Source organism: Acinonyx jubatus, chromosome A1 (assembly GCF_027475565.1).
Source record: "Acinonyx jubatus isolate Ajub_Pintada_27869175 chromosome A1, VMU_Ajub_asm_v1.0, whole genome shotgun sequence".
Classification (NCBI taxonomy): domain Eukaryota; kingdom Metazoa; phylum Chordata; class Mammalia; order Carnivora; family Felidae; genus Acinonyx; species Acinonyx jubatus.
In genome coordinates, this window is record NC_069380.1 from 61,015,006 (window position 1) to 61,087,094 (window position 72,089).

Here is a 72,089-nt window from a genome sequence, read left to right on the forward strand (position 1 = left end):
AGCCTTGTTCTTTCTCAAAATTTCTTTGGCTATTCAAGGTATTTTATAGTTCCATATGATTTTCTGTATTGTCTTTCCTATTTCTGTTAAATCTGCTATTGGAATTTCAGTAAGGATTGCATTGAATCTATAGATCACTTTGGGTAATATCAGCATTGTAACAGTATTAATTCTTCTAACCTGTCAACATGAGATATCTTTCCATTTATTTGTGTCTTCTTTGATTTCTTTTGTACAATGTTTTATTGCTTTCAGAATAGATATTTCACCTCCTTGGTTAAATTTATTTTATTGTTTGGGTGCTATTGTAAAAAGATTGTCGCTTTTTGGATAGTTTGTTGTTAGTTGTTAAGGTAAAGAAATGCAATTGCTTTTTGGACAGTGATTTTTACATTCTGAAACTTGACTGAATTCGTTTATTAGTCCTAACATTTTACTGGTGGAGTTTTTAGGGTTTTCTTTATACAAGATCATGCTATCTACAGAGACAATTTTACTTCTTCCTTTCTGATTTGGATGCATTTTATTTCTTTTTTTTTTTTTTTTTTGCTTGGCTAGGACTTTCAGTACTGTGTTGTTTAAGACTAGTAAGAGAATTTCTTATTCCTAATTTTAGAGGAAATTCTTTCAGTGTTTCAGCATCAAGAATCATGTTCACTGTGGGTTTACTTTACATGGCCTATGTTATGTTAAGATATGTTTCTTCTATACACAGTTTATTTGGAGCTTTTTTCAAGAAAGAATGTTCAATCTATTTCTGCATCTATTGAGAGGATCATATGATTTATATTCTTCATGTCAACATTTTGCAAATGTGTATTAATAATTTGAAAGATTATTCACATTTACTGTTGAAACATTTTATCTTTTTAATGTTTATTTGTTTATTTTGAGAAAGAGAGAGATTGAGAGAGAGAGAGAGAGAGAGAGAGAGAGAGAGAAAGGTAGAGCATGAGGGAAAGAGTAAACCCCAAGAAGGTTCCATGCTGTCAGCGTGGAGCCTGATGCAGGACTCAGTCCCATCAATCATGAGATCATGATCTGATCCCAAACCAACAGTCGGATGCTTAACCAACTGAGCCATGCAGGCTCCCCAGTAGATTTATTTTTAATAAGGAAGGAATCCTGAAAAATCCTCAAAGGGGATCCTGCATATTTACTGCTAATGGATGTTCACTTACAGTAAGAGAAATGTTAATACTTTATTTTCTAAAATCTCTAAGAAAAGAGTTGTCAGAAATTAACAAAATATTCATAATACAGCACACTGAAGAATTTTATTATGAACCAAAGTATCAAATATGAAAAAAGTCAATAAATGAAATTCAAAATATTATATACACTTTGAAGTTATTGCATTTTATTATTAATTAGTTTGCTATAGAATAGCACATTACAATATGCACACAGGACAAATGTTTTGAACACAGCAAAAGATACTGACTGAAATAAAGAATAATGCATTACCATAGAATATATAGATCATTTTGAATGGAATCATAAATTGTCAGTCAAATAAATCAAAGCTGCAAACATTTTCTTGGTTTGAAACAGAACTAATCAGCATCCTCAAATGTATTAACCAGAGTTGGCAAAGTGTTTTAATATACCTCTATCATTTATGCAATAGTTATTGTTAAGTAAAAGTCATTATATTATGTTCAACATCACAATTTTAAGCTCTGGGACATCTGGGTGGCTCAGTTGTTTGAGTGTCTATCTCTTGGTTTCAGCTCAGGTCATGTTATCATGGTCATGAGATTGAGTCCCGTGTCAGGTCCCATGCTGGGCATGGAGCCTGCTTGGGATTCTCTCTCTCCCTCTCTCTCTGTCCCTTTCCTGCTTGCACACACAGGCGCTCTCTCTCTCTCTCTCTCTCTTTCTCTCTCTCTCAAAATAAATAAATAAACTTAAAAAAAAGAATTTGAAGGTCTGGTATGATTTAGCATATAAAAATAAATTTAATAAATATAACCATGATTTTATTATTCTGTATTACTTTAGTGATATTAAGACCATTAATGCTCATTCTTCCACTTAGGTAATGAGTATATCAAAAAATCATTAAAACTGCCAGCTTTCAAATGACAAAAGAGGTGAAAACATCTTTGAAAAAGACAGATTCTACTAATACAATGTAAAATGAATTGAAAATTTGAACATGAGATGAAATGTGAAATGTTCATTCTTTTTGTTTAACTTACAGAGTTAAATATAACATGTACATGAGATTTTTAGAAGGATCAAAACTGCATAAATGTTAAAATGTATTCCCTCTTGCTTCTCCTGACAAAGCTCGTTACTGCCATGTTGAGAAAATTTATTTTTGAAAATAATTTTCTTCAAAGGTGAATCCACAGACAGATCTTTTCTAGACTTTAAGAAAAGATAAGGAAGTAAATGGGGAAGAAAAAAAAAGACATTCCAAGAGAGGCATATGAAAGTTGAAATGCTTTATAAAAGTTAGGTTTCAGGATCTAGTGTAGGCAAGTTTTATAGGTCTCAGGGGACATTTCTTCAGCCAAAAATGTAGTGGCCTTACACTTGAAGGCTCTAAACTGAGAAGAAAGAGAGTTAATAAAACTTACATTCTTTTTTCACAGATCTTGAGACATTCAATAAGTGTGTACATGTGCATGTCTGTGTGTGTGTATGTGTATGTTTCAAGACTTCTTAAAAGTCACACATAAGAAATCAAGCAAAATGGGAGGAAAATAGAGATCAAGGTAGAACAAAATTAGTGTTTGAGTAAACTTACAATGTTGCCTTTTTCTACTATTAGCGTAGTACTATTAGCATAGCTTGAAGTAACAAACATTTTAGGAAGTTTATTCGTTAACAAGAACAACAACAAAGACCAATGCAGAATGACCAATTGGGTCACTGCTGTAAATTTGAATTAAAGGCAAGCTATAGATATTGCTCATCACAGTTCTCCATGTGAGCACTAAGGATAGAGAAAGAGTGAATTCTGAGCAAATTAGAGGCACTCTGGGGAAATGATAAAGGAGAAATGGACATATGTCATATTCTCTTAAAACTTTTCATTAAAGCAAGGGACTTTTGCAAGAAAAATCTATATTTGAGAGAAAGTAAAAAAATACTCGTCCTTGAACTTAATATTTCAACAATGAAATTGGAAGAAGAAAAAGTTTTAGCTTGGCCACTGAAAAAAATCCATAAAATTCTGCTTCAGAGATACAGCATTAAACAGCAATTTTGAATTTAAGAATCAGTGTACATGAATTCTCACATGACTTAAACAGCTTAGACAATTGCATCTATAAACTCCTATTTGTCTACAGAGTAATCTTCTTTGCATTGAATTAAATAAATCGGAGATGATTTAATATGTTTTTGGCAAAATTTTGAAAGATTTGAAGACTAAAGAAAAACTCATTTACCTGAATATTTCTAGTGACTTGAATGTATTGAACCAATAGAAATTATTACTTTATTATTACTATATATTATATATTACACACACACACATATATATATATACTATATACTATATATTATTATTATTATTTACTATATTCTAGGCCCTAGAAATGGAAATAACAAAAACACTTCTCTTGGAGCCTTACCGTCAGAAGCAGCGTGACACAGTGGAATTACCATGATCTTTTTTTTTTTTTTAATGTTTATGTACTTACTTTGAGAGAGAGAAAGATGTGCGTGCATGTGCATGCACAAGTCAGGGAGAGGCAAAAAGAGAGGGAGACAGAGGATCTGGAGTGGGCTCCACACTGACAGCAGAGAACCCAATATGGGGCTCAAACCCACGAACCATGAGATCATTACCTGAGCTGAAGTCAGATGCTTAACTGACTAAACTGCCCAGTTGCCCCAAATTACAATGGTCTTTGAAACCAAAAGAACCTGAATTCAAATATCTTTTCTAAGTTAAATAGATATGAAACCATCGGTTCACCTAAAGTCACTGGGATTTAGTTTGCCTTTTGGTAAATTGGGGACAATAATATGTATCTTTCAAAGTGGTATAGGGATTATGTAGAAAACTCTCTTGTGCATAGTTACTGCAACAACGCTATTTCATCAAACTACAGTTGGCTTTTACTAGATTGTGAATATCTTGAAATAAGAACCATCTGATCTTTTATTATCCCTGTGTCTAAAACATTGTTAGAGTATGGAAATGTTTTGAACTTAATCAAGCACTCTATGCATTTGTTGAATTCAATTATTCACTATAGCTTGGTTTTGCATATTACTGGAATACAAAAACGAAGTAAAGAAACCCAAAACAAACTCCAAATGCCATGAAATCTTGGCAATACAGCAAACATGACAAATTACTTACATAAGCGTACACTGGTCATCTCAGCCCCCTTTCCATGTTTAACTTTCCATGTTTAACTACAAAGACACAGAAATGGACTGGGGTAACAATACTACCAGTAACTCTATCCGCCTCTAAGTCCCTGATTCCCTAAGGGCCAAGCCTGTTACCCCATTAATTAAATTTACAATTAAATAATTATTTGTCTCTTAGAGGAGGGTGGATTGGAGATGATTGATTATCACTTTTAGAAATGTATTATTTTCCAGTCTGGACGCAGAGATAATTATGGATAAATTGTATTCCTGGCCCTGACATTAGTCTCTATTCTCCGAGAGTCTAATTGAAGTGGCTCTCATATCTTATCTGTGCGTTGTCAGGGAAACTTTTAAAAAGTTGCTTTTCTTTCCTTCAGATCAATTAAATAAAAACTTCTAGAATATTAGTGTGCTGATATCAAAAGTTTCACAAATCACTCCAGTGGACTACCAGGTTTGAGAATTACTGGACTGACAAAATCTTCTTTTTCAGTTGTCTCTATTTCTTTAGATGAGCTCAAGATTATCTGGAGAGGTAATATAGTAACAGTTGCTGTCATAACTAAGATCGATATTATTGATCTTAGTTACCACCGGTAATATAACACTAAATCTTTACTGCCAGTTGAGTCTCATGGTTTGCCTGCCCAACCTTGGTATTCTTGGCATTCTGCTGAACAATGTACTGGTCGCTATGTGCGTGTTACGACTTTCATTGACATTGGTGACCTGAAAGTAACAGGTACACTAGATTTCCCAGAAAGACAAATGTGTGCCAGGGGCTTTCCCACAATGGTGAAATTTTTAGGAATCAGCTGATTTGGAACATTCCAGGATAATTCCCTAAGGGTAAAGGAAGAGTTTTTGTATCTCATACTTCCTACCACTAAGGATGTCCAACAGTCTAAGGGTAACTCTGGATTTTAGAGGCAGCATGACGGCACTTGAAAATAGTTCTGAAATCTGTTCATCAGTTGAGGTCACAAAAGTGGAATTTGTAGCATATGTAGGTTAGGGCGAAGAGATTTTTCCACTTTTTCTATATAGTCCAATATATACAATTATTGAAAATGCTTCTGGTGGATAAAAATGCTTTGTGGAATTTCTAGTAAGTCCTTACAGAAGATATATATGTAGATCCCAAGGACTCTGGAACAGTGCTATGTCATCTGCAGCAGAGAACTACACTCGATCAGAAAAATAGTTTCATAGTGTCATAGGATACCAAGTGACTATATCCAGTCATCAATGAGATAAAAAGTTATCTAACCATGAATCATAAAGTCCAGTCAGGTCAATTTAGTGTCATCCTGAGCTGGTCCAAAACACATGAATAAATTGCCTGAAGAAATGGCCTAGACTTCCACATCACCCATCTGTGTGACACTGGCAGTTTTTTCTCAGTCAAGTTCTATGGTTCCACAGGTGATTTTCTATGACAACAAGGAGGAGGAAAGAAATTGAGCATGTCTTATAAGCAGATTGCTGTAATTCACTAGCATTAGCTGAAACTACACAGTTGCCACAATATAGCCACATTGTGAGGTAGACCTAAAGAGATGTGGTAAAGGGGAATCTTCTCAGTGGGTAGAGCTGCAGGTGGTGTAAAGTGCTTTTCCATTTGTATAAGTGAGATCTGGCCTGACCTGGGGATATTCACTGACTCTTCCGCACGAAAAAATGGATTGGCTGTAGTTCAAGAGTCTGCAAGGAACAAGACTAGAAAATTCAATGTCAAGGGGTCTGGGGAAGTTTCATGTGGAGAGAACCTGTGGGAATTAGGAAAAGTATATAAAGTATATAAAGTTTTGTGTCACATTAATGCTTTCCAGAAATTATCCACTGCAGAGGATGGTCTCGTCAATGCAGTGCACATATTAACTCCTTCTAGCAAATCAACCATCCTCCCTCTTTAACAACTATAGTGCTAGTGCACAGGGCTTGTGAAGAAAGTGGCCATGATAGAGATGAGGTTCTTTATAAACTCAAAAGCATCCATTTCTTCCCATTAAACCTCATGTAGCTAAAATAACTGCTCTAAGATTTCTACTTGTCAGCAGCAGAAACCAACACTGAGACCTCATTCTGTCACTATTCCTCATGTACAACTGCTAGGAACACAATGGGTTTACTACACCAGATTTCTTCCATGTTGGTGGGAGAAGCAATTTCTCTTAACAAAATCAATATATGCTATTGACATGGGTTTGGCTTCCTTATGCACTAGGTGTCCACCTACACAAGTACTTGTAGAATGCCTAATGAATTGACTTAGTTTCCCATACAAGTTGGCATCAAACAAAGGGACCCATTTTATAGCAAAGAAGGACTAATATCAATGAGTGTCTGCTTACAAATTCACTCTAATATGTTCTAACACCCCAGCACCGAGCGGTGACCAATATAAGGTTTGTGTTTGGGAGGATTCAGAGTCTGGAAATCAAAGGGTATGGCTGACTCATCACCATTTCCAGTGCAAAGCTTGTGCATACACTTTGTGTTTCTCATCTCCACAACTTGTGATCTTACGGGGAAGACAACCTTGTTTCTCTTTGGTAAACTGTCCTTCCAGGGGAAATCATGAAAATTTCATTGAACTAGAAGAGACAAATGCAAACTCACCATTTTGAATTCTTTCAGCCAGAAGACTAGTATGTGAAGAAAGGCATTATGGTACAGGCTGGAGAAAATAACTTTAAATACCATCAGTGTTTAAGTTTACTGATAAATAGTAGGAGCAAGGAGGAATATTTCCAGAACCTAAACAATGTTCTCAGGTATGTTTTTGTACTTATTATGCCTCGCAGTAAGGATGAAGAGGCAACGGCAGTGAGCAAAGGCAGATGGAGGTCTGGGTCATCTCAACCGGGAGATTGGCTGAGGTGGGGTGATGACTAATATTTAAGTTCTTGTCCTAGCAATGATTATAGATTAGTTTACTCATCCTTTTCAGTCTTTCAAGAGAATATAACTGGCCTTGATGTTGAAGGATTGCACTTGTACCAACCCTCCTAGGAAAGAAATGAGGACCTCTTGTTCTCATACAACATTCATATATTCTAAAAGGATGTGAGTGAACACAAGCCCAAGGAGAAGCTATGATTCACTCAGGATATGCAACATCTTGGGTCTTGAATGCTTGCTGTCCTACATTGCCTAAATGCCATTACCCAGGGCTCACACAGCTTCAGTATCTTAAGAGCCAACGACTAATCAAGGATCCATGCGTTCTGCCATCTGATATGGGGAGGACTCTCTGCCTTTTCATATACTGGGCAAGAATTTTGGAAGAGCAAGCTACCCAGAGACATGCAAGACATGCAAGACGTCCATATCCATGGATTGGACCTTAACAAAAGTTTTTAGGGATCTGTGGGTTAAATTCTTCCCTTGTCTTCCATTTAGATAGACAGTTCTAAGATCTAGTCAGCTCATTTGGCCTCTGCAGAAATGTGGTCTGAAACCAAGAAATCAGTCATTTATTACAAAAATAAAAGAAAACAAAACAAAAAAAACAAACAAAAAAACAAAAAAACCCACCTTTTTTCTCATGTGTTCCTTACTTCTCTTTTGCCCTTTTTTACTCCAGGAGATCATGTGCCTCCACAAAGTTTAAACTTGCAAGTTTTTCCTCAGGTTCTATTTTCTAGAGGACCTGACCTAAAACACCAATCATGTACTTTCTCAAAAAATATATATTTATGAATAAATTATAATCCAAATAATAACATAGATCAAAGAAGTAATAAAATGTATCTTGTTATTACTTACTGTATTTAATTGGTCTAAAGCAGCTAATATACCTGTATTTAATCTAAAAAATTTAGGAAATCAGTCCTCTATAATTAAGATATTTTGTTTTTCCTCCTCTTTTAGAATCTATATGCATTTTAGGATCTCACTTTCTCTCTCTCTCTCTTTCAAAATAAGACCACATCCCCTCTTCATGCATTAATCACTAGGAGAAAAAAATGGAGCCCCAAAACCCTGAATTGCTGTATTAGCATCACCTCTACTTCGTACCCTTAAGATGCACAGCCCCGTCACTACTGAGCCTATTAGTAGTAACTTCTTGATAAGTGGCCACGATAAAGCTGATTTCTCATTGCTGAGACTCTAATTATCATGTGGTCATGCACATCTCCTTCTCTTAACCTATTTTCCAACTGTAATCAACTTTGAAACCTTTCACTGTGCCTTCTTTTGAGAAGAAGGGCTGGTAAATAGTGAATTCCCTTATAACCTGAATATATTCTCTGAAAATTTCCTTTGAGTTCTTGTTTTAACTGAAATGTAGCTTTTCCCAGGACACTGCTTCCCCATTGTCTCCCCAGTGTTGGATGTTGTTACATTCATCCTCATACACATGTGTTGCCGGATAAACTGGGGAGACCACAAGCCCAGAGGTCTCGACCCAGCTCATGCTAAAGATGTTGCTGAAGATTTTTGTCTCCTTAGGAGAAAACTCAAGGACAAACAACAAAGAAAAAAAATGATACAAATTGGAAAGTTTATTAAAGCGAAAGTACACCCTCAAGATATGAGAGATAGCCAGAGAAAGAGAGAGCGCACACACACGTGAGAGTAGGGGTTTGGGTTTCTATCTCCTACTGACAATTGTTAACAACGGGGTGGAATATTCATTACTTGGGAACAGGATTTCTTGGAAGCAAGGTTTCAGGCCTTTTCTTCCTAATTTGATCAGAGGTTTCCTGTCATGGCTGTGGCTATTTTGGGCGTGTCTGGTTTGATCTGGCTTTTTGTGAGATGCTGCCAGAAGGCCTCTGACTTTCCCAATAGCTGACTTTGATTTCTGCTTTGCTGGCCTCCAGGTATCCTGTTAGAACCTAACAAACTACCTACTTTAATGCTTGGAATGGGGTTGGTGTCTTCTTTAATCTTCACTGCCATTTCCAGACAATTCTTTTTCTCTCCTCTATAAAAACTTCAGGTTTGAATTTTATGACATTAAAATATTTTAAGTGAAGTAACTATTATCCTTAGAGCCACTCCTTTTTATTCCCTCAAGCCTGTAGCCTCTGATTTATAGTCACTCTCTCAATTGCTAAGCCTATAACATCATTTGTGATTTCAGTTTCTATCTAGATTCCAAAATAAGCAGGCTTTTCGGTTCTATGAACACCCAGATGGTAATAGTCTCATCCCCTCTCTCACTTCATCCATTTACCTCTTCAGGCATACCCGAGACTTGTCATTATTTATAAATGAAACTTTATGATTCTGATTTCCAGCATCTCACCCTCTAAGGCAGTGTTCTAGCTTATCCAGAAGTAAATAAAAACAAAGAAAGATATAAAGTTTAGAGGTAAAAACAAAAACAAAACCCAAAATTAATGTTGATCCTGATGGGGTTCTTGAGCAAATGGCTAAGAAAGAATTCTTGAGATGTTTTTGGTGCAAAGGGTGATTTTATTAAAGCATGAGGACAGGACCTGTGGGCAGAAAAAGCTGCACTGGGATTGGGAAAAGGGACTGATTATATACTTTTAAGTTAGTGGGAGTTAGAGATAGCATTAAGTCTCTAAGGAATTGAAAGCAAGGCTTTCAGGACCTTGAGAGGTTAGATACTGTTAAGACAGGGTTACTCTTAGACCCATAAATCAAAAACATGAAGGAAGTAAGGCAGCCATCAGTTGTTTGAGGAAGGTCACACTCTGCATGTTTCAGGTGTCTATTGGTGGGCTGCAAGTTGTAAGAAGATTTAATTTATGTTACATTTCTCTTGCCTTTGTTTCCCTCATCGTTTTTCCCCCTGAACTACTTTGACCCTTAAATCTTTAAGGCTGTTGAAGGCAGAAGGTCTCATCTTCCTCTTCTTTTTTTTTTTAATGTTTATTTATTTTTGAAGGAGAGAGACACAGAGTGTGAGCGGGGGAGGGGCAGAAAGAGAGGTAGACACAGAATCTGAATCAGGCTCCAGGCTCTGGGCTGTCAGCACAGAGCCCAATGTGGGGCTGGAACTCACCAACCGCGAGATCATGACCTGAGCCAAAGTCAGATGCCTAACTGAGCCGCCCAGGTGCCACTTGAATGTCTCATCTTCTATAGCTTCTTCCTGCTGAACTGGGGCATAAAGATGTCCCTACCAATGGTCAAGGTTGGTCAGTTGAGAATTTAATAGGAGTTAAGAAAAGTGAAGGCATCTGTTACTAGAGTTGATAACATATGGGAGTCTCCTTGAGTACAGAGGATCAAGGAGTCTTGGCACTAGAAGGAGAGACATGGGAGAAAAGAGCAAAACATGATTAACAAAAAGAAAAAGAAGCCCAAATATGAGTCTTTTGATAGTTGACAAAAATCTTTCTTTAGCCCAGGAGTTTAGCCAATCATTAAAGAAAAGAGAGATAATTTAAAACATCAATTTGAGTGCACAAAAATACTTTTTGTGATAATCTGGAATGTATACACAGCTTTCTTTTTTTATGAGAACATAAGCTCCATCTTGTACAGCAGTTAAAATAGCTAACGTCATTTTATTTTGTAGAACTGTTTAATGCATTTGAGTTATTTTAGTATTTAATAATCTAAAGTTATTTTGAGAATCATTGAAGACCTTGATTGTGTTGTAGGTGGTGTTGACCATCATATAGACTCTGTTTTGCTTAGTAAGCAATCAGGTAATTAACAAGAGGCACTTTTACAGAAACAACAAAAATATGGGTTAAGTGTTACGGCAAATTACAAACACAGGGTCTGCAAGTATCCCAGTGAGAAGATTTTTAGATGTCAGGCTTGAAGCATGCTCAGATGGAGATTCCTTTTCCTGGAGCAAAAGGAATCAGATGTTTTTTTTCTTGTTTGTAATTCAAATGTCTGTGGTGATTCTTTTGAGTGGGCTATAGGGCAACAGAGACAAAGTGCCAAATATGAGTTTTGTGACAATTTTTCTGAAGTTTACCTCAAGTTGTCTAGTTTAGGCAAACAACAAACATTTAAAGACAATTAGAATTAGAATTCAGTATCCAAAAGGGTGCATTATTGAAACATAACTTTTCTAATAACCCTCATTTCCAGAGATAGCCAAATCAAAACTAATTCATTCGTAGAACAAGCCCAGTTTTAACAAACTCAGCCTAATTATTTACATAAGCTCTGCAAGAACAGCAATTAGTCATATAGATCTTTCAAAATTTGCTGTACTGGAAATTTTTATAAGGAATATAGATTGAACTGTTAGTAGCCTCTCCAGACCAGAAGCCAAGCCAAGTACTTGCTGTCAGATATACTTGCAATACCTGTGGATTCGGGTGAATTTCTTTCCAGGAGGTCCCAAAGATATCCTGAGGTTCCTGCACCTATCAGGAAGTGACATTCTTTACTCACCTGGTAAGGCTGCTGGGAACTTTGTAAGAAGGGTACCAGGCCAACATTTCCAACAGACTTTATGACTCTATGTTTCATAGTCAACCTTAGTTCAAACTGTTTGGTCATATCTGAGTCTATTCATGTCTCTCTCAAATATGACACTCTAGTCAAAGCCTTGGTAAAATAGCCAGTATTTCCAATGGTGACCTGTTACAAGGAGAATAGATTCTTATTGAACTTATGCAAATAACTATAATTACCATGAAAGAAAGAATTAATTACTGAGATCTTTTGAATATCAGAGAGTTCAGGTATAGAGAAAAATTAAACGCTTCAGTTTGTTCACAAATGAATACTTCATCACGTTTCTGTATGTCAGAGATATTTTAAGAGAAAGTTTCCTTATTCTGGAAGAGCAAACATTAAAGAAATAGCAATATTTCCAACAAGAGTCACAAAACTTTAATCTTCCTCCATTTATTTCTTCCCATGTTACTAATTCTTGTTCAGTTGGAATGCAACTTTTAATCCTGGAAATTTTTACCCATTTGTTCTATGATCTCAAAGATGTCAAATACTGGTATTTGTCTTAAAAGTCCTTTTTATAAATCTCCTTGAACATGGAACATATTTTGTAACAGAATTGGAAAAACAACAATAAATGATAAAAGAGTAACAAATGGACATGGTCAACTATCTGATATGAGAGTTCATTAAGATGAAGTTGACAAGGAAATTCAGGTTATTTCTGTGACACATAATACTTTGGCAATCAGAATATCAAGTGATGACCTTATACCAAACATATTAAAACTTTTAGTAATTTTATATGTATATTTGAGCAGTTATAGCATTTACCCAAGCAATACAACCTAAGGTTTACCATCATTTGTTTGAAAGGGCTTTCCAAGTAACACACCAAATAAAAAAGCCCAATTGGTCAAAAAGATTTAAATTATAGTTTAAATCCTGGGAAGTTTGTTAAAAACCTTAGGAAGTTATAAGGCACATCCTAAATAGGGTTATAGATCATTACAAATCTTAATTATTTATTTAACCAAGGTGGCGATAAGAGATTCTAAAGGCAAATATGTAAAGTTATATAGTTGTTAGCAAAACCTAGCTCCTTTAACATTGAGAAGTTTTAACTAAGTAATCAAAGACCTGATAAAAACAAAACATAAAACTTTGGTTCTGGCATACAAAAGAGAAAAGACCTTTGCTTACATTTTTTTTTTCAACAGCAGATGAAAAATCCAAGACAACTTTGTCTTTTTAGAATCTGTTTTAAAATCTGTTAATTTTTAAAATCTGTTTACTTCAACCTCAGTCCATCCTAACTACATATAAAATCCCTTTCCAAAGATTTCCCTTTGAGAACATATTACAACTTTCCTTTTCATTCAGATTTTGTATCAAGCCATTTCTCTCCAAACAAGTAGTCTCATTTAGGACAAAATTACTTTCTTTTACCTTTAACAAAAATTTATTTTCATTTATTATATTTTTCTGACATATCTCCTAATTTTCTACATACAGAGTTGTTTTCCTTATTTCCATCATTCTTAATTACATTTAGCAGAATTTTAACTCTAAGAATCCTTAGTCTCCAGTGAAAACTAAGTAGTAACCAAGTGTGAACTGTTACATCAGAATTCTTTCATGGCAATTTATGAATCAACTAAGTACAAACCAGGTTTTCTAATAGACTCAAATATCCTTATTTTCCCTGCAATAAGTTAAAAACATAAAGCTATGTTTAATAATCAATGCTTAGGATTTTATCTTATTTGGAAAGGACGTAGATGTCCAATGAATTCAATCCAGTTTATCATTCAAACAAAACCTTAAAGTTTTAGATTACCAAAGACCTTGAAAGCTCTCTTAATAATTACCTATGAAAACTTGGAGAAAGACAAAATGAACCACTATTTTAAGTCATACATTTGCTGACAAATTGCAACAGAGATATTCATAAGCTTATCTGACCTTCAATAAACCTAGGTAGAAAAAGTCTCATATATTTAATGCTGAGAAGGCTAAAGACTTGTCTATCTTAATTAAACCAACAAACTTAAATTACTTTAAATGCCAAACATGTTCCACTCGGGTTCACTCAAAAGTCAAGCAATTTGTTCATCATTGTGAATTTTTACCTGGGACATTGGTGAGGAAATCTGAAGTGAGTGGTGTAAGTGCGTGCCCTTTGCTCCTTGACAGTGAGGGGAGGAGGAGTAGCTGATGGCGCCAGAGGCATGGAAGATGTAGGTTGCACCAAAGGTGGTGCAGAAACAGGAGGAGGGGGAGGAGAAGGCAGAAGAAGTGAGGTGCCTCCAAGCCAAGCAGGCTGGAGGTGGACAAAATCCAGTGGACAGAGAAAGACATTTTGTCTCTATGAATTGGGAGTCAATAAGGTAAAGTTAATTTCTCCCACATTTATCTAAGTAACTTGCTTTAAGTTGTACATCTCATAAAAGTTGTCCATATTGTATCTACTTAAATTTGATCCCAAATTTAGTCAAAAAGCCAGAATGCCAATAAAATAATGAAAACAGTGGTTTTGAAAAAACAAGTGGTAGACTATCAGGAGACCTGGAGTTAGCACCAGGATTGTGATTATGAGAATTTTATCACTGGTGAAAAAACACAATCCCTTGAGAAGAACAGTACATCTACTATATTTCTATGAGTTTCTGCTGATTTTTTTTATTACTCAAACAAACTAACAACTCAAGTTATCCAACAAGTAAATACTTTATTTACTTTTAATTTAGCGACCATAGGAAAATAAACTTTCATTTCATAAAAAAAAAAAATGAAATGCAATACCATGATTTCTTCAGGAAAACTAGTAACATCCATGCAAATTATCCTTTTAATATAAAGGAATTCAGTCTTCATAGTTACAAAGCATAAATAATTAGTTTACTAATATTATAATGTCTTCCTTTACACTTTTTTTTAAATAATCAGTTCAGATTGGTAAGAAATTACGTGCATTTTTGTCATGTTTTATTTACACTGCTGTGGAATATACATGCAGGGAAAATAAAATATTAAGTGATACTGGTTTCAATTTAACATAGTATAACTCTTGTAGATGGATGATGTAGCCATTATTTAAATAGATGGAATAAATGAATATTTCCATTCCTAAAAATGGGGTCAAGCTCCATATATAATGTATAATTTTTAATATTGCAAATGACCAAGTCATTCCTTGGCCAGTTTCTATTCTCTATCAATATTATGATGTAGCATCCTAATAAATCATTACTGAGACACTGCTCTGAAGATATCCTATACTAATGCGTCATCAGAACTACTGAGATAAAAGCAGCCCTTGTGGTGGTACATTGGTCTGACTCATACACACCCATTTAGAACATACTTGCGAAAATTAGAAAGGTTTTTTAAAGAACCCAAATGGGCAACGTGCATAGATGGTAAGGAATACTTCATGTGCAACTGCTGTACAATTATTCATGCAAACAATAGCTGAGTAGAGAGATGACTGTATAAGGGCCATTGAAGAAAAGTTCTCTATAGTGTGTTTTCTGAATGAGTCACATTTATTTTTTTTCATTTTAAAGATTACCAGGAAAAAAAGAATAGAAAAATTTTCACTCAGAATATTTCCTAAGGCCTCAAAGTTTCTAGTACCTAGGAAGTCTATCAGATATAAGATAGTTGACTGATTCATAGATTTTGTTTCTTCTACAATATTTTTTTTTTAATTTTTTTTCAACGTTTATTTATTTTTGGGACAGAGAGAGACAGAGCATGAATGGGGAAGGGGCAGAGAGAGAGGGAGACACAGAATCAGAAACAGGTTCCAGGCTCTGAGCCATCAGCCCAGAGCCTGACCCCGGGCTCGAACTAACGGACCGCGAGATCGTGACCTGGCTGAAGTCGGATGCTTAACCAACTGCGCCACCCAGGCGCCCCTCTTCTACAATATTTAAACAAGTTAGTAGATCATTTGTCAGTAGCAGAATCATGATTCAAATAGTGGTCAATCTAAATCCAAAGCCAATACTTGAAATTATTACTCCCTAAAATCTGTCAACAGCATCATGTAAAGAAACATAAATTGTTTCTGTTTTGTGCTTCCCAATGGAATTCTTTATCAGTGCAATCTCTGGAGGACATTATTAAATCAACTATCTCAGCTTATTAGAATCTCAACTACTTGCTTAATGAACTTGGAATATAATAAATATCTTTGATTTTTTTTTATTTTTTTTAACATTTATTCATTTTTGACAGAGAGAGAGAGAGAGAGCAAGCATGAGCGGGGGAGGGGCAGAGAGAGACGGAGACAGAATCCGAAGCAGGCTCCAGGCATCGAGCTGTCAGCACAGGGCCCCATGCGGGTCTTGAACTCACGGACTGCGAGGTCATGACCTGAGCGGAAGTTGGACGCTCAACCGACTGAGCCACCTAGGCGCCCCATTATCTTTGATATTTAAGTAGGCTTCTTAAGTGGTAAGAATTAGGGGAATATTCACATGTTATCCTTTCTGCTTAGATGTCCCATCTCTTTAGAGATACTGCTAGCAAGATTAAAGGGTAAGAAATTTAGGAAATTTGTCAGTTTTCTGAGAGGTTGATGCTAACCAACCTCATAGTAGATCTATTCCCTCCATTATTCTGGTAAGTGCTTGCTTTTTGGTTGATGAATGACTGTCTAAATCCTTCCTTCCTTTACTTCAAATGTTTTTGAAACATTTTCTATATGCCAGTAACTATATGAAAAGATGAGAATAGCAGAATGGAATGAACTTGGTTCTTTGCTTAAGGGTCTCACAGTCTATAGGAAGGAACAGATAAATAATTCCAGAAAAGTCAGAAACTATAAAATGAACACTTAAGCATTAATTAATACAAAGATTTTTGCTTTCCAAAGGTTAAATTCAGATTTTTTTTGTAAATAAAATATCATATTTTTCTTATTTCAATATCAGACATTAAGTTTACTGTTTCAAGCTGGGTATTTTTTTTCTACTGTAAGAAAAATCTAACTTTTACATTTTTGATAATTTGGTCCTAAATTTCTACAAAGATATTAAAACATTATTGTGTTTTTTACTATTACTATAGGATGTAGGATATTCACCCATAGGAGTATAGAAACTACCTCCATAGGATAAGGAAACAGACAAAGACTGGTTACCTTTTTCAGTTTACTTGTTCTTCTGCTTAAGATGTTCCCTATTCTGTGCTTGGAAATAACTAATCCAAATGTTTAAACTATGTTTTTGTTGTAGTTATTTTTGTTACTCTTTATCTTTAGACTTATCTCCCTATTCCACTCATGTCCTTTGTAGTCCCTTCCACACACAGCAGACCAAAATGCTAAAATGTTAAGTGAAATTGTATGAGGGTCCATGGCTCACTATCCTCCACCATTTCCTGTATTGCTCAGGTTAAGGCAAATACTCTATAGTGGCCTCAAGACCCCACGTGACCTCCTATATCTCTAACCTCATTTCCTATGATGCATTCTCTTGCCTTCAACATTCCAAGAATACTCCCCACTTCTTCTTCTTTCATTATTCAAAATAAACATTTTTCTCAGTGCCTATGCCCTTGCCATTCCTTTGACCAGGGAGAGGATATGAAAGAAAATTGGTAGTTTTCCATAATCAAGCACTACCAATTACATATTGTGAAACAAAAAACACTTTTCTAAACTAGCAATTAAAAAATAAATAAAGTTTCATAAACTATACTAGGGAAAAGACAATTATTTTTCTGTCTTTCAAGAAAATTCTATAAAATTTTTAATCAGAATAAAACATATGCAACAAGTGTTTTATTGGTTCAACATACAAACAGTGGAGAGTGAAAAAATGTACAGAATAAGTATTATAGAGATGCATCAGGCAGTTAATTATAAATATTATAAATATAAATTATATCTACATGCAAATCTATTCATAACATTTAAATTCATAAATATAGTATGCTACTTTTCTGGATTTTGACGTGTCTGTTATTTCCAGCTTACTTAAATTTATAACTGGCTGTGATTTATTTTCTCTATCTAAAAATTTGTTTACTTTGTGACTAATTTTGTGTTATTTTTCTTGGAAAGAATTTCTGTAATTGCCTGAACTTCAAGTCCCATGACCCTGAGACCTACCCTGCTTTTAGCCCACACAGAGGCAGTAACAATCCCTTCAATTCCTTTTTAATCAAGGTTCCTGAACAGCCTAAGTAAAAAACGACCCTCTCTCACTTGTGTGCTCTCTATCTCACCCCTCATTTTCTTTTTCTGTTACTTTTATATTTGAAAATCCTATAAATCCAATCTGTGGCATATTATTGGAATTGAAGCTGAAAAATACTTTCATAAACTGTGTAAAACTAACTTATAGATAAAAGGCAAGAAAGAAGCCCCAGATATTCTAGCCATATTTCTTTTCGAGAAAAAATGAACAGAACATGATGTAAACATGCCATCTGTTTCTTCCCTTAAACCTTACTGTCCATATTGTGCTATATTTGGCATAGTAGTCACATGTATGGTTAAGATTTTAGAGATAACACATTTATCTTTTTCTTCTTTGTAATACTGACTTTCTTAATAATTGCCAATCATGTCTTCATATTTCGCCAATTACTTTCAGAGGGCACAGAGTTCTAGTCAAAATACGATTTTTTTTTCAGTGAAACAATGTGTATACTATTTGGCCCTTGGTTAAGAGGCACTTGTATGGTCACATTAATCAAGCCCAATTACTTCATAAAAGTTTCCATGTTAAACCTCCCAAAGAGAGAGAGCTAAAGGAAACAGGAATTCATTCAGTGTCAATATATTAAATGTTTGCTTTTAATTAAATTTTGTGTCATTTAGCATTTGTGGAATGAAAAATGCCATGGCAAGTATAAATCAATAAAAATAAATATTTTTTTTATTCTCTCACAGAATGCTCACTGCTAAATTAAATAAATATGAACTAGAAATAAAAGCTTAAAAACGCATTTTGCCATTTAGAGTAAAACCAATCCATCTGGCCAATGAGAAAAAAGGTGTTTTTTTTTTTATATTATTTATTACAGTTTTCTAACAAATTGCTGCTTTTCAATTTGACTCAGTGATCATAAGAAATTAAAATGTTGCCATGATATCATATTATACTGATGCTTTGCTATTCCCTCAACTCTTAGTTGAATAAAACAATAGTTCAGCTATAACAAGGTGCCTAGCTATGTCTTAAGTTTAAAATTCATGTTGAGAATTTTCTGCTAATATCTACTTTTTAATTGGTTTGCACTATTTTTCTTACTTCTTATACTGTATACAATGTTGAACTTTACCCAAGTCCTTGATTTTGGAAAACACCTATGGTTAGAGAATCCCCCTCCCACCACCCTTTTGTGTTCCAGAAAATGACTCACTACAAAGAACCACCCACATTCATAAGACTTGGATAAAACTTTACCTGTGACAAGGCCAGACATGGTCCCTCTAAATTCCCATTTGTCACCTTATAAATTATTAGGTGAACTGTTTTGCCACTAGTTATCAGTCAGAACTAAACCCAAAGTTAAGGATCTTCTCCTTCCCCTGGGATCCCTGAACTTTGGTCCGCCCTCAAACTGACTCAGCACAGAGCCTTTCCATAAGGGCCACTCTGGAGCAAGTGCCTCAGCATCAAACATTTTTTCATATAATTTCCAATTATACAACAGTTTCCTTTTACCCCTCAACCCCTAGTTCTTTCTAGCCTTGTTTACTCTCTATAAAAGAAAAACCCTTTTGCCCAACTCTTGTGAAACTAACAGATCATATTTCAGAGTGTCCTCATTGTTCTTTTTCAAATGAAGTCCCTCCTAATCCAAGTCTGCATGTATTGTTAATTTAACTTTATGTAACATATTTACTTTAGAATTCTGTGAAGGGTATGTGACGTCAAACCTAAAAGAAAAACAGCTAGTTATTTATTCAGGAATAGGAGGGAAATCGCGATTTGAGACATGCAAGATACGGCCAAACCATAGGCAAGCCCAGAGATCAAAGGAGTGAAATACTACCTTATCAAGAAAAGAATGAAGTTGTGAAGAACTGCTTTGAATGAAAATCCATTGGAAGAAAAGGAGAGTTCAGGGTAGTGAGAGTTTCTTATTGGCTGAGTTGCGGTATTTCTTATTGGCTGTGCTTGTTGCTAGGCAAGGAGAAATTCTTCCTGTTGTTGGAGTACTGAAGCATATTTCTCCCTGTTGGGAATGTAGCATGCCCCTCTTGTCGGGGTCTGCAATTGAGGGGAAGTGGTAGTGTGTAAGAGCTTTTCATCTGGCCTCCCAAATACATTTCAAGCGAGGTTTCCTTTATTCAGTTTTACAGTGGGGACTGAAAGTCCTTGTACAATCTTTAAATCTCTTAAATTTCCTGAAAATGAAAAGTTAAAGAAACCAAAGAACCTTTTTCAGTGTACACATTATAGACCTCTTGGAACTCATTTTATGAAACTGATAAGTTGATAATTGCTGAGGAAGAAAATACAAAGAAGTCAGTTTAAAACATGGCTCTTGCTATTTATTCAGCGTCTGTGTAAAGACATTGATGAGCGGAATGGTTGAAGCAGGCTTCTTGGAGAATCTCACCTTAGTTCTGGACACATTTGTATTACAGGTTCTCTTTTCTCTTTTGTATATTTGTACATACAGAAAGAACACTCAAAAATCATGACCAAATGATTGAGCCCTTATATCCCATCCTGAGCTAAGAAAAGGGTAGGGCTCTGCACTTCGAATGGGAGAAATACAATTCAGGAAGGAGAGAAGAGGAGAAGTTTAGTAAACAAAGTTTGTTCTGCCATGCCGATAAGTTTCTTGGGTGGAAAAGTGATATCTGATACTAACTCTAGTCCTGGTACAAGCTCCCTTTCTAATGTAAATTTCCCTTACAGAAAACAGTAACTTCTATTCTGTTTTCAGAACTTCTGTGTCTGTAGTTTCTCAAAATAATCAGCTCAAAATAATCCCATGCCAAATAGCCAAGTTTTGGGGAGGCATATTCTACTACCTTTCATTAGTTTCTCACAAAATTAAACACGTTCTCCCATCTTACCATATGATGCAGCAATCATGCTCTTCGGTATTTACCTCAAAGAGCTGAAAATTGTGTCCAAACAGGAACCTGCACACAGAAGTTTATAGGAACGTTTTTAATAACTGTCAAAGCTTGAAGCAGCCAAGGTGTCCTTCAGGAGGAGAATGGATAAACTGTGGAATATTCGGACATTAGAATATTATGCAGCGCTAAAAAGAAATGAACTAAAACCCCATGAAAACACGGTGGAAACTTAAATAGGTACAAGCAATGAAAGAAGCCAATCTGAAAGGCCACATAGTGTATGAGTCCAACTGCCATAGTTCCCCCTCATCTGCAGTTTCCCTGTCTGAAGTTTCAGTCCAGGAGCCAAACCTTCCTGATGTATAGGTGGAAAGTTAGTAGTAGCCAAATGCTGGGTCTCAATGCCTACGTCACTCATCTCACTTCATCTCATTACATAAGTATTGATCATCTCACATCATCATCAGAAAAGCATGAGTACAACACAATAAGATATTATGAAAGAGAGAGAAAGGGAGAGACCACATTCACTGCACATGTTATCTTAATAATTATTCTCTTTTATTATTATTGTTCTTAATCTCTTGCAGTGCTTAATTTACAAGTTAAACTTGATCATAGATGTGTATGTGGAGAAAAAACAGTATATAGAGGGTTCTGTACTATCTGTGCTTTCAGGAATCCACTGGGAGTCTTGGAACATACCCCCAAGATAAGGGGAGACCACTGTAAATAAAACTTTGGAAAAGGCAAAACTATAGAGACAGTAAAAGATCAGCGGTTGTCAGGGGTACATAAGGAGATAGGATTGAATAGGCAGAGCTCAGGGGATTTTTAGGGCAGTGAAAGTATTGTGTATGAATCTATAATGATGGGTACTTGTCATTACACATTTGTCCAAACCCATAGGATGTACAACACCAAGAGTGAGGCTGTAGGTAAACTATGGATTTTGGGTAATAATAATGTGTCAGTGTGGGTTTGTCAATTTTAACAAATGTACCATTGTATGTGTAGTGTTGATTGTAGGAGAGGCTGTGCATGTGTGAGGGCAGGGTGTATATGGGAAAATCTCTGTACTTCCCAATTTTGTTGTGAACTTAAAACTACTGTAAATTTAAGTCTTTAAATATGAAAAAAATCAATTATTTTTAAAGCAATAGAAATAGCAAAAAGTTCCAACCACTGCTATGATTATAGAATTTGTATTCTATGTATTTCTTAGCTACAATATGTTTTGAAATATAGGTGATTTTGTTATTGTTGCTGTTCAGAGCACACGTGGTAGATGCTAGGGAGATTTTCTTTAACACAAACCAGATAAAAATGTTCATTATGAAAAGAATTTAAAAGAGTTGTTCAAATTTGAAAAGCTTTCAAATGTCACACACAGTTTACATGAAATCATGAAAGGTGATTTATATTTTGCTATTGTTACATCACTAGTCACTTTATATTCTTAAGAAAACAGAATGATCATAAAAGCAAAATATCTACAGGCTTGTGACTGGCAGACAAGAGGCAAGTTGACAATAAAAATATGAAGTGGAAAGCAAACGGAATGCCTGAGGCCAGGTCCCAATAATACCTGAAGTGAGAGATTTCAGAAAATGTTATTTAATATAAGCATGCCAGGGTTGAGAGCCTCTAGAGGTATGCTTTTATGTCAGGCTTGAGGTACTTCCCCAGGGAATTCCCTAGAAAATGTAACAGTATTTTAAAGCTTAAACTGGTAGTCATTTAACTCAAATGCCCCTAAGCCCCTAAGGGAAAGGGAAATTTTAGGAATCAACGTGTGTGTAGTGAAAGGAGACTCGGAAATTAAAACTTACTCAAGACAATCTTTGAAACTTCAAGACAATATTTGAAACTTATTCAAGGCAATCTAGCCCTGATCATTGCTCAATATATGCTTCTAATTAAATGTCAGCAGTGGCATTCCAAAACATCTTTGTGGGATATCAAAGCATATAGGAACAAGGCAAGAGGTTGTCTGGCCAGTGAAGGGTAGTAGAATATGCCACTCCAAATGCCATCTCTGTAGGCCTGCAGCACATGCTAAAATGAACCACTTTGTCATGTTGATTATTTTGAGCTGTAGGCAACTGAATGCAGGGAGAGGCTTTCTCTGAACTCCCCTTGTCTGCCTAAAGACACATCCTCCAAAAGGAACTCAAATGTCATAAATCCCCTCTGCAGGAGATTCATCAACCAGAGAAAACTGACTTTTATCACAGGAGAGGAGACTAGATGTCTGCACCACACCCTGACGTACTGTCCCAATCTATTCTACCTCCCATCTATTCTAAGGGCCTATTCATCTTCTCTGAAAATCATTCACTCTTCCCTAAGAGGCCTACATCCCTCTCCCTTTGCCTCTTAAGATAGTATTTAAGCCTGAATTCTAAGCCACCTTGGGGAGTTACTCATTTTCTTCTGCATAATTCCCATGTACACATGAGGTTCCATGTTAACAAACTTTTGTTTTGTGGTTTTGGTTTTGGTTTTGTTTTCTCTTGTTAAGCTGTCTTTTATTACAGGAGTCTCCGCTAAGAACTCAGAAAGGTAGAGAAAAATTATTTCTCCTTCCCTACACCATCAATCATATTTAAAATCTAAAATTCTGAAAGTTTATTCACCATTTAAAACCAAATGTATAAGAAGGTAGAGAATATGAGAAAAGAGAAACACATATACCAGAGAGTAATTTTTTTAACCATACAAACACAATATTAAGTACCGTTGAAAAGAAGAATTGTAGTGAGCCATTTTTGTATTTCTAAGAGCTGCAAGCTGAATAAAAGTAATGTGAAACTATTAAATGAGATGACCTGACCTGCTAAAAGCAATTTAAATCTCACTAAAGGAAACATTCAGCACTTTTCACATGTAGATAGAAATAGTTGTCTTCCAAAGGGTCAGTTATGTTACAAAGACTAAAACATATGGGGGAATATCAGAAAATTGCCCTTTGGATACTTAATGGAGAACATTGTAAGTGACCTTGTGCCTAGCGAATTGAGTCTGAAAAGATTCAATCAGCTGGCACTGGTGAGCATAATACAATTTTTTAAAACTTTAATACCTAGTTATTTTCAGCCAGAAGGCAATTATTTTTTTTCCTGGTAGAGTAGGCATTTTGTGGATCCTGTTTTAATTTGTGACTCCAGAATATATCAGTTTTTTGAATTACAAATTTGACCAAAACCTGTCATGAATAAATACATTGATATACTTACCCTGAATATATCATAGCTTATACATAGAAATATATATGATGCAAAATTATTTTGTTTTGTGTCAAGTAATATATTGATAGTCTATAATTCAAATTATCAGAAAGTAGTGTTCATTAAAAATTTATTCTAAGGGAAAGGTAAAATAATGGGTTGTAGTTGTAAAATACATAATAATATAGCTACTCAGGAAAAGAATCAGAAGGAAAAAAAAAGAGCAAGAGAAATGAAAACATTTCTTGACAAATACCTATTTCATAATGGATCTGCAAAGCTAATTGTGAAAGCTTTCTTCATCTACATGAAAACAGCAAATATCAAATACTGGGTTTCTCTAGTTTACATATCCTCATATTTTATGTATGGCAAAGTATGCAATGTGAAATACATTTACCCCTCTGGGGCATGTCTAGCTCTTTCAAGTTCAAATATGCATCCTAGATTATGTTTCTAAAAGTGTTTACTGTTTTGAACTGATTCATGTGATATCTTAAAACAAATGTCACTTTATTCAGGATACCAGACTATAACCTCTTAAGGGCAAAGTATTTTGTACATATCCAGGAGATCTGGGACACAGGAGGCATTCAATATTTATTGGTTGAATGTAAACAGTATATGAATTAATTTTAAAATATGTAAAGATTGTCTTATAATTTTAATGTTTCTATTTTTACTCTGAGAGTTTATCTGAGAAGATATATCATCATGTAATAAAAGAAAAAAATGAATTAGGATGGTTTCACTCCTGATAATTATTACCTATGGGACATTGGGCAAGTCACATAGCCATTTGAATTTTAGTTTCCTCATTTCTAAAATGTAGTTCGTATTTATTTTTTTTAATTCTATTCTGTCTTCCCTGGGTTCTTATGGGTATATGTGTAAAGTTACCTTTTAACCAAAAGCTCCAATATTTTTTGGAGAAAATACTCAATTTGAAGATCTTTGAAATTAAAGCTTAAAGTACAAAATTTTTGAAAATCTTCATTTTTTATTGCACAGAATAATTACATCTATGTGCTATGTAAAAATTTCTTTTTACCAACTATGTTGCCTGGTATAATTCTGAATATAGTTATTTATTAAAAATATGCTTGCTTGGCATGTCTTTGAATGTTTTCCTGAGATTCAAAAGGCTGTTTTAAAACTAATTAATTTTATATACTTTCCCACATTTTGCCTCATCATGACTGATGTGCTTGATAGCAGTTCCACAGTTTGAAGAAATAATGCCATATAAAATTCTAGTGTTATTATTCTGCCAAGTTATTTAGTACATCTTATACAAAATCTAACATTTTAGTTCCTGAAGTAACTTATGTAACCTTACACCCATAAACTTTTTACAAGCATAAGTACATAGAGACAAATACATATTCATTCTCTTAGTTCTGCCTTTAAGTGACTGTATTCTTCACACAGCCCTGTGATTTTCTTTTATGAACTGCTATCCTGTTTGATTCTTAAAGACTTTCATACACAATAAACTGATTTGTTCCAAAATTTAAGCATGCTTTTGTAGGAGTTCAATGGAAGGGAAGATAAATGTCTGTGTTGAAAGAACAAACTTATCCATATCTCAATGAAACCTTAAAACTCATCAATCTGAACAAAAACATCTTCCCCTCCCTCTGTTAATGGTGAAGCTCTTGGAGGCTTGGAGGGGGTTTAATTATTGCACTGCTGGCTAAAATAGTACATTTGACTAGTAATTATTCATATAATTATATTTGTTGAGTATCTTCTGTAAGCCAGACACAGGGCTAGCTGACAGGAGTAGATTGATAAATGAAAGAAACCCGATCCCTACCTCAAATGGTAACCCATAGTTTCCTGTGAAAGACAAATAGTACGCAAAGAAGTAAACAACTAGCTGTAACTGTAATAAATTCTATAAAGGACAATATAACATGCTTGGAAAATGTGTATTAGGACCACATGGCCTAGTCCTAATAGCAGGGAAACTTTTCGTGGAAAAGTGGCATGTAAATTAAGATTTGGATTGATTCTTATTTTGTGATGGAGATTATTACAGATGCTTCTTTTAAAATGATATGTCATTTTCTTCCTCAGTTTTAATTGTTCTATTATCCAAATTTAGTTATAAATAAACAATTTAAAAATATTATTATTTAGGTAAACCTTTAAGGATGCTATAATACTTTACAAAAGCATTAAAACCTCCATTCTCAGGAGCCAACAAAACAAAGAAATTAAAAAAAAGAGGCAGATAAACTGCACCAGATTTGGTGTATCATTACAGTGACGGACTTGGGAAATATCCTATTCCTGATTGTGAATCTAGACCGTTAACCAATACAATGATTCAATGATCATAATCAGCAGAAAGACCATAGATATTTAATAATTGACTCATTTAAATGTGTGCACCATTGGGGCACCTGAGTGGCTCAGTTAGTCAAGCGCTGGACTCTTGATTTCCACTCAGGTCATGATCTCATGGTATGCAAGTTCGAGCCCTGCGTGGGGCTCTGTGCTAATGCCACCCTGCTTGGGATTCTCTCTCTCTCTCTCTCTCTCTCTCTCTCTCTCTCTCTGTGTGTCTCTCAAAAATAAATGAATAAACATTAAAAACCGTGTGCACCATTAACTTTACATAACATTTAAGATTAATTTTTCCTCTTTATCCTCAAAGTTAATTCTAGTTCCTGAAACTTGTGCATCGTATCTGTTTATGTACTCTGTTTGTAAATTGTTCCTTGCAGAAAACATACATTTTCTACCATTTTAAGTGGATTATATAGTTGTACTGTCTTTGGATTTGTTCGTGAATGGTTTATTATGTGTTTGACAGTTTATATCCTTAGGACTATATGTTGACTTCATGTATTTAACATGAAAATCAAAATATTAATTATTTTATTTATCTAATTATTTCATCACATGGATTTATTATATTCATTAAGAATTTGAACTCACTAAGTATGAATTAATTGGAGTTAACATTTGGATAATTTGCAAATCAAATTGCTTTATTTCACACGTTTTTTATTTAAGACTTTTAATTTTACATTGAAAGCACTGGTGAAAAGCTTAACTTTTAAAATTAATTGATTTGCTATTATTTTAGAATAATCCAACAGAAATCATTTTTTTAATTTTGAAAGCCTTCACATAATTAATAGCTTTAGCTAATGGGCACGAATGACTAAAAATGGTTTTTCAAGTAAGTGCAGCAGTTAGGTGAGAAGACAGGAATAGCTTGAAGCACATTTGCATCTGGATGGAGAAAAAAATTGATTCATATTCTCTGCACTTGTTCTAATTCCTCATTTTCTCCTCATCCTATATGAGGTTGATTAAATTATGCCCTCATGACAAATAGTCTCTTTAAGCCGTCATTCATTTAATGGGATAAAATAGTCCTAATAAGGGATATGGGTCATTTGTCATCTTCTCCAAACTCCCATCTGTGTGAGGGGCTGTCCCATAGGTTCTGCATGCTTGTGAGTCCTTGTGATGAAGGGAAAGTGCAGGCTGGGAGAGGGTGCTGGTGGATTACTCTCAGGTGGCTGACGGCATTATTAGAGAATACCAACGAATATGGTCAGGCTCTGTCTCAACCCTAAGACAGAGGAAGTCTCTGATCAAACAATCCATATGTTTGGGGGCTCTGCTTTCAGACCGGTGGACTGGGAGCACTGCTTTAGGAGTCAAAGCCATCTGCATGGATTTGAGATATGATTTTTAGTGAGTGGAGAAGGGTGGATTCAGAGCTTAGTTAGAAACATACTTAAGACAATAAATAGGGAAAAAAGGAACACAAAGAATTAGATAAAATGAGAGGAGATTCTAAAATCAATGGCAAATTTTGATGACCTATTATGTTCTCTGAAGCAAGTCCAAGAGATTTTTAACTCAAATTAATTTTCATTGGATGTATACCATATACAAATAATTATAATAAGCATACACCCATAAAACAAACAAACACAAAGCATGAACTCTCCTGGAGTTTATGATCTGCAGAAGAAAGCATACTTACAGAATAATCATTAGGCCAGAGTAAGAGCTATAGAGATTTATGCAGAGGCCATACGCTTCATGATTATAGGAAATATGTCTCTTTGGTCATCAGTGTATCTCCAGGACCTGGCACTCTGTGGATTTACAGTGATATTCACTGAGTTAAAATGAAGATATTTAGGACACATTGTGATACCAAACTTTAAACACCATGCTAAGGAGTAATAGTAGGGCTGGGGATGGATATAAGAGATGGTACTTTTTCATCTTTTGAATATACAGTCAATTCAAAGGTGGCTTCTGAAGGCTTGACTGACACTGCCCAGCCCCCGTTAATGTCTGTTGTGCAGGATACTGCATTCGTGTTGACACACGCCTTCTTCCTGTCGTGTGGTGTCACAAGAGTAATCCCTGGTGTTATTCATAGCCTTGAGCTGACTTCTTTCATTTGTGGGTTCGTAAGACCACTCCTTTACCATATTTGGCTACACACTTTAATATACCTCATAAAAATTCTAATTTATCTATCAATTTTATACCAATTTTTATAACAATTTTACTAACAACCTCATTTTTGTTAAGTCCAAAGCTCAAGCAAATATTCTTGAGCAGGAGCTGAGAGAAAAGCGAAGTGATAGAATCAGAGCCTTGCAGAACAATACGATCTGAAATCAGATGTTCCTTTGCATCCTCTTTGGTCTTGGGTCCTTCCATTTGTGTTGTTTTATCTATTTATTTATGTATTCATTCATTCATTCATTCATCCATTAATTTTACTTTTCCAGGACAAAAATTATTTATCTTGTCACCATGCGTGGGCTATAGATGGTCCATGAACACTTTGAAAGATACATAAAGATTAATATGAATATTTTACGATGAAGAGTAGACAAGGATATTATAACTTTCTCAGGATTTCTGTGATGCCAAATTTAGGAAGTAAAAGGAATGAAGGAAGAAGTAAAGGCAGAAAAGGAAGAAGGGAAGGAAGGGAGGGGTGGTCCAGAAAAGAAAACAGCCACAGAATATAAGAAAGCCTATACAGGATAAAGTAAACATTTTAAAATATGATGTGATCAGTTATAGCAAATATCTCAAAGTTTTAGCTAAATCTCAAGTAAGAAGTTTATTTGTGAAATTTAAAGCAATTTCACCAAAGGTGAGAGGAATGTTATTGAAAGGAATTTAAAAATGTAAGTTATTATATCACTTTAAAATATCCCTTCAGTCACTTTTTATTATTAAGAAATAGTTCAGTTATGATCAGGTAATTCCCATTTTTTTGTATAGGAACACAGCATTTTAGAAGAGTTTAAAAACTTATTCAGGATGTGTATGAAAATGTAAAGCCAGAAACAGAACTCTAGTCATGTGACCAGTAATTTCTTACTCATATCACTACAACTCTCATCCTGTTATTATAGTTAAATTTGGTTTATTCACATTTTTCTTTGGTTTAATTCACTTTACTTAAATTCACAGTAACTTTCACTATTGAGAATGTGTGCCAAAAAACAGTCTACTTTTTTGGCTGTACCCATATGAACAGACTGCTTCTTTGATAAAACAGAACAAATCAAAAGAAAAAAAAAAAAAGCACGACTTGATCAATGTACACTTGGGAGAAGTTCACAGTGTACAAATATAACTTTAAACCAGGTATTCAAACTTGTACAAATGAAACCTCAGTAGCATTCACTCCATTGAAGATAAAAATCAATAAAATATGTTTAATCTGGAAGAACTGTGCCCCTTTGATTGTGTTACTTCAAAAGGTGTTGAAATTATGCAGAAGCAACAGTTTCATACATTTTTAAACTATTTTCAGAAGTTATCATGCTCTGGGATTATCTGTTCTTCTTCAGGTTTTTTGAATCATTATCCAAAATGTTTAGTAGTTTTCATCTTTCATGCTACTGCCATGACAGTTACTTTATGACATAGTTAGACACCTGCTTCAGGCATGGCTTTCCTCATGAGTAAGCTGACACCTAAGAATTATTTTAAAGGTAACAGGTAGGCCATCTTTGTTTAAAAAAAATCTCTTCATTCCTTGTGACAAATACTTGGATTCCATTAAATCATTTACTCAAATTAAACATTGCTAGAAATGAAAACTGATGGGCACATTTACAAATCATTTGTCCACTAGCATGAAAGAGTACATGTATTTTTCCCTGAAAATGTACCTTTTATAAGAATTAGGAGGCCTGGCATATGTGGAGAATGGGGTTGGAAGTTATTTCAAGGTTTAGTGTGTTTTTGAAAGCTATGAGGTATCAATCAGCCACACACACAGACACAAACACACATACATGCAAAGTCCACAAGACATTACATGAACAGGAAATAAAATGAAAATGAAAACAGAATATGAACCGATATTTTGATAATCTTATTATCATTTTATTAAAATTTTTCTACTCTCCCCAAACTCCAAGAATTTGTTTCTTAAGAGCAATAAGCAATATCAACTCTATGGAAATAAGCAGGAAGTCAAGCATACAACAGACTTTGGATACACCCAATTTGTCAGCATTAATCCATTTTTATATAACTTTGTCAATTTAACTCATACACAAGATTTTTCAGAAGCTATGGAGTTTGCAATCCACGTTACCCTCACATTCTTCAGGACAGTACTGCAACACTGGTGTCATACCCCATTCTTTTTCTACTTCAGGGTTATCTTTATTTGGATGTAATACCAGGCAGGAATGCTTTAATCACAAGTCACAGAAGAACTGAGTACCAGAAACTCATGATTTCTCATGTAGGGAAGGAAAAACAGTTTTCCCTCACTCTTTTGAATTCTTAGCTGTGAAACCTATAATAAAACCAGATTAACAAGAGAAAAGCAAACAGAAGATTGTTAACATGTACACCTAATGTATACACGGTCAATATCCAGGAAAGAACAGGTGTAACTCTCTGAAGTGACTTACATTTAAGTTTAAATATCATCTTAATAAGGATAGGGGGGTGGGAGATGTACATAGACCCCTTGGGGGAGAGCAAATGATTTTTAAGAGACACAAATCGCCCTCAGAAAAGCAGATGGGAGATATGATGGCTTGTGACAATGTCTGTCTAAGTGTGGTGTCCATTTCTGGTATCCTAGAAGCTGACTATGATGAGAGTCAATCTTCCCTGGTTGATGAAACTCTTGAGGAGGGGATTTATGACAACTTAGTTTCTTTTGGAGGATCTGTTTTTAGGCAGATAAGGGGAATTCAGAGAAAGCCATTTGCTCCATTTTTTTAAGTGCCTACAGCTCAAAATAATCAGTACACCCAAGCAGCACATTCTGGGGGTGGGAGGCACATTTTCCTACCCTTCACTCACATAAAATTTGCAGGCAGTTGTTTGTAGTTTGGATCCAGCAGCCTTGTGAAGTAGTTAAGTTACCAGACACCCCGTATGTGTTTATTCTGAAATCCTCACAGACTTGAAATTTGTTCTATTATTTCACGATCACATGAACATTGTAATTATCCTCTGTTATTGCATCCTTAAATCATGTTCAAAGAGAAGAAAAAAAGTGGACTGCAGAAATTAGTTATCCTCATGATATGTCTGCTATCAGAAAGCAATAACTTCCTACAAACCACTCTCTATGCCCTGCAGATTTCCCTTTATGCTGTATTTGCCAGAACTTGGTCACGTGGCCACCCCTGGCTATAAGGGAAAGTGGATACATGAATATCTGGTAGAGGAGAATGGGCTTACTATAATTGCTCAAGATTCATCAAGATATATCCCTGTGGTGAGGGCATTAGTGACCCTAAATGAAACTGGGCTTTAGTTGGCAAGGAAGGAGAGAGAGAGCAGCTTAATGTTTACCACAAATGAATATAATTCTTTAGAGGAAACTGATGGTTTTCCATTCTAAATATTTGTGATATATTACTCTGTTCTCTTGAAACCAATATAAAATATGAATAAATATATTGTCTCACTAAAATTTCAATGGTAAATAGAGCTGACCTAGTATTGAGGCTGTGGCAGGAGTGTTCTGCCATATCACTCCATCGCATTCCTTCATGGAGTTTTATTTCTTTGAGATGAGGAGACATCTGGATATATGCATTTCAACCAAGAAAGGAGAATGGTATTTATTTGCACATACATTTGTCAGCCAGTAAGATAGTAACTTGAACATATGTTTCACATTTAATTCTCAAAATAATAAGTTAGACATTTATGAGCATATACATTTTGCATAGCAATAAATTGAGATTCAGAAATGTTAAGTAATGCATTCTTATGTAATGTTTTATGAGTAAAAACATCAACAGACCTTAGAAGAGTTTCAGTACATGAGTTCTTCTCACATCATTTGGAACAGTTTCATAACACTGTACCAGATTTCACATTAATAGAGATTGTTTTCAGATCACACTTTTAATGATATCTGCTAAATTAATTAAGGTACGATTGGATATTGGTGCATAAACAAATATGAGCAAATAAGATACGCTCCTTTGTTTGTTCATATGATAAATGACTTTTGAGCATGTAGTCGACTGTTTTAAACACTCAAAATACTAAAATCAATAAAAATATGTTTGATAAAATCCCTTTTCCAAAAGGCCTTCAGGTTAGAGAGGTAGACAAAGGGCACTGCCATTTTTCATAAATATTATGGAAGGGATGTTCTCATGGTAGCATCAAAACAATGAGAGTACCTTCTAAGCCTGCCATGTGCTTCTTGGTTATTTACATATCTGAACAGAGACAGCTCTGTGTGTGGCAAGGATGGGATGGGGTGTGGAGTTGCAGGTGGAAGAGGGCACTATAGTCGTATGTCCTGGCCATGGCAAGAATACTTGAAAACAGAAAGAGGCTGGAGATTACACGGTCTAGAGACCAAGAAACATTAGGATTTAAGTACAGCTCAAGTATAAATAGTACAAATAGGGATATGAGTATGGACAGGCATAGACGATCTAATACACTGTGTAGAGACTTTGGACTTTTATTTTTCAAGGTTATGTGAAATCACAGGAGTGAGCTCTATTATACTTGTTTATTAGCTAGATTATTCCTGGTGTTTAGTAGAAAATGGATATGTGGTTAATCAGAATATAGGCAGGGAGACCAGTTGCAGAAAACTAGATAAAAGCTGTTGAAAATGACATGTGTGGGAGCGCCTGGGTGGCTAAGTGGGTTGACCATCTGACTTTGGCTCAAGTCATGATCTCACGGCTTGTGAGTTCAAGCCCTGTGTCGGGCTCTGTGCTGACAGCTCAGAGACTGGAGCCTGCTTTGGATTCTGTGTCCTTCTCTTGCTCTGCTTCTCCCCTGCTCATGTTCTCTCTCTCTGTCTCTCTCTCTCAAGAATAAATAAACATTAAATATTTAAAAATAAAGAAAACGAGATATGTGGGTGGATTCAGAGAGGGTAAAATGTCTAGATATAGGAGACTGTCTCCACAACTCTATTATGCTTATATTTATTATTATTTTAAAATATGTGTTATATGTGAGTTTATAACTCTATACTCTAGCACTGTTGTTGTTCTTGCATTAGCCCTAGCTCAGAGTTCCTGCTCAGGATCCTATGTGTGACAGAAATATAAGCAGTCACATCTTCATTAAGTTCTGAAAAATTCTCAGCCTTTAACTCCTGTAATGTTGTATTTCCCTCATTCTGTTAGTCTGAAATTCCTGCTCCACAAATTTTTGACAGAGACATTATGAAACTTTCTAATCTTGCAGTAGATTTTCATAAGTATACTGTGATAAGCATTGAAATACCAAAATTATTTTTTAATTGTCAAGCGGGTAACTCTTGAAGAGGTGTATATTTTGATAATTTCTATTCTTCCCCTTTATGATAATATTAGGTCCCATATAATTTGGAGAGACGTCTAGAAGAGTTAGCGTTCTTTTATTAGGAATTGGATTAACACAATTTCAGCGCTTTGTAACATATAAACAATGGGTCCTACCATTATTTTAGCTTCTGCATAAAGGATGTAGATCACGAAAATCTGACCAACTTCATGTCTACTTGCCTGGGGAAATAGCTTACATATATCAGAGTTGTGTTATTAGTGTGGTCATCCATTTTATTCTACTTGGGTCTAAGACCAAGTGCTAGTTCTGAACTAGTGCTGAATGTGTGGGTTCTTTTATAATCACATATGCAAATTTATAAAAGTAATTCACAAAATTTCAAGTTTACAAATATCATGTAATCAAGATACATACAGATTTCTCTACTCGGAATGAATAATATCAATCCACACAATTATTATAATGAAATGTGGTTTCAATAGTAGCCTCCAGAAAAGAGTTTCCAAGTGCAATTACTTGATATCCACCGACACCACTACTCAACACCAATACTATGTGCTTCACCAAGCCATGTGATTTTAGGGTTAGAACATTCACCTGACATGATTTTATTTTTGTGAGTGCCACACCCCTTTGCCTCTTCCTGAGATTTCTGTAATTTTCTGCAACCATAGGAAGCTCGGTATGGTTTTCTTTTTAGCTCTAATATGTTTGCATATAATCTTTTGGTTTTCTGGGTCACTTATATTTTCCCCAGCTCTCTGGGCCTAAGAGCTAGCAAGAAGCAACCCCACTCCCCAACCTCCCCACACCCGTACACATATGTATTTTCCTTGAAAGCCTATAGAGCCAGAGGCATAGTTTCCAACCACTGAATTAAGTCCTCTGTAATAGCCACTATTCTCTAGTAGTACCTGACAGAAAGTCGATGCAAACTAGCTCAAGTTCAAAATGAGATTTATTGGTCCACGTATCCAGGAAGGGCAAAGGTGATACTGAGGTTGAATGGAACTGGAAAACTGAATGTCTTCAGGATTCTCTCTGCATTAGTCTTTTATGATTTCCTTCCTAGGTTATTTTAGCTGTATTTTAGAGCAGTCAAGGCTATCTGCATTAGGATATGTTGCTGGTAGTTCTGAATTCACACTAACAATTTCATGGCCTGTCAGGAAAAACCTTTCCCACTAGTTGTACTCACTAAACCTTGGAGAATGAATCAGGTATTCTAGTTTGGATCCTGTTCATCTCCTGAATTCGAGACATGGTTGGCATTTTTTTAACAGAATAAGAATGGACGACACGTGAGACAAACCACACAAACACACAAGTGCACACACGTATGTGCTTACATGAGTTCAAGAAATCTCCAGCTCCATACTTCCAGAAATTGTCAGAGCTTCTATGTCATCACCTTATGTTCTCTGGTTTGGCTTTCATCTTTCATTTACCTTTTGCATGCTGTAATACAAGTATTATAAAGGCTGTCTGTGGTGTGGGAACTTATTTTAATAAAACACACCTTTCAGGAATACTGCTCTTAATATTAATGCTTCCTCGAACAATCCTTTCCTTTTATCCTATCATCTGTTACAGTGTCTTCCACATAAATACAAAAGAGACTTCACTTTTGCCTACTCTCTTATTACTGACATTCTTACATAAAAGGGTGCCAAATATAGCTGTGCAAGTTGGAAATGCCACATTTCTAGGGGGTGCTATTTACCTAGAGTATGAAGTAACTGGTTTCTCCATGAGTTCAAATATAATCAAATATTTATCCATTGTTATTGAAAATTGCTTAGTACAAGAATATAATTAACTCCAAATGTTGGGTATTTAAGCTTTCTATTGAACGTTCTTAGCCTTTGATACTCATGATACTCAAAGTAAGTTAAAAAGTTATTTCACTTATTGCCCAGTATTGGGTCTCTGATTCTTATAATATGCCCAAGGTTAAGGTCTTACACTTGAGTTCTTGGGTCATACCTGTTAACAGATACAAACCTTGTAGGAATTAGTATTGAAAGTATGAATGCTAAAAAAATTCTTCCCAATCTTTCTTTATTTTCATAAGGTATAAAGGAACAACCAATATCATCAGGAAATTCTAATAAGGCTGTGTTCATTTTTCTGTATTTCTGAACATTCAGTGAAACCCTGGGGATTTAAACATGAGTAGTGTTTTTGCTTTGTGTTATTAGCAACCTCAATATTTTCCAATGGCACTATAAAGCTAATAAGTAACTCAAAGAATACTCTGGAATATTTGTTTTCTCTGTTGTTATCATTTTCCTACTTAATAATGTAGCTTTTGGTAATTAGAACGTGGTGAAGAGATGCACCATATAATTATTCAAAAAAGTTCTAGATTAGTACCTCAAATATACCTGTATAAAGTTTTCTGATCCAAAGATTAGATAGTTCCTTTATGTTTATTTTAAGAATTAGCCTCTTCGGGGCACCTGGGTGGCTCAGTCGGTTGAGCGCCTGACTTCGGCTCAGGTCATGATCTCACGGTCCGTGAGTTCGAGCCCCGCGTCGGGCTCTGTGCTGACAGCTCAGAGCCTGGAGTCTGCTTCAGATTCTGTGTCTCCCTCTCTCTCTGACCCTCCCCCGTTCATGCTCTGTCTCTCTCTGTCTCAAAAATAAATAAAAACGTTAAAAAAATTAAAAAAAAAAGAATTAGCCTCTTCAAAAAGGTCAGATATTGACAAATGTCAGCAGGTATATGAAAGGTGTTCAACATCATGACTCATCAGGGAAATGCAAATTGAAACCACAATGGGCTATCACCTCCTACCTATTAGGATGGTTATAATCAGAAAGATAATAGATAACAAATGTTGGCAAGGATGAAAAAGAAGAATTCTTATACACTGTTAATAGGAATGTCAATTGGTACCACCACTCTGGAAAGCAGTATGGAGGTTCTTCAAGAAAGTATAATAGAATTGCTATGTGATCCTGCAATGTCACTTCGTTCGTGTATTACATCTAAAGGAAACAAAATGTCTTGAAGAGACATCTCTTATGTGGAAGAGATATCTCTACTCCCCTGTTCCTACTCAATTGTTCATGACAGGTATGGTATAACCTAAGGATCTGTTTATGAATATACCAATGAAGGAAAAAAATATATATATATATACACACATACATATGTAATGAAATGTTATTCAACCTTAAAAAAGAAGACTATCTTGCCATTTGTGACAACATGGATTAACCTGGTGGGCATTATGCTAGGTGAAATAAATCAGACAGGGGAAGATAAATACTGCATGGTATTGCTTATGTGTAAAGTCTTTAAAAAAATACAAGGGAAATAGATGAAGTGTTGGACATGTTAATTAACTCTCTGGAGAAAATCCTTTTATAGTGTATGGATATATGAAATCATCATGTTGTAAACTTTAAATATGTTATAATTTTATTTGTCAAATATATCTCAAGAAAGCTGAAATAAAGAAACTGAAAAGCAAAAAAACAATGCACAGCAGGTAAATTTGGAGAATTTTATATCTAAAATATCTTCATTTTACCTTAATATTTGATCAATGATTTAGCTTCTGGGTATTCTGAGGGTAGGTCAAAGGAGACTAAGCATGTCTGGCCATCTATTTGTGTTAAAAAGGGGTTTTCCTTGTTCATATGGAAACAGAAAATGATAGAGACCTCTGGGACTCTTAACTTACAGCGTTAGAGTGCTTGAAAGGAGGACTTTTAGAACCTTTGGGTCTGGAACATTGACATGATCTTTGTTATTCTTAATCTATCATTTCTATGTTTTAGTTTCCTCTCTTTAATGATTTAGAAAAATATTATTTTTCTCCTACAGTTGGGTTGATTATGAAGTAGGATCATATTTGGCACAAACATAGCATAATTGGAGGTTGGAGGGATATTGGTTAAGAACTTGGGTGGAGGAATCAGGATTTCTGGATCTGAAACTCAGTGCATCATGTGCTTGGTTGTTATGAAGTTTGAAAAGTTATACAACGTCTCTAAACCTCAATTATTCACCTGGAAAATGAGGATAACAGTAGCTTCCTCATAGTATGGTTGCAAGATTTGCATATGAAATAGAATTGTTTATAAAATATTCAGCATACTGCTGAGCACAAAGTAAAGTGCAATAAGTATTACCCACTATTACCATTTATAAAAACAGTCTAGTCAAATATTGAGGTGTTTGACATAATCACTCAAATATGTGAAGTTCTTGGAGTTCTCACATTCTATTTGCTAATATTTTAAATCCCATGGCCATAACCTAGCTAGGTAACATCCAAGATTTTTTTTTTAATGGTGACGTTAATTGAAACACTGCTGTGAACATTCTTGTCAGTATTTGATATGGAATAATATCAAACGGATAGACCATTTCAAATGTTTGAACCAAATATACCACCAGAGAGCTACATTAGACATATATTGCAAGCAAACTGTAGCATTTCATGACTAGCATCATGGAAAAACTATGAGACTGGTTTTTAACTATCGTCATTATATAGTTCTTTTTCGAGGAAATTGAAGACTGACAACCTTGTTTCCATCTGGAAACATCTAACATCTGTGCTTGTAAACATCAAAACACAGCTGTTGTAGCTCTGAGTAACCACTCCAATTTATTTATTTTTGACTTAAAAACATCTTCAGTTTTCATCAAACATCACAGTTGTTAAGCTATGTTCTTACAGCGGGAGGAAAAACAATTACGAGAAATCACTATATCAAACATTTTAAGAACAATACTCTTCCTTCTATTTCATTTAAAGGAGATACAATCTCCCATCAATTAAAAAATGTATTTTATTGTGGGTGTGCCTTTTTTTGGAAACCACAGTATTTAAAGCCACCAGGAGGTCAGAGATCCCAAGTGCATTTTATAGTTAAAATATTATAAAACGTTTTCAGTGGGGCCAATTTGGGCAACTAGAAGTCAGGTGGTGACAACACCAAGAGCAAAAGAATCTTATTCTAGTGTTTTTGCATATAATACATAGGTATGCCACATTAACTTTAATAAGGTAACTTTTTACTAAAAAATAAGTGCATTTTGGTATAATACTGAGTTTTAGTTGTATATGATTCTAAAAATGATTTCATATGAATAATATGTTAAAGTTAATTTTCCTACATTATACGTGTGGATAGTATTAATAACACTAAAACTTGAATTGTTTTTACAATTGTTAATCATAGTTCTAATTCTGTTTCAGCTACATTAGCTCCCTAACTGCTCGCTCACCATCTGCAGCCAGTGAGATGGGGAAAAATGTCCTTCAGCTATAGTCCTTCCAGGATGCCCACTGGGTTCGATTTCCCACTCTCCCATCAAAGCCATCGAAGGTGTGAGGTTTCTGATATCTTACCTTATGCATTGCCTCTACATTTAAGTCCAGGCTCTTTGGATGGATTCCTTGTTTGGACTTCCTATCCGTTTTGCTTCAGTCAAGCATACAGTCATCTCAGGCCGCGGGCGCCACAGTCTGCAGGCAGGCACCACCACATCCAGGGCTCAGCCTAAATTCCTGTTTCCAGGCTCTAGGCTGCATACTAGCATTTGTCTGGAAGGGAGAAAGGGGTCGAATTTTCTTAACTTGAAGAACTTGGGATCTTTGCGTTGTTTCCCTATTTAGGACACAGTTGAATAGTGACACCAGTCCAGAAAATATGGGTTCTGTTCACCAGAATTATTGATTTAGAAGTATGCAGAAATTATTTCCAAATTTTGCGGTGTGGTTTAAGCCTCTGTCCTAACCTTTGAGGCTCATAAGAAACCAAGTTTAAAGCCAGAAAGTTTTGTGTTATGGTGCAAGAGTGCCTCCAAGCGGCAGAAAATTAAGGTGCGTTGGGTAGCCCTGAAGATTAAATGCCATGCTAAGGTCACCTGAGTGCCACTAGCATCTAGGCATTAGTTATTCCTGACACAACTAATATCAGAGAAATTTATATGTGATGTAATAGTATTTACCCTTATCTCAGATTTTTAACTGTAATTTTTTTTTGGCATAGGAAGTAAGAATAATATGCTCTGCATAGCTAGTCTCAATCTTCATCTGTAAGATTTGGACAATAGCTATTAACTCGTAACAATATTGTAAGAAATTAAATGAATTAAAATGCATATACAAGTGTCTAGTGTATATAATATGAAATTTATAATATATATCATAGTATATGTGTCATAAAATATGTTGCATACATTAAATTGTATGATATATAGTATATATTCCATGTGTAAATATATAATATGTTACACACTATATATAGTAAAGATATGTGGTATTTGTAGTAGGAAATATAATATGTAACATACAATTGATACTATCATGAATTGCAAAATGTGCTTTTTCCTCCTTTCTGGCTGGAGATTGTGCTACAAAAAGCTTTGCCTTTTCTTTGAGAGATGTCCAATGGAGCTGTCCATCAGCAGAGATAGATTCAGTGACCCAATAAATTATGGAGCTTTTTTGCAATCTTAACATGGAAACAAAGTGGCATTATGGTGACTTTCCTGTATAGCTAAAGATCCCAGGTAGAAGCCCAATGTTATGCAATGGCAAAGATCCAGAGCCCTTCCTCTCTGGATCAACATTCCGGCAGACTAAAAGGAATTTTCTCAAATCTCTTGGAGACATGTAGCACCCTGTTTCTCAGCTGTGGCCACGGATGAATGAAAATTTCTGAGGCTACTTGTCTTTATCTACTACCCAGTGGCAGCAATAAAGCAGGAGACAGCTGGACTGGGTCATTATGCTATCTGTGCTGATTCAAGGTTGTCACTAACACATGGATAACCAGTTTGTGAAAGCCCAACTCACACTTCCAGGTGATACACTTGCTCTTATCTTATATAAAATTCCGGTTCTCAGTTCTAAAATCAGTATCTGTGACCAAGTAAAACAGTTATTCTGTTATTTATGGAAAATTGAATTGCTGTTTGGGATTGAGACTATACTAACTCTCTGGGCCTCTGTTGACTTCATAGATGTTCTTTCTTTCCAGTACCCCACTTTCTCTAGATTAATACTTTTCTGATGTGGTAGATATTGATGGTAGACAAGCTATTTTGTGAATTTGGGAAGAGGAGAATCACATCATGAGGATATGATTATCTAATTCTGTAGACTAATACTCTGTCACACTAGAGCTTAGCCTGTGTAGAGTTCTGAAATCCCAATAGATTAAAATATTCCTATTCTTTATATTTTTAAGAGCTTTATATTAAAAGCCATTTGATTTTATTGGCCTATGTGGGTAGTTTAATTTCAATAGAAATTCTGAGGTTAAAAGGAAGACATGGATTTTTGTCTTAGGACATTTAGAAGTTACCACCAAAGCTCTGTTTAATAAAAGAGGATGAAAAATTTATGGGAGTAATAAAAATAAAATTATAAAGCCTATCCTTCATTTTAATTATGTATTTCACTTGAAAAATATGTTTGTTTCACTGGAATAAGTTGCTCTCATTAATTCAATTTCAAATATTGAAAATTTATTATTGATATGCCTTTTTCTACTAAAGCTGATTCAATAATTTTAAAAAACAGAAAATGAAAGAGAAGGTTCCCCTTGTCAAAAAAACATATTTGTCTTACGAAGAATTCACCTTGGAATTCACTACAATAAAGGATCTAGCCTTTAACTTAATATTCTTTGTAGTAATTTAATAAATATGTACTATAGTTTCCCATTTTGTACACCGAAGAGCAGTGATGTGTGAAATTGAAACAGATGTTGGATATTAAATAACAATCCATGATATACTTTACAAGGAAGGGAAAGAAATAATGTTTATTGAATGCTTACATGGCACTACATAAATAGCAGTGCCATTTAAAGCTCACAACAACCCTATAAAGTACATGTTATTATCTGAGACTTTCGGTGAAAGAAACTAAAATCCAAGGAATGCAATTTAGTCCAAGGTCAGTCAAGAAATTTTAGATGGTTGAAGACTCCCTATCATCTGTCCACTACACCCTTCTATTTTATATCAGAAGGGAACATTCTTTTCTAAGATAGTAGCACAAAGGATAATAATAAGGAACATTTTAGGTATGTAGTGACAACAATGTTGCCAGTAGGTGCTTCTGTTGGTGGCATGTTGGGGAAAATTTGGTTGTAATGAAGACAGGTTCCCAAATTTCAAGTTATTAATTTGGATGCTACTTCCATAAGAGTAATGAGAAAAATTTGACCTTGGAATTCAATTTTTGAATTTACTAACTCGTCAAACCAATGCCTTCTAGCTTAATAGTTAAGAGATTAAATACTTGAGCCAGTCTGCCCCAGTTTAAATCCTAATTCTACCAGGTATTGCCTGTATAATTCACTTAAAGATGTGTGGAGATTATAAGGATAGAAGTTATTATTCAGAAAAATGTAAAACCTCTGCTACATGGTAAGGATATACATGTTATCTACAATTAATATTTTCATATTTTATGCTTAGAGAAAACACCTTCTGATGCTGATTCTTAGGTGCAAGGTGTTTAATATAATCATAGTTCTACAAAATAGCGAATTTGATTTTAGCCTTGACTTCAAGAAAGAAAAGGCGAATCTGCAAAATATCTACCATGAGAGAGAGAACACAATAAAGTAGATAGCACAGTACAGCAGAAATCATAGATCCAATAAAAATAGTAAATGTGTAAGAAGGAAGCTGTAGGAATAAGCAAGTAATAAATAAGCTTTAGGATACATATTAAAGACATTAAGAGTAAATCATATAGAATAGCTGATTTGGAGAGAAGTAGTTCTATTAAGAATACCAAAAATAAACTTTGAACATTAACAGGTGAAAAAGTCTGAGAATTTAGGAATTTAGGAGGAAAGCAAAATTTCACAAATGTAGATGTGGGAAAAGATAAGAAACAAGGAGAAGGTGATTAGCAAAATTACAATAATGAAAAAGACAGTGCCATCCAGATGATTGTATTTTGAGCCATAGTACCAACTGGCGGGTGAAATGTTATTCATGAAAAAATATTAAAAAGATGTTTGAAACTTAATCAGAACTGTACAATGACATATATTTATATTTTGTGCTCAAATTAAATTTTGGTAAAATTTATAGTCAAGAAGTCAATTATATCAGAACTCGTGAAGGGTTTGAGATCTTACCCTACTTGCAAACTAACATGATACTTAGGAAACTCTTGGATCAGAGAGGAAAAAAGTACAGAATAGCTAGTAGAGTATCAGCATATATGCACTGGTTACCCTGTCCACCATGTCTATGGAGTGATTTGATGGACCCCAGTGCAGGCCCCCCACTTTCCTGTGAGTTTTGGAATAGCTGAGAAACTCAGGGTCAAAAGTCCACCGGTTTTAAGCAAACAGCCTACCCCAGAGCAAGCAGGAAATGAGTCTACTTTCCCCTGGAGAGTAAGCAGCTCTCACTGTAGTTGTCTTGACCTACTAGATGACTATGTAACCAGGCACAGAACTGTTCGGTATCAGAAGACAGAGAAACCTGGCCATCTGGCACACTCCTCAAGGCTGTGCAGGGTCCATGGTGGACTGCCTCTCCAAGCAAATCATGTTCAGTACTTACTTTCATTACCTTGTTGAAATAGGGAGTTAAAGACCCCTCAAAGAGTTGTCAATAGCGATGCATCAGCATTGATCGAACCTCCAGTTAAGAATTTCATTCACTGCAGGGATAATAGGAAGAAAACCACCAACTCCCCAAATTTGATTTAACGGACTCTTATTTTTCCTTTGGTGAACTACCTATTACACAGAGAAGAATCCTGAGCTTTAGCATAATTCAATAGTCAAACTGATTATGCAAAATCAAACAGTGACCCTAATCATATTTTAATTCATATTTAATTCTTGTCCTTATTTTACTACATATGTTCTAATATTGAGGCAGAGGCCGGATCTGTATTCATATTCTATAAAGAAGTAAAGCCTTTATAAACATGCAAACTATTAATTTTCACAACCCAAAGGAATGTGAACATCTCCCATTGTCTTCCTCCTTTCCATTCTTTGTGATTTCTTAAAAATACACATTACCAACTTTCAGTACACATCCTTGCTTCATCCCTTATAATTGAAATGTGTACTACTTAATCATATTGAATATCACATCTGTGAGCTCAGCCATAGTACAAATAGTGTGGCAGTTATTTATGTGAAGATAATACATTCAGTAAGAACCACTCACTCTGGTCATAGAAATTTACTTATTTTGTTTATAAAGATTATAAATGCAAATGTATATATTTAAATCAGCACATATATCACTATAGGATAATTTTAAAGCTTAAAGAACATAATTCATATATAAAATATCTGATTTTGAGAAAACACTTATGAGTTTATTGTGAATTATGACTCCAAGGGAGGTTGAAGATACAAATTTTTGTGAAATTATGTAAATAATGCCATGTCATAAATTGCATTTCTATATTGGTATAGTTTTCATAAATTGTAAATATCATTGTCATTTCCAATGAAAAACAGTGAAACAATAAAATAATACAGTAACTCAAAACATTTTCAGTGTGAGTTCTAGTTCAATTTTTGTTAATGGATGTATATTATAGTATGTCATAAAATAGATATTATTGAGAATTTACTATTGCTTACACAGGTAGATAGATACATGAGAAATCTGGAGATTTAAAATCCATATTTTCTATGTGCTTAAATACGTCTTAAAATGCATATTATACATGGTAAAAATATATATTTACTATATACTTACATGAATGGTAATAATATAGTCTATTAATATTTATGGCAATATTAAAAGTAATAGTGTAAAATATTGATGGATATTAATAATATCAATAAGTTATTTTAATTATTTAGAATAATAAACTATAAAATACTTTATATTATATTTTATATTAATATAAAATGTAAACCTCAAGTTTATATTAATATCAATAGGAATTATAACATTTAAATTCTGTGCATTTTTTCCCTACTTTTAGGCTCCCCTCTTCCCCATCAAGAAACAATCATTTACTTAGAAGTATACTTAGAGCAAAAGCTTGTACCACAGAGGTGTTTCACCAGTGTTGAAAGGGGACTACTCAGTATCATGATATAACACATTGTTGACTTAAAAGAAATCACCTTAAAGATTAAGGATGTTTCGGGGTGTCCTTAACATTTCCTGATTGATTGGCTTGCGTTCTTAATCATAAGATAGCAACTTTTCCATAATATTTAAGAAACGTTTCCCTGTTATAATTGCCAAAATGTAAAAATGGTAAGTGTTGATTATACTATTCCACTTTACAAATGGATTTATATTATATAACTGGGTATACTAATATGAATTATTTTATTAACATATTCACTTATGGTATAATTATATGACTGTAATGTTATTAATGCCATATATATTAGTAAATGAAATATTACCTGTTTATATTAAGATTATTTTATTAATATTATATCCAGGATTTATTTATTTATTATTTATTTCCAGGATCTATTTAAACTGCATTACAGTATACTATTAAATTATAATAGCTTATTATATTAGTAATAAAAACATATTAAACAACAAGTAGCTTTGATTAGTCAACATGCCAAATAATTTTGGAGAAAATCAGTATTCATATTGAACTTAAAAAAATTTACATTGCTAGAATTGCACATCATGTAATATTCTTAGGATAATATGTTGCATGTTTGGAAGTTAAGAAAAACTATAGTATAGCACATCATGTTATTTAGTAAGATTTATTTTTGATGAAATTGCATTAGGAGAACAGTGATTCTTTTATGAAAATTGTAATGATTTCTAATGTAATATATTCTATCTGAAAATCAAATTATTGCTGTATAAAACAGAGAAAACAATCCTAGTCTTTTTAAGTGAAAAGTATTGACATAATATATTGGAATGATTTATTTCATTTCATGGAAATTAAAATACAGCACATTTAAAATAAAAATGACTACTTACAGAAGTACATAACAATGTTAGCCTCAATAAACCATGTACCAGGGCCCTAAACACATACCAGGCCTCTGTGCAGTCTTCTTAATATGCCTATGGATTAGAAAAACTATATATGATTACTTTCCCTACAGACAAACAAAATAAAGAAAAAAATAAAAAGAAAAGATTGAAACACAATTGGGTATTATTTCAAAATGGCATTGAAACCAAATATGCTAATGAAACAACAGAAATAGATGTCACTGGGCATAAATTTGCACCAGTTACTTAAACCGTTATGATTGTTCCTATTTTTCTATCATGTGGCAATCTATAAATATGCATAAAGAAAATATTGTTACATCCCAATTAAAAAATAACGCATTATTGGGGCACCTGGGTGGCTCAGTCGGTTGAGCGCCTGACTTCGGCTCAGGTCATGATCTCACGGTCTGTGAGTTCCAGCCCCGCGTGGGGCTCTGTGCTGACAACTCAGAGCCTGGAGCCTATTTCAGATTCTATGTCTCCCTGTCTCTCTGTCCCTACCCCACTCATGCTCTGTGTCTCTCTGTAAAAAATGAATAAACATTAAAAAAAAATAATGCCTTATATATGTTAGCTAGTCTGGTAGAGGAAGTTAGTTTTTGAGTATTCATAGTTTCCTTCTATTTACTACATATGTATTCCTGATTTCCAAACAATTTTAACACTGTGAAGTATATTAAATACTAGACATGTATTGTACTGAATTTTGTATTTTAATGATTTTCAAGGTACGTATCTCAAAACTCATTTCAAAATTGATTTCCTACTCTGGATACTTCCTAAAGGTTTCACTTTCTTGGAGATCTTTTGCACACGAGCAGTTTCCACTGTCACCTCTATGTAAAATATTTCTCATCAGTGTATTCTGTCTTTATCTTTATTACAGGCCTACTCCTGCATTTCCAAATGCCAAGATTTCTTACACCTCAAATTTAACATGAATTCATAAAATGACAATCATCATTATTATCTTATAAAATATGTTCTCCAGGAAAGTTGATCAAAGATGTCATTTTAAGCTGAACTGTGAAGACCAAGAAGTGTACAGCAAAGTGGAGAAGAGTCGAAAAGACATTGAAAAACTGAGAAAAATACAATTACAAAGAGAAATGAGATAAAACAGGTATTAAAAATAAATGACATATTTAAAAACAGGTTTGGGATTTTGAGTAATTGAGACTTTCATGATTTCCCAGTCCTTTGAGAAAATTTCCTGTGGGAAATTCAGTGCCCTTCCCAGGATACCTGAGGATATTTGGAGCTTAAAAGAATGTGGCCATTTCTGACTCTCAATTTTCTCCATTCTCCACTTAATTGTAATTACTGTGTATTTCCACAGCTTCTCTGTCTCCTTGTTCTCGACTCAGATACAGGACAAGGATCCTTTCTATTAATGTTTCCCCACATCATTCACTCAGGCATATATGTAGCAAGACATGCACCAAAGAAGGTGATTTTGTAAAAATAAGAAATTCTTAAAATGTAATAGTTTTACAGAAAACTCTGATCTTTGGAGTGAATTGGAAACTTTGCAACTAAAACTTTGTCTCTTGCCATATTTTTTATCAGGCTTCATTTTATTCATTTTTTATCTTGCCATGCTTTCTCACTGTACCTCCTTCTGTCTCCTTTCTCCTCTCTCTGTTCTTCCTCCTCCCCTCCCTCCTCCAGTCCTTGGTAATCTTAACATGTCCATAACACATAAATGGTAACCATTTGTATATGATTGTGGAACTACCCTTTATTTCACTGTGTTCTTAAAAACTTTATTGGAGTCTTACCTTCCTTAAGAGTCATTTGAAAGCTCTGCAACTGGGAAATTTTCCCTAGCCATACTTTTCTTCAGGGTCAAGTTCTCTATCATGCTCTCCCTCATGCTTTCCAATAGCGTACTAAAATGGAGACTGAAATTGCATACAGTTTATATCTAAAATAAACTTCAGTGAAAGCTATTTAAATAACTCTGTGTGTGTGTGTGTGTGTGTGCGTGCAAAAAGAAAAAAAAAGTTACCCTCACTTTTAAAGTTCTAATCTTAATGTATTGGCCCATAAATTTGAATCAGGATCATCCAATGTCATCAGGACTCTTCCAAAGACAATATTTGCTAGTTCTTAAGTAAAAGTTAGGGAGGCAATGAATAGACAGCTTAGAGAAGAGCTGGGCCAAATTAAAGAAAGAAAGAAAAAAGACTAGCAGATGAAAATTATTACTCAACAGACAAATTTTTAAAAAATCAATTAAACATGCAATATAGTTTCATATTCTTCAGAATATCAAAAATTATAATTATTAATTTAACATGATTTTCTGGCATCTATGTGAGAATAAGTTACCTTTGTATGTATTGGTATTTTTGGATGGGTTGCAGCTTTTCAGAAAGAAGTTTTTCATATTTCTTTAATATTTAATGAAATTAACTTAATAACATCACTGTGTTAATAATATATATATATATATATCACATTATTATGTGATATATATATATATAATTATTATGTGATTATGTATAATCTCCTGTAACTTGAATATCTCATACATGTGAAGTGTCCCATAGAGAGATTCCTGATATTCAGGGATCCATACAGAAAGATATATGTCTTAGCACTCTTTAAAGTGTCTAACAACTGAAAAATCTCTTACTGCTACTATCTAGCTTGAGAATCCAGTAATAGAAATTCTAGAGATTATTATCTTCTCTCACTCTCTCATTTTGAAGCTCAAGAAATGAAGATGAGATATTAAAGTCACACAGCTGGTAATTTGCTCAGTCATCTGGAATAGAAATCCATTGACACACAGTTTCATTTTTACTGACAAGGAATTTATGTACTGACATAAAATTCTATTTTCAAAAGTAATCTCTGAAGGTCGATGAGACATATACACTAAGGATTCTTATCAGCATCTAGGAGAGGAGAAGATGTGGGGTGGGGGGACAGTGCTTCCTCAGTGTGAGAGAAAGTACTTCCTTTCCATGCCACGTTAGTAAGATGCACAGATCATGCATGCTTTCAGAAAATAGCTGAATAAAAATATTTTATAATAAATATTTTATTATGAAAATAATATAGTCTTAATTAGGAGCTTTGAGAAATACAACAACGTGAATATATTTTAAATATCATGAATCATATTTGGTTAGGGATAACTTCATAGATAACTACTGTTAAAATGCTTTAATGTATGTGTGTAATTGTTTTACTTAAAAATGGGCTCAGGGCTCCTGGATGGCTCAGTCTGTTGAACACCCAACTCTTGATTTCAGCTCAGGTTATGGTGCCAGGGTTGTAGGATCAAGCCCCACATCTGGCTCTGTGCTGAGGGTAGAGCCTGCCTGGGATTCTCTCTCCCTCTCCATTTGCCCCTCTACCCTGTTTGCTCTCTCTCTCTCAAATAAAAAATACTTTAAAAAAATGGACTCATGTGCTATCTACCAAGTTTTTCAATAAGTTCTGATCATTTCTTCATACTATTAAACACTTTTAATATTTTATGTGAATAGTTACATAGTATCTTATTGAGTAGCTGAGTTTATTTATTTATTAAATAAATCATCCATATTTGAAATTTAAATATTTTCCAATTGAAGTAATTCCCAAGAATACATTGCATCTATCTATTATGTCTTCAATATATATCCATAGAAATAGAATTTAAGATGGGAAACCCGGGAGTTTTGTAAGTTTCTTTTGTTCAATTTTTGTTAGTTTAAGTTTAGTTTTCAAAAATACAAATTTTACAAATTTGGTTTTCAACAACTTTGTTTTTTATATTTTTTGTTTCAAGTTTTTATTTAAATTCTAGTTATTAACATATAGTAGTAATATTAGTTTCAGGAGTAGAAATTAATGATTTTCTAGCAACTTTATAAATATCTGTTTAGCCTGAAAATACACGAATCCTACTTATTATTAAATACAAATGTGTCAGCAATTTGATAAATGAACTGTGATAAATCATTATTTTTTCCTATCTGCTGAGATTGAACACTTTAAAGTAATGTATCTATGTGTATCTGGTCTGTGCTTCTTGCAATTTTATTTTTGGTAACAATTTTATGCTTTCCATAATATTTCACTCCTATTTTTAAAGTTTAGCATTAATCGCTTCTCGGCCTTTTGGCTAAGATCAAGTGTAAAGTTTAACATTAGTGTTAGCTTTTTCTTTCTTTTTTTTTTTAAGTTTATTTATTTATAAATAGAGAGAGAAACCATGTGAGTGGGGGAGGGGCAGAAAGAGAGAGAGAATCCCAAGCAGGCTCTGTGCTGTCAGCTCAGAGTCCATCACGGGGCTCAATCTCACAAACCAGGAGATTATGACTTGAGCCAAAATCATCAACAGCCAGGAACTCAACTGACTGAGCCACCCAGGCACCCCAATGAAATAATCTTAAAAGATATCATTATGGAAGAGTTCTATCAATAAGATAGTACAATAATATTTTGAAATTACCTATAATTTAAAATTAAACAAAAAATTCAAAGTGAAATGAGCTCATGTCTGTAACAAGGTGAGACAGAAATAAAGCATTAAATAAAAACAAGATTTAAAATACCTGGGTCATCAATAAATTTACGCCAGGATAGTAGAATTATGGATTATATATTTATATTTTCCACTTTCCAGAAATGTATTTAAAGTCTAAATTAATAAATAAAACATTCAAACTAAATCAATTTTTCAACTCACACTAAATTAAAAATTCCTTTAAAATACTGGGAGTTAGATATCAAATTCAAAACTTCCATGGGGCGCCTGGGTGGCTCAGTCGGTTAAGCGGCCAACTTCGGCTCAGGTCATGATCTCGCGGTCCGTGAGTTCGAGCCCCGCGTCGGGCTCTGTGCTGACAGCTCAGAGCCTGGAGCCTGTTTCAGATTCTGTGTCTCCCTCTCTCTGACCCTCCCCCGTTCATGGTCTGTCTCTCTCTCAAGAATAAATAAACGTTAAAAAATTAAAAAAAAAAAAAAAAAAACTTCCTTCAGTATTGATTTCACTCATGTGGAAACATCTAAGTAAGTGAGGCCAGGATAAGAAATTTTATCTATCTATCATCTATCTCTCTATATATATATCTATCTATCATCTATCACCTATCTATCTATCTTTGCCTTCTAAAGAACTGAGATTTATTTCTCACAGATCTGGAGGACTGACATCTGAAATTAGGATCCCAGCATGGTCAGATTCTGATGAGGGCCCTCTTGAATGTGCACACTGATGACTTCTCATTGTATCCTCACATGCTAGAGAGAGGGCTAACTTGTTCTCTGGTGGAGGCAGCTGCCTCTTCTCTTTCTTCTTACACTCTCCTCCTCCTCCTCCTCCTCCCCCTCCCCCTCCCCCTCCCCTTCCTTCTCCCCCTTCCTCTTCTTCTTCTTCTTCTTCTTCTTCTTCTTCTTCTTCCCCAGCTTTACTGAAATACAATTGACCCAACATATTATATAAGTTTAAGGTGTACAGCTATTGATTTGATGTATGTATATGTAGCAAACTGATTACCGCTAGCATTAGAAACCAAATCCATCCCATTACATAGTTAACAGTTGTGTGTGTGTGTGTGTGTGTGTGGTAAGAACAATAATGTCTCCTCTCCCCAACATTCAAGTGTATGGTACAATATTATTAGTTATAATTACCATGCTGTACATTAGATCCCAAAACTTGCTAATCTTATACTGCGAGCTTGTATACTCTGTCTAAGATCTAGCTTCTTTCCCATTTTTCATGGCTCCATTCCCATTTTCATGGCACTATTCCCATTTTTCATGGCTCCACCCTCATAATCTGATTATCACTCAATGGGTCCACTTCTGAAAACCATCATAATAGGATTAAGGTTTCTTTCAACATATATATTTCAGAACGCACAATCAGTTCATTGCAAACTTTGAGGTACAGATTTTACCTCACATGTCTAGAAATGTATTTTTGGATCTGTAGGATTCATTGTAGATATGTGGCTTAGGTTCTTGCTATATATTATTTGCTCCTTAGAACATCTGGTGAGGAAATTAGGGCAGATGAAATCTCATGCAATATCAGTTTCTCTTTCTCTCCCTCTATCTCTCAGACATTGAGAATAAAATGCTTTGTCCAATATCACACAAGTGGAATATTGAAAAGCCAGAATCGTAACCCACGATTCCTAAGATTCTTGATTTTAAGTTAAATGCTATTTCTAATATACTGTATTGACTTCTTGTGATTTAAAAAATCTCTATTAGAGGGGCTCCTGGTTGGCGCAGTTGGATAAGCGTCCGACTTCAGCTCAGGTCATGATCTCAAGGTTCATGGGTTTGAGCCCCGCATCGGGCTCTGTGCTGACAGCTCGGAGCCTGGAGCCTGCTTCGGATTCTGGGTCTCCTTCTCTCTCTGCCCCTCCCCTGCTCACGCTCTGTCTCTCTTTCAAAAATAAACATTAAAATTTTTTTAAATAAAAAATCTCAATTAAAAAAATATTATCCAAATATGTATCCTGATGTTGCATCAAAACTATATCATTTTTATATCTCATCATTTTTAAAACATCTTACCTAAGAAATTTGTAAGAGTTTTCTTCTTTGACTTCAAGATTTCTCCACATAATATTATTCTTATTATTCTTTTTTTTCAATTTATTTGAGCTATAATTGACATATAAAACTATATTTCTTTCAGGTGTACAACATGATGTTTGATATTTGTATATATTACAAAATGATTACCACAATAAGTCTAGTTAACACCTGTCATCATATATAATTAGACAAAGTTTTTCTCTTTTGATGTGATCTTTTAAAATCCACTCTCCCCATAATTTCCAAACATGCAATATGGTATTATTAACTATAGTCACTGTGTTGTATATTACATAGCCAGGACTTTATTTTATAACATTGCATACCCAAGGATATTTAATTTTTAGCTTCAATTCTGTACTTTTCGACCCTCTTCATTTTGCCCATCCCCACCCCCTGCCTTTGGCAACCACCAATCTGTTCTCTGTATCTATGAGCTAAGATTTTTGTTTTGTTTTGTTTTTAGATTCTGTGTATGAGACCCTATGGTATTTGTCTCTTTTGACTTATTTCACTTACTGTTGTGCTATCAAGGTTTATTCATATTGTCACAAATGGCAAGACTTCTTTCTTTTTAATGGATGAATAATATGCCACTGTGTGTATGTATGTCACAATTTCTTTATCCATTCATCCATCAATGGACACTTAGATTATTGTTTACCTTAGCTATTGTAAGTAATGCTGCATGAACATCGAAGTGCATATATCTCTCCAAGTTAAAGTTTTCTTTCTTTCTTTCTTTTCTTTCTTTCAAGTTAAAGTTTTCTTTCTCTTCTTTCTTTCTTTCTTTTTCTTTCTTTCTTTTCTTTTGAGGCATAAATACCCAGAAGAAGAATTGCTGGATCATATGATAGTTCTATTTAAGATATTTACAGAACTTCCATGACGTTTTGTACAGTGGATGCACCAATTCTCATTCTCACAAAGAGTACACAAGGGTTGGTTTTTTTCCACATTCTCACCAGCACTTGTTATTTCTTATACTTTTGGTAATAGCATACTAATGTGTGAGGCGATACCTCAGTGTGCTTTGGATTTTCATTTCACTGATGATTAGTGATGTTGAACATCTTTTCATTGGACTGATAGCTATCTGTATGCCTTCTTTGGAGAAATGTTAATTCAGATTATTTTGTCCATTTTAAAATCAGATTATTTGTTTTCTTGCTGTTGAATTGTATGAGCTTTATATCTTTTGGACATTAATTCTTTATAAAGATTTGATTTACAAATATTTTCCCCTATTTGGTAGGTTGCCTTTTCATTTTTTTGATGGTTTGCTTTCATATAGAAGATTTTTAGTTGGATGTTTTTTTTTGTTTTTGTTGCTGTGGAAATAATTTTTAAGAAATAAAAATCTGAATGTTGAAACTGAATTAATACTTTTTGGATATGTTAGGGGGAAATTATTCCTGGCTCAACTTTATAAATTTATGATATAAATTTATAAAAATAAATTTATACACTTTATAAATTGGGTTTGAGTTAAAATTGTCTGATGTCCTTCTCTCCCATTCTCTCTCACACATAGCACACACACACACACACACACACTTTTTTCCCCCTTATAATTTCATGAAATCTTCTAGCTTTTCTATTCATTGTGGTTACCTATTTGCCTCATAGTGGGTCTGGGATATAGACTTCTTCTGAGATATTTCCATCTAGTTTTTATATTTCAACTCTAGCTCAAAATGAACTTCCCTCCAGGAATCATGATCCCAAGTGTAATGCATTCCATACACGCTTCACAAATATAAGCCATTAATACCTACAGAAACCTGTGCCATTGAACCTTGCATGATTTTATGATAACATGATAAATATTTTTTTGAGCTGGGTTGAGTATATACACATAACAGAGTGAAAAACAGTCAGTTGATGAGCGAAAGATGGAGACTGTGGACTGCATGTCCAATGTTGCTTTAATGAATCAAATATCGCCAGATTACATAATAACAAAATATTTGGAAAATTATAAACAAAACATGTAGAAGTTAGAAAAAATGTTTAATATTTGTTAAAAATATTTTTCAAAATCAGTAAAGAGGTGAAATTAGGTTGAAATATGCCAAACATTTTATTACAGAAAAGGTGAAAGTAATATGATTGCAAATAATTATTTATGTATACCTGTGAGTGATCAGTGATCCCTTAAATATGTCTATATTTAGATTATATAGTCAAAATGATGGGCTACATTGGAAAACATTATTATTTAATTAGTTATTTTTGTTAATCATACTCAGAATAAATATTGTAACACAACCCAAAGGAACATATCACAATTAAATTGTATAAGCGTACTGTGTTCTGATTCAAAAGGAATAGGAAAAATGTCCTTTATGTAAAGAACTTTCAATCTATAAAACAGTAGTATAGAAGAACAGGAGACAGACGCATATAACTAGATTACTACAACAGGTAGAGAAAAATACGTAGGTATTCTAAGAGAATATAGAGAAGAGAACTTAACCCATCTTCGGTGTTAAACTCTTTGACAAGTGGCAGTCTGTAGATGCTAGAGTATAAATTTGATTTACATAAATCCATTTTCAAGGAGTTTGTTCATTTTGGACCATCAAGGTCATTGAGTTGAACAAGATGTTAACTTGGTAGGTTACAGGCCGTATATAACAGTGATCTATTTCCACATAACTGTGTCAAGTGAGGACACAACTGTGAATGGTATTAGTTGCAGTTAATACAGTACTATGAAATGTGAGAACTGCCTACACTTTATAATAGATTATAATTCTATATTTTTATTATATAAAATTTTATTATAGTTAGAAATTTCCCCATGGTTTGTTAGAATCAATATATATTATGTGTATGAGCGGGTGTTTACTTTTATGGACTCAAGGACCACATTGTCCAAAAATAACTCTCTGGAATTACTTTCTTAAGAAAATTATCATTATGCTCTCTAGCTTGCTATTATTCTGAAGAACATTATGCAGAAAATTGTCCTATCCATTTCATGGATATTATGAATAATTGGAATCTAACCAACAATAACAATGATTTCCATAGAAATTTTGTGTAATAGACTGGTAAGAACTAAATTGACCCACTTTCAGCTTATGTCATGTGTGGCCAATGCCTTCCAGTGTTCTGTATTAGCAAATTTTAATAAGGCCAAATGTGATGCTCTGTTGCAATATTCAACTAACTGATAGGGCATTTTAAACACAGCCTAGCTTAATAATATTTAGCCCAGCAGCCAGTATTCTACAAGTGCTGTGCCAGAGAACTTTCTAATCCAGGATGCTTCCACCAGATGGTATTCATCCTACCATATGTTTCAATGCCTAGATAAGCATAATGGTACAATGCCTGCTACTTAATTCAATAGTGAAATTGCGTGAATTAATACATGCTGAGGGTAAATGATAGAAGTAAAGTAATAAATATGGGAAGAGGGTAATAAAATCAGCTGACAAATAATGCCAGTAATTTTTTCTACTCTATGCTTCTCTATTTAGGGGAAACAAGATTGAAAATATAAATTAGGATTAGTGGATAACATTTTGTGCTTTGTTAACTTCTATAACATTATACATGTCTTTAAGTACTCAACAACTAAATTTTTCGATGTATAAAATTAAGACAGATATAGATTATGACTAATTTAAAATATTACTAATGCCTTAAATCTTACAAAGTTTCTGAGTTTCCTTAGCCAAGGTCTTCCAGTGTCTGACATGGCCACTTCTTCTCTATACCAAAATTAACCCTGGGTTTTCATCATTTTTTCTAAAAAATTTACAGCTAGTAAAGTACATTTTTTCCAACACTAATACACTGGCTATTGCAAGGAACTCATAATATTCTAGTTAGAGATAATTACTCAATAAAATTTTTGTAACAGAGTGAAATAATTTTATTATGAAAGATTTTACTATACAAAATAGTTGCAAGTTAGCAAAACACATATCTGGTTTAATATCTCATAACAATCTCATATGTGCCTGCTCTTGTTTATTCTCAAACAGCAGAAGGTACTCATACAAAATAATATTTATTTTCCACAGAGGATAATGCGTTTGAATTTTTCAAGCCACTTTCTTTCAAAAGTCCTTTTTTCAGCCAATGGCATGTCTTTGCATGTAAGTTAACCTTGAATCATAAATATATTCACTCAAGGGTGCCTGTGTGGCTCAGTCATGTGAACACCTGACTCTTGATTTCCATTTAGGTCATGACCCCAGGGTTATGGGATCAGGCCCCACGTGGGGCTCCACGCTGAGTGTGGGGCCTGCTTGGGATTCTCTTTCCCTTTTTTTTGCCCCTCGTCCATTTGCACTTTTTCTCTCAAATATAAATACATTTATTAACTCACTGAAAAATGACATCAGCAAAATGGTAGAGTAAGAGATCCCATCCTTCGTTTCCTCACAGAAAGCAGCAATTACACAGCTATCCACAAGTGAAAATAGCTTTGTGGGAGCACAGGAGACGAGTTAAGAAGGTACAGCAACATGGTGTAGTGAAAAAATGGAGAATCACCACACAGAAAGGGTAGGAAGAAGAGTTTCACTTGACCTGCATCACCCCACCCCACAGGCCAACACAGCTCACTGGCAAGAGGAACTCCCAAACCCACAAGTGCCCCCCATGGGGAGGAGAGCCGGACAGGTGAGCATCCAGCTTCCTGTGTGGACCTGCAATCTGCACTCCACGGTGGCTCGATGAGTGCCCCTGCACAAAAATCCACTGTCACAGTGGGCTCACCTGCTCACTGAATAGTGCAGCCACTGCTGCAGTGAGCATGCCTGCATGCCGGACCCGGGGGTAAGAGGAACACCTTTGGTCATGGTTTTCCCCCATAGTGGAAAAAGAGAACAAAAGGACCCTAACAGTCCACCACTGAGAACCCCAATAGCCCTCACTGCCACTGTGGACACCCACAGCTTTGGCTGCTGATGACCTGCACCATTTTGCCAATGCTGAACTCGGCTGATTGATCCACATGGAGACTATGCCATTGTCCCTCCCCAGAGCTGGAACCACTGCACCTCACCCAGCTGCCACCCTTCCACCCACACATAGGGGAAGGTTTTTGTAATCATTCTATAAAGTCTGGAAGAGGTAACTTATTTCTCAAATGCATAGACACCAATTCAAGGCTATAAAAACATGAAAATCAGGAAAACATGACACCACCAATGAAACACAATTTTCTAAAGAAATGGAGATCTCCAAGTTCCCCAAGAATTTTTAAAAATCATCTTCGGGACCCCCAGGTGGCTTAGTCAATTGAGCATCCAACTCTTGATTTCCACTTAGGTCATGATCCTGCGTTCATGGAATTGAGCCCATGTCAGGCTCTGCACTGAGCGTGGAGCCTGCTTAAGATTCTCTCTCTCTCTCTCTCTCTCTCTCTCTCTCTCTCTCTCTCTCCCCCCGTCTTCTCTCTCCCCCACCTGCATTTTTTCTCTCTAAAAAATTAAATTAAAAATCAAATTAAAGAAGCTCAATGAAAAAGACAATTATTTCAAAGAAGCTCAATGAGCAAGAAAAACAAAGCTGGAAGTGTCACATTCCTTACTTCAAAATATACGACATAGCTACAGTAATCATGAGAGTATACTGTGGGTATAAAAACAGGAATATAAAGCCCAGAAATAAATCCATGTATTTATGGACAAGTGATGTTTGACAAGAGCACCAGGTACACACGACTGGGGAAAGGATAGCTTCTTCAATAATTGGTGCTGGGAAAGCTGGATATCACATGCCAAAGGATGAATTACACTCTTATGTCATGCCACATACAAAACTCACCTCAAAACAGATTAAAGACCTAAACATAACATATAACACTATAACATTTTTACAAGAAAGCATAAGGAAAAAGCCTCCTGATATTGGTCTGGGCAATGATTTTTTGGGTATGACACCAATAGTATAGCTAACAAAAGCAAAAATTGATAAATTGGATTGGATCAAGTTTCTGTAAAGCAAATGAGTAATCAGCAGAGTGAAAAAGCAACCTACAGAATGGGAGAAAACATATTCAAGCCATATGTCTGATAAGAGATTAGTATCCAAAATATATATGGAACTCATACAACTCAGTAGCAAAAGAAACCAATCACCCGATTAAAAAATGGACAAAGGACTTCATATGGATGGAGCTATGTTAAATGAAATAAGTCAGACAAAGAAAAATACCAATGATTTCACTCATATGTGGAATTTAAGATACAATACAGACAACAAAGGGGGAAAAAAGAGAGAGAATGAGAGAGAGAGAGACAGAGAGAGAGAGAAAACAAGAAACAGGCTTAACTATAGAGAACAAATTAATGGTTACCAGAGGGGAGTGGAGGGGGTATGGGTGAAATAGGTGATGGGGATTAAGAGGTGAACTTGTCCTGATGAGCGTCTGGTGTTGTATAGAAGCTTGAATCACTGTATCGTATACCTGAAACTAATATCACACTGTATGTTAACTAACTGGTGTTGGAATAAAAACTAAAAAAAAAAAAAAAAGACATAAAAAGATATAAAAAAAGACAACAGGAAAAAGTAAAAAGGCTCCTCAATTATGAGGAAATGCAAATCCAAATCACAATGAGATATCACTTCACACAAGTTGGGATGGCCATTATGAGAAAGACAAGGGGTAATAAATGTTGCTGAAGATATAGAGAAAAAGAAATCACTTGTATATGGTCGGTAGAAATGTAAATTGGTATAACCATTATAGAAAACCATATGGAGATTCATCAAAATATTTAAATAGAATTATCATATGATAACCATCCATTTCTGGGTATATATCCAAAGGAGAATATGTAATCAGTATCTTGAATAGATACCTGCACTCCCATGTTCATTTCAGCATTAATAACAGCCAAGATATGGAAACAATCTAAATGTCTGTCAATGGATGAATGGATAAAGAAAATGTAATACACACACACCCAGAAATATTATTCAACCTTAAGAAAGGAAAACCTGCTATTGGCAACAAAATGGATGTACCTGGAGGATATCGTCCCAAGTGAAGTAAGTCAGACACAGACAGATAAATACTGCATGATCTCACTTGTATGTGGAATCTAAAAATGTCAAAATCATAGAAACAGTGAGTAGAATATTGTTTACCATGGGCTAGGGAAAGAGGGATATGGGCAGATGTTGGTCTATACGAAGTTTCAATTAAGCAAGATAAAAAATTGTGGAGGTCTAATGTACAATAGTTTGACTATATTAAATCATCAAATTGTGCACTTTAAATATATATAATTTTTAATTGTTAACTATACCTCAATAAAGTTGGAAAAATAAAAATAAATAAATATATTGGCCAATTATAAGTGAAGATATATTATCATTATAATTATTATTATATATTTTGCCAACATATAATTTATGAGATTCTGAGACTATTCCGTAACACAGATCACTATTTTATGTAGGTAGATACTATGCTTATCATTTCATGATATTGTAAAATCATATTTTCAGAAATATTCAGTCCATACTGCATCCTTTCATTTTATTTCATTCATCTTTCATTAAAGAAACGACAAACTGATGATTAACATGTAAATCAGAAACAAAATCAGCACACTTTTAGGGTGACTTTTATAAAAATATTAAATGTACTTTTCAGCAAGAGAGTTTGTCATAGTGAACGTGATACTCTTTCAACTATGGTAGTTATTTGCAAGCTGTGAAACATTAATATCAAATATTCAAAGGAGACTTTTCACAGCTGCCAAGTTAATCTCTTCTAAACCTAAATTCTATTCATATAACCATGTAATCTGCTCAATAACCATGATTTGCTCCCCTGTTGCTTACCAAATTAATTAAAACTGAGACATTTTGGTATTTAAGACTGGAGACCATATGCCCTCAATCTGCCCTTCTCATATTCTCTATCATAGTTCCTCTAAATTGTAGTATATATTTTAGCTAGTGTAAGGTACTTATCAACTATAGTCCATGAACTCTGGGCTTGCCTACATTTGAGTGTCTTTGGGTTGTTTTCTCTTTCCATTGGAAGTTCTCTTGCCATCATCTTGCCAATAGAAATCCCTCAAAAAATATCTTAAATGTTAGATCCAGAAAATCTCTGTTATCCTACACACGCAATGTAACTTTCTCTCAAGGAGACTTTTGATAGTTGCTGTTCTGCTATGGCATGGGCTGGCATAAATTTACACTGTATTTCATTCTATAACTTTCATTCTCTGTGCTCCAACACACTATTCTATTGGATGCCTGATTAATTATAACTAAATAAATCCATCTAAACTTTCAACTACAACTTTCTACTCTAGGTCAATTCTATGTGGCCAACCTAGCTGACTCTTCATGACTGGCTACATGTGTCAGTGAGATAGTGCATCCATCATTTTCTCTCTCTCTTGAGATTGTAGATAAATATTTAACTCTGAAGTTCCCCTTCATTAGCTGGATGTCTTCCTCCTTTTTCTAGTTCTTGTATCTGATATCTCCCATAGAATCCAGGATTTCCTCTTTGATTTACAACTCAAAGGATACTGGTATATCATTGCTTAGCATCTCATGGCCTGATATAATCTCATGACTCAAACTTGCTGTATATATATGTAAACCTGCATTAGATGAACGTATTTTATTATCTCTTGGTGGATTTGTTCAACTGATGAATTTTCTTTTAAAAAAGGATTATCTTCCAATTCTGACCAGTTTTACATCTCTAACCTTTAGTACTTCATTTAATTCCTTCTAGAGAATTCATGTATCTCAGTATCCACCATGCCTAGAGTTTCACCAAACACAACAGCGGATTTCAACTGAGAGGCCGTTTATTTATCCTTCACTTTAGTGGGAACATCTATGTAAAAGATATTTTATAAGGACATAGCACCCTGGAACAAGCTCATATTAAGCTGACATTCCTTGGGATGACACAAGCACTACTTCTCTTTGGAAATTGGTTGTATTAGAATCCACATCTGTGTTGCTCTAGGGTTGCTGTAACTTCTCCTTACTTTAGTGGGTGAACAAACTGTGTAATGCTGAAAAAGTCATGTAGACAGTGTTACAATCTCCTTGCCACTGCTACTAAAATGATTTTCACCAACCCCTTTCCCTGACCTACTTGGCTAGCTCCTACTGGATTTTCAGGATTTGGTTAATTATCATCTCCTCTAAGAGTTCTCCTTGACAATTTCATTTTAAGAATCTGCCTACACATTTTCATCATGGTAATCTATATTATTTATTCATCAGATTCATCACATCCTGAAATTAATTGTTCATATATTTATTCACATGTAAGTACTCAAAGATTATTACTTAAATAAATAGAAAAGCTTACCATTATGCTATCATTGTAAATACTGTTCTGTAACAGGTTGTTAATTCTGTCTAGGAAAGAGAAATACTGGGGAAATCCTTGGAAAGATGGTAGGCATTGAAATTTGGCCCCAAAATGGGTAAAATTTGTTCCATGTGGATAATATTTTTAAATGCTATTTGTACTGGAACTGACTTTATATGTAAGGGCTGTGATGTAGTGCTCCTTTGACATTTTATATGATTTATTAATCACTTTTAAAGAATTTTTTAATGTTTATTTACTTTTGAGAGAGAGAGAGAGAACATGCACTAGCAGGGAAGGGGCAGAGAGAGGGAGAGATAGAGAGAGAGATGATCGAAGCAAGCTCTGTGCTGACAGCAGCAAGCCCGGTGTGGGGCTTGAATTCACGAATCATGAGATCATGACCTTAGCCAAAGTAGGTCGCTTAAGCACCTGAGCCACCCACGCACTCCTCAAGAAATATTTTTTATAAATGCTTTTATAAATGTTCCTTTTGAATTCTTAGTAAGTTTGCAAATATGAAATCTATTTTGGGTTCTTTAATCTTATCATAACAGAGTGATCCAATATCACTACAAATTTACATTTTTAATTTTAAACCTGTCCAGTTATTTTTACGATTTTTGTATTCTATGTATCCTTTAAACATTTTATCACATTTTAAATATTTAACATTAGCAGAATAAAGGGTAAATAGATTCAAACTAAAGTTAAATTTCTGAACTCGTTCTCATATTCAGAAGCAGTAATTCTCTCATTTCATGTCTGCTTCTATTTTTATTGGTCTGTTTTTTTTATCTCTAGCTTTGATGATCACTAGAAGTCTTTGCCACACTTTTGTCCTACTTTGTAATTACTTCAGACAAACTGCAGCTCTAATAAAATAATCTGTTTTCTTCTCTTCCTCCCTCTTGCTTCCACCGTGTTCAGCTCCTCCACTGTCTAAGATTAGAGGTCAATGTCATTTCTAAATCTAAGATCACCCATTCTATTTCACATAGCAGGGCTTCTTTCACTTTGTCTGTAGCCATTACTTTTCTCAATATCCAGTTAAAGAAACAGAAATATAATGCCTATGCTTTTATCACATTTTTATATATTTTGAAACTATCACTCAGTTCCTGGCAAATTCTTATCGCAGCCTCTGACTTGCTGTCAGTGTTTTTCCTCACTGTGGTCAGATTTTTAAAAAATAATTTTGGTTAGTATCAATTTTGACAAAGGTCTTTCAGACTGAAGTGTTTTTTTTTTCTTAAGGTAACATATAGGGATGCCCATGCTGGGTGATGAATAATAAGTTATTTTTTGCAACATGCACACACACACATACACAGACATTCACTCACTATTTTAGTTTTCTTTATATAATAAAGAATAGTTTTCATTATAAAAATTAGAGCCTGCTTGAAATTCTCTCTCTCTCTCCCTCTGCTCCTCAATCCAGCTCACACTGTCTCAGAAAAAATTAAAAGAAGAAAACAATCAATTAAAGTACAAATGTATGTCTCATATTTATCATCTTATACAAATAGACAGATGCCGCGGAGCAAATGAGAAGTTACCAATTTACCAAAGTTAACAGAATCATAATGTGAATCCCATGATAGAGTCAATTGAGATGTTCCATTGATTACACACACACACACACACACACACACACACACAGATAGAGAGAGAGAGAAACCTAGTTTTATTAAAATGACATATTTATTTGGATAAGAAAGTATTGAACATGTTCATTCAAAATATCAGGTACATAGTGGTTTGTTATTTACACTTTTATTTCTAATGAGCTTCTATTAGTATTTTATTCTTAATATTTTTTGTATTATATGTTGAAATGATTAACAGTGTAGTTAGTGATTATGTTTTTATTCACAGAAAAAGTCAATATTTTCATGAATGTTTCTAGTTAATGTGGAAGAAAATCATGAAGTGATCAAAATCTAACTCTTGTTTGGAAAACAAAATTTTAACTTAAAAAATTTAATTAGTGGCTTGAGTATGTAATTTTACCTCTTTTTCCTTTGATAGACACATATACCAAAGACTTATATTAAGGAGAGTTGGGTAAAGGCAGGGAAGAGGCTTTCAGAAGGGGGTATGGTATTTACTCTTGCACAAGGTACACACAGAAGCCTTTTCAATAAATTTTTACTTGATAGAGTCCTGACAAATGTGGGGAAGATTATTCTAGGTAGAGGGAAGAGCAAATAAAAAAAGGCTGAGGAGGAATTTCCTTAGTGTTTTCTAAGAAGGAGAAACAGACAGTATCCCTGGAAATGAATGAGAACAACCAAGATTTCTGGACTGGGCAGCTAGAAGGATTTAGTTGCCATTCACTCGACTGAGAGAAGAATGTAGATGAAGCAAGTTTGGGAGTGGAGGTGAGCATGGTAGGGATCTGGGCATGTTAAGTTTGAGATATGAGATCCATACTAAAATGAAATTTCAAGCAGAGAGATATATATGTTTGGAGTTCAGAAGGTTAGTCAGACTTGAAGATATAAATTTGCAAGTTGTTACAGAAACTGGACAAAATCATAAAAGGAGGGCCTATAGAATGAAAACAGGTGAAGGCTAAAGCCTGTGCATTTGGGAACTCCACTAAAAGAGAGTAAATAGAGGAACCAGCAAAGAGATTGAGAAAAAGGGACATCAAGGCCAAAGGGACAAAGACAGTATGCAGTCAAAGAGGAGAGAGCCATCCATTCTCTTGAATAGTGCTGATACAGTGTCAGTAATTGGAATGAGCAATGGGAAAGTAAGTTGAGGTTCAAGTCAGACTGGTGCAGTTCTGAGAGGAACTGAAAAGTGTTCATAGGCGATTCTTGCTGATTTTTTACTGGCAAAGAAATGGGCCAAGTAGCTTGTGAGACCAGTGGAATAAATAAAGCTTGCATCTGTGTTTCAAAAGGAAGAAATGAGGAGCACCTGGGTAGCTCAATCAGTTGCACACCTGACTCCTGATTTTGGCTTAGGTCATGATCCCAGAGTCGAGGGATCCAGCATTGGGGGTCCATACTCAGCACGGAGCTTGCTTAGGATTCTCTCTCTTTCTCCCTTTGTCCCACTTCCCTGCTCTCTCTCTCTCTCTCTCTATCTGTCTAAATAAAATTAAGAAAGAAAAGAAGAAATTATATTGTGTTGGCATTGACAAGGATATTTCAGGAGCTAGGGATCAGGAGATATTCTAGAAGGGAAAGAGTGAACAATGGAGTGGTGTCCTTGAGTAGACAAGAAAGGATAGGACCTTGGTCACTGCATGGGTAGAGATTGTTCATTTATGGCTATAGGGAGAAGAAAGGCATGCGGGTACAGTTGCTGATAGGAAAGTACCATGCGCTATATTAAGGAATGAGAGCAGGACCTTGAGCCTTAGGGCACTAGAAAGCATCCTTCTCTGACATGGGGTAGCATTGGCATGTGTGATGTCAGAGTCAAGAGGAGATGGAGTTTGTAAAAATCTTTGTGATTCTTTGGGTAATTTTCTGACACCCCCCTCCAGTGTGATTTTAACTTTATAGTTAGGGATTCTTGTTACCAATTATTTTCTTCCTTACAATGCTAATTAATTAATTCAGACACAACACAAAATATTTAATCTAATGTTACATACTTCTGTGTTTTTCTTACTAACATAGCTAATGTTTATTTGGGACTAAAATATGCTAGACATAGTTGTAAGCACTTTACATATTATTATGTATTATATTATTTTTTGAAAACTGATGTGCATTTATTAGCATTCATTCTAGGTTAGGGAATGTAGTGCCTGAGCTTATTTTCTTTTTCCATTTTGTGTTCTGTCTTTGCATACTGGGATTTGGAGAATTGGAAATCAAAGTGTTAGTAGTCCCTATGTCAATATTTCTCTCCTACCACTCTATATCAAGCAAAATGTCTACCACCATTCCTCAAAATTTTCAAATCCTGCAAAGATTAGGGGGGAAACAAAAAAGGTTTTGGTTTGTTTTGGTCAGAAGAAGATAGTAATTTCGCATTCAAATAAATTGCTAAATGCCAGAAATATCTAAGCCATCCCTTTGACTTTAACTGAATGCCATCACTCTGAATCTTATCTTGCCATATGGCTTCTTTTGGATTAAAAAACATTAAAAAAAACCTTTACCTCTTATTATTTTTAATGTACGTTTCTTCTTGCCTCTTTAATTTCATTCTATTTTATTTTTAAAGATAGTGGTATGCCAAATTTAATCAAAACTGGATTTATAACCAATTTTATAAGAATGTCATTGGATTTAAACAATAATTAGATGAAATATCCCAGTAAGTAATCGTGAACTAATAAGAGAATAACAGTAGAATAGAAATCTTTATATGGCATTCTATTGAGTCCTCTGGACTTTTAGAAATAGCATAGTTCACAGAAATACATTTATATTTCATATTAAATTCAATGTTTATGCAATTTCAAAAGTAAATGATTTTGTTTGTATAGTATATTGGAATCAACATACAAAACAGGTAATGATGAATATATTGTTTTAATTTGAGTGTGGTTATTTAAAATTCTAGCCAGAAAATATTTATTATAATATTCATAATGTTATTAATGAGAAAATTCTGGACTTACTTTGATTTTTTTTTAACCTGGAGAAGGTGAACACTTGGCAGATAAAATGTAGGCTGATTGTTTTTAATTCTTTTTTAATTTTTTATGTAACATAAGACAAATAGTAAGACTACTTGGATGACTGATTAGAAATAGATATTATTTCTGTATAATTCTCATTTCTAGAAGTTCAGTTTGGCTAGCATAATCCTGACAAAGACAATAGAAACTGATAAACACTTAAAACACCTGAAATATCTTGCTTCCATAGAGAAATCCCCCAACAAATAATCATTTAATAAACTCTCTGATTAGCTACATGGATTGTGTTCCAGTCTGGAGTTTGGGGACAAAAGATTGATTAAGAAGTATATACGGAATTAGTTCAAAATAAAAGGGTAGGGGTTGTATAAAAACTAATTAGTTTCTAAATCTGGTTAGGGTTAACAGTGATTGATCTTTTACATCCTAACAGAGAACAAAGGAATAAGGGAATTCGAGAAGAGAAACCTGAACCTACAGCAAAAGAGGAAAGAAAACAATAGCAAAATACACTAATGATGAAATTCAAGACTGCTTTTACATCTATTTGAGTGCGTGCATGCGTGAATATGTGTGTGTGTGTGTGTGTGTGTGTGTGTGTGTGTGTATGTGCGTGTGTGTTAGAGGGAGGGGTGCATCCGCTATGAAATGTACCTTAGATCATTCAGAAATCAATGCTGGCCAGTAGGTATTGGAAATGGGTACTTCAGTGATGTATGTGTATCTATGTGTCTGGGTTTTGGGAAGGGTGTTATCTGCAATGAAAGGCATTCTATAAGAAGCTGAGAACACAATGCAATGCTAGTGGGTTTTGAGAGGGGACTGCTTTGATGCTCAATGAATCATGCAAGGGAAGTGGAGGGAACAAAGAGGAGGCGATGAAAGTTTCTGGATATGAATCATGTGAAGTTTTTATTATGGTGACAGTTATTTGTATACGTGGAAAATGCAAAACTTTACTTTCCTGTTATAAACACAACTTGAACTTCAGGCCTCCAATACAAGTACCTGATGTTTTGTAGTTCTGGAAAGCAATGTATATCGTTAGTCTCTATAAATAACTATAATTATTAAATTAAAATGCCTTTGCATACTACATAAAGAAAAGGATGAGGGTGATTTTTTTATCTATGTCATTATTTCACCCTAAAGAGGCTGCAAGGTGGAGTGGGTGAGAGGTGGGATCTCTAACCAGGCTGCTGCAATTCTACTCCCAGCTGTGAAACTTACTGGTCATGCTACCAGACACACAGCCCTTAGTCTTCTTTTGCTTCTAAGACTTGATCAGTAAAATGGGTACATAAACAATATCAATTTCACAGAGACGGTGTTAAAGTTTAATATACAAATACTTGTAAAGTGCATAAAAAGTTCCTGACATTAAAGAATCCAATAAATGTCCAATCTCATAAATGCTGGTGAATGGAAATGTGATTTTGATGTGAAAGATAGAAAAGGACATTTATAAAGTGTCTGTGCCATAATTTAAGCTAAAGATTGGGGAAACTTGCTACTTGTGACAATCTTTCAAGTGTCAAAATACGACAAGATTTTTCATTTAAATACCATTTCCATTTTCTGTGCAAAGTGTCATGGTTTTTAATGTAATGAATGGTGTGGAAAATTTTACCTGGCACAAAAATTGCCAATGGGGATTGTTTATCCCTAAATAAAATTTGTTTTAGATGGTGAGCACGATGCAGGTTAGGTTATCTAAAGCAAAGTAGAATAACCTCAAGAGCTTTCAGGAAGATGGTGGCATAGGAGGACGCTTGGCTCACTGCGTCCTGCTGATCACTTAGATTCCACCCACACCTGCCTAAATAACTCAGAAAAACACCAGAAGACTAGCAGAATGGGTTCTCCTGAGCCAAGTGTAGACAAGAGGCCCACGGAAGAGGGTAGGAAGGGTGGAGAGGCTGTGCCTGCTACATTCACTGGTGGGAGGGAGTCAGGGCGGAGGGGCAGCCACCAGCAAAGCAGAGCCCCCGAGTCTGGCTGGCAAAAGCGGAGGGGCCGAACGGAGTGTGTTCAGACAGCAAGCAGACTTAACATCTGGAAGGTTATACGGTAACAGCTCTGCTCTGAAAGCGGGAAGGCTGGAGGACAATGGGAGGGAGAGTTGTTGAGCCCCGGACGACAGATCACAGCTTGGCGAGGAACAAAGGCGCTCACCAGCGCCATCTCCCTCGCCCATCCCCCAGCCAAAATCCCAAAGGGAACTAGTTCCTGCCAGGGAACTTGCTTGCACCATGCAAACACCCAACGCTGTGCTTCTGAGGATCCATCCCTCTGGCGGCAGGTCTGACTCCCTCCCACTGCCTCAGGGCCCCTCCCAAAGCGGACCTCCAAAGGAAAAGTGAGCTAGGCCTGCCCCTCCCTCCCCTGCACCTTGCCAATCCACCCCAGCTAATATGCCAGATCCCCAGCACCACAAGCCTGGCAGTGTGCAAGTAGCCCAGAGGGGCCACACCACCCCACAGTGAATCCCACCCCTAGGAGAAGGGAAGAGAAGGTACACACCAGTCTGACTGTGGCCCCAGCGATGGGCTGGGGGCAGACATCAGGTCTGACTGTGGCCCCGCCCACCAACGCAAGTTATTCAAGACAGCACAGGGGAAATGCCCCACAGTTCCGCACCACTCCAGGGACTACCCAAAATGACAAAATGGAAGAATTCCCCTCAAAAGAATCTCCAGGAAATAATGACAGCTAACGAACTGATCAAAACTGATTTAAACAATATAACAGAAAATGAATTTAGAATAATAGTCATAAAATTAATCGTTGGGCTTGAAAACAGTATAAAGGACAGCAGACAATCTATTGCTACAGAGATCAAGGGACTAAGGAATAGTCAGGAGGAGCTAAAAAATGCTATCAATGAGCTGCAAAATTAAATGGAGACAACCACAGCTTGGATTGAAGAAGCGGAGGAGAGAATAGGTGAACTGGAAGACAAAATTATGGAAAAAGAGGAAGCTGAGAAAAAGAGAGATAAAAAAAATCCAGGAGTATGAAGGGAAAATTAGAGCACTAAGTGATGCACTAAAAAGAAATAATCTACGCATAATTGGTATTCAGAGGAGGAAGAGAGAGGGAAAGGTGCTGAAGGTGTACTTGAAGAAATAATAGCTGAGACTTCCCTGATCTGGGGAAGGAAAAAGGCATTGAAAGCCAAGAGGCACAGAGAACTCCCTTCAGATGTAACTTGAATCGATCTTCTGCACGACGTATCATAGTGAAACTGGGAAACAACAAGGATAAAGAGAAAATTCTGAAAGCAGCTAGGGATAAACGTGCTCTAACACATAAAGGGAGACTGATAAGACTCGTGATGGATCTCTCTACTGAAACTTGGCAGGCCAAAAGGAACGGCAGGACATCTTCAATGTGATGAACAGAAAAAAATATGCAGCCGAGAATCCTTTATCCGGGCAAGTCTGTCATTTAGAATAGAAGGAGAGATAAAGGTCTTCCCAAACAAACAAAAATGAAGGAATTCATCACCACTAAACCAGCCCTACAAAAGATCCTAAGGGGGATCCTGTGAGACAAAGTACCAGAGACATCGCTACAAGCATGAAACCAACAGACATAACAATGACTCTAAACTCACATCTTTCTATAGTAACACTGAATGTAAACTGACTTATATCAGACAAACTAGACTTTAAATTAAAGGCTGTAACAAGAGATGAAGAAGAGCATTATATAATAATTACAGGGTCTATCCATTTGGAAGAGCTAACAATTATAAATGTCTATGCACCGAATACGGAAGCCCCCAAATATATAAACAATTATTCACAAACATAAGCAACCTTATTGATAAGAATGTGGTAATTGCAGGGGAATTTAACACTCTCCTTACAGAAATGGATAGATCATCTAGACACACGGTCAATAAAGCATAAAGGGCTCTGAATGATACTTGGATTAGATGGACTTGATCCAAGGGCTTGGATCAGATGGACTTGACAGATACACTTAGAACTCTGCATCCCAAAGCAACAGAATATACTTTCTTCTCGCGTGCACATGCAACATTCTCCAAGATAGATCACATACTGGGTCACAAAACAGCCCTTCATAAGCATAAAAGAATTGAGATCATACCATGCATACTTTCAGACCACAATGCTATGAAGCTTGAAATCAACCACAGGATAAAGTCTGGAAAACCTCCAAAAGCATGGAGGTTAAAGAACACCCTACTAAAGAATGAATGGGCCAACCAGGCAATTAGAGAAGAAATTAAAAAATATATGGAAACAAAGGAAAATGAAAATACAACAATCCAAACGCTTTGGGACGCAGCGAAGGCAGTCCTGAGAGGAAAACACATTGCAATCCAGTCCTATCTCAAGAAACAAGAAAAATCCCAAATACAAAATCTAACAGCACACCTAAAGGAAATAAAAGCAGAACAGCAAAGACACCCTAAACCCAACAGCAGAAGAGAAATAATAAAGATTAGAACAGAAATAAACAATATAGAATCTAAAAAAACTGTAGAGCAGATCAACGAAACCAAGAGTTGATTTTTTGAAAAAAATAAACAAAATTGATAAACCTCTAGCCAGGCTTCTCAAAAAGAAAAGGGAGATGACCCAAATAGATAAAATCATGAATGAAAATGGAATTATTACAACCAATCCCTCAGAGATACAAACAATTATCAGGGAATACTATGAAAAATTATATGCCAACAAACTGGACAACCTGGAAGAAATGGACAAATTCCTAAACACCCACACTCTTCCAAAACTCAATCAGGAGGAAATAGAAAGCTTGATCAGACCCATAACCAGCGAAGAAATTGAATCGGTTATCAAAAATCTCCCAACAAATAAGAATCCAGGACCAGATGGCTTCCCAGGGGAGTTCTACCAGACGTTTAAAGCAGAGATAATACCTGTCCTTCTCAAGCTATTCCAAGATATAGAAAGGGAAGGAAAACTTCCAGACTCATTCTATGAAGCCAGTATTACTTTGATTCCTAAACCGGACAGAGACCCAGTAAAAAAAGAGAACTACAGGCCAATATCCCTGATGAATATGGATGCAAAACTTCTCAATAAGATACTAGCAAATCGAGTTCAAAAACATATAAAAAGAATTATTCACCATGATCAAGTGGGATTCATTCCTGGGATGCAGGTCTGGTTCAACATTCGCAAATCAATCAATGTGATACATCACATTAATAAACGAAAAGATAAGAACCATATGATCCTGTCAATTGATGCAGTAAAAGCATTTGACAAAACTCAGCACGCTTTCTTAATAAAAACCCTCGAGGAAGTCGGGATAGAAGGAACATACTGAAACATCATAAAAGCCATTTATGAAAAGCCCACAGCTAACATCATCCTCAATGGGGAAAAACTGAGAGCTTTTTCCCTGAGATCAGGGACACGACAGGGATGCCCACTCTCACCGCTGTTGTTTAACATAGTGTTGGAAGTGCTAGCATCAGCAATCAGACAACAAAAGGAAATCAAAGGCATCAAAATTGGCAAAGATGAAGTCAAGCTTTCACTTTTTGCAGATGACATGATACTATACATGGAAAATCCGATAGACTCCACCAAAAGTCTGCTAGAACTGATACATGAATTCAGCAAAGTTGCAGGATACAAAATCAACGTACAGAAATCAGTTGCATTCTTATACACTAACAATGAAGCAACAGAAAGACAAATAAAGGAACCGATCCCATTCACAATTGCACCAAGAAGCATAAAATACCTAGGAATAAATCTAACCAAAGATGTACAAGATCTGTATGCTGAAAACTATAGAAAGCTTATGAAGGAAAT

At 35.1% G+C, this 72,089-nt stretch overlaps 1 long non-coding RNA gene and 1 other non-coding gene across 2 annotated transcripts; one reads left to right on the forward strand and one right to left on the reverse strand.

The window, feature by feature from the left end:
- Positions 1-10,383: 10,383 nt before the first annotated feature.
- LOC128314496 (uncharacterized) lies at positions 10,384-39,541 on the reverse strand. Its single transcript, XR_008296212.1, has 3 exons — positions 39,159-39,541; positions 11,689-11,877; positions 10,384-11,201 (listed from the first exon to the last, which is right to left on the reverse strand). It is a non-coding gene; the product is annotated as an uncharacterized LOC128314496 (long non-coding RNA).
- A 10,316-nt stretch (positions 39,542-49,857) lies between these two features.
- On the forward strand, positions 49,858-50,052 carry LOC113601175 (U2 spliceosomal RNA). The gene has a single exon (XR_003422337.1). It is a non-coding gene; the product is annotated as a U2 spliceosomal RNA (small nuclear RNA).
- Positions 50,053-72,089: the final 22,037 nt, after the last annotated feature.